The sequence below is a fragment of the Symsagittifera roscoffensis genome, chromosome 2 (assembly GCF_963678635.1).
Source record: "Symsagittifera roscoffensis chromosome 2, txSymRosc1.1, whole genome shotgun sequence".
Taxonomy (NCBI): Eukaryota; Metazoa; Xenacoelomorpha; order Acoela; family Convolutidae; genus Symsagittifera; species Symsagittifera roscoffensis.
Window position 1 is genome coordinate 49,117,754 of NC_087063.1, and position 72,089 is coordinate 49,189,842.

General features: G+C 35.5%; 3 protein-coding genes across 3 annotated transcripts in view; 2 read left to right on the forward strand and 1 right to left on the reverse strand.

Annotated features, from left to right (window-relative positions):
• The first annotated feature begins 8,670 nt into the window (after window positions 1-8,670).
• Window positions 8,671-35,607, forward strand: LOC134838892 (axonemal dynein light chain domain-containing protein 1-like). Its single transcript, XM_063854196.1, is given in 25 exon segments — window positions 8,671-9,006; window positions 9,254-9,348; window positions 9,570-9,673; window positions 10,095-10,313; window positions 10,527-10,583; window positions 10,676-11,092; window positions 11,344-11,448; window positions 13,734-13,854; window positions 15,615-15,757; window positions 15,963-16,088; window positions 18,258-18,336; window positions 22,410-22,592; window positions 22,946-22,997; window positions 23,140-23,350; window positions 23,782-23,876; window positions 24,509-24,562; window positions 24,564-24,690; window positions 24,965-25,049; window positions 30,557-30,727; window positions 31,633-31,662; window positions 31,778-31,999; window positions 32,159-32,268; window positions 32,440-32,614; window positions 34,737-34,847; window positions 35,388-35,607. Coding segments are annotated over 25 exon segments (3,375 nt in total). The 5' UTR covers window positions 8,671-8,831; the 3' UTR covers window positions 35,496-35,607.
• A 10,647-nt stretch (window positions 35,608-46,254) lies between these two features.
• Window positions 46,255-53,204, forward strand: LOC134839550 (uncharacterized). Its single transcript, XM_063855140.1, has 2 exons — window positions 46,255-46,780; window positions 51,485-53,204. Exons 1-2 carry the CDS (start codon window positions 46,632-46,634, stop codon window positions 53,079-53,081), a joined length of 1,746 nt encoding a protein of 581 aa, XP_063711210.1. The 5' UTR covers window positions 46,255-46,631; the 3' UTR covers window positions 53,082-53,204.
• An 11,036-nt stretch (window positions 53,205-64,240) lies between these two features.
• Window positions 64,241-72,089, reverse strand: part of LOC134840094 (neuronal acetylcholine receptor subunit beta-3-like) — an 8,140-nt gene continuing 291 nt past the window's right edge. The window contains exons 1-5 of the mRNA XM_063855786.1: window positions 71,797-72,089; window positions 66,280-66,483; window positions 66,002-66,120; window positions 65,137-65,434; window positions 64,241-64,777 (exon numbers count right to left, since the gene is read on the reverse strand). The exon at window positions 71,797-72,089 is cut by the window's right edge and continues 291 nt beyond it. Coding sequence (XP_063711856.1) covers window positions 64,311-64,777; window positions 65,137-65,434; window positions 66,002-66,120; window positions 66,280-66,483; window positions 71,797-72,089 — 1,381 coding nt within the window. The 3' untranslated portion in view covers window positions 64,241-64,310. The remainder of the gene's footprint in view (window positions 64,778-65,136; window positions 65,435-66,001; window positions 66,121-66,279; window positions 66,484-71,796) is intronic.

Here is a 72,089-nt window from a genome sequence, read left to right on the forward strand (position 1 = left end):
TTTCCGCTTTGTCACCAAATCACGAAAACAAAACATACCATAGCCGATTGACAAGATGGGTAGGTCGTCTCCTACCATTCAATTTTACTATCAAACATTTAGCGGGAAAAGATATGGGTTTTACAGACTTAATTTCAAGAACTCCTTCGGGTAAAGCAATTCCCTCATCGCATTAAGACAAAGAATTTGTAGTTGCTACTACCAAAAAAATATATAATGCACTCAATCCTTTGGATAATGAAAATCCATTACGTAATTCAACTAATTCGATTTCGGAAAATTCCCATTACACAAAATTACGAAATCACGTAATAATTACAGCATTGAATTTCGTCAACTCTTCCATTTCAATCTGCAATCAAAAACACTATAGAACATAACTTTGTAACTCTAAATGTATTCCTTCGGATTTCTCAAACACTGATTTTACTAAAATTTTTCTATCAAATTCAGCCTTTATCTATTTTTTAATTCTTAACAGTAGCTTAATTAGTAATCCTTCGGATCTCAAACTTATAAATAGTGTAAATATGTCAAATAACCAAATTGTAGTAAATCCTTCCACTTCCGGGATACAGGTCTCTATCGATTTTCAAATTTCCTCAGAACACAAGAAGTTAGTAACTAAATTCCGAGAAAACCTCAAGTTACCTGAAAGACCTTTGGATTTAAATACATTATTCAATGCAAAATTGGTCGCTTTATTAACGGAAGATGATGAATTGTTAAACCCAATTGTGAAAGCTCTACAGAAAAAAGTAGATAATATCAACTCAATTTCCCGTTACTAACACCAATTTTCGAAAGACCTTCATGAATCCGACGGACTATTATATATGGATGGAAAATTGGTTATTCCGTTTACACTTAGAAACGCCGTTTTAAAAACCTTACACGAATATCACCCTGGCCAATTCGGCATGAAATACTTGGCACAATACATTTGGTGTCCACACATATATCGACAAATTTACTTCCACGGGATTAATTGCACACAATGCACTCAAACCGGTAAGAATATAAAAAGCATCATACCAACTACACAAATTAGCGAACTTCCGACCTTATTCGAACCTAATGAGGAAATAAATCTTGACTTTGCCGGCCCACTAGATAACAACTGGGGAAACAATAAATACATCTTATTGTGTATAGATTGTTTTTCAAAATTCCCTTCAGCAAAAATTACATCTTCAACGTCATCAAACGCAGTAATCGAATTTCTTCAAGATTATTTCTATCTCCATGGGCTTCCAAAATCTATTCGGGTCGACCACGCATCCTGCTTTACTTGTCAGGATTTTAAATTATTTTGCAATTCTCTTAATATCAAACTAATATTTTGTACAGTTGGAGACCATCGTTCTAACGGTCTTGTAGAAAAACTTGTTCATACTGTAAAAATAAAATTATTAGCAATGTCATTGGATCAACAAAAACCTACATTACAAACCGCCATTTCGAAAATTATTTGGAATCTACGATCATCCTTTCAATCTAAAATTAAATGCTCACCGTTCGAAATACACTTTAATAGAAAACCAAACACCCGGCATCTAATAATTTATCCGGTGGATTTTTAGACAAAAGGAAGTCGATCGTAAGCAGAGAAAGGGCCCTCGACTGGAACGCTGACGATCGGATTGAGGACGGATACAAAGACTCCCTCATACCGAAAAAGAACCAGTCACCATTGGAGAAAGGCTACGATTCAGACCTTCCTACTACTTCAAAACCTCCATCATCCCGAGTGCCCTTAAACAGTCCCTTTAAAGGTAAATTACTACGGAAAACTAACGGAAGTATAAACGGAAACCCCTTCTATAAACAACTAGGCCAGAAAATAATAAACTCAACAAAATCCACGGTTGAATTATCCGACGGAAAAATTATTAGAAAGTCGGACATCGCCATTCCAAAGTCTAAATCCTCTACAATTCGTTCGTTCAAAGGAAATATCTCCTTTCCTTTTTTCTCTAACGGTGATTTACAAGTAGGTCCAAGAAAGTCTTACAAACCGAAGACACAACAGACGCGGAAACCAGACACTAAGACAGGAAGACACATAGAGTCGCTCGCCCCGGTCACCACCAGATCTAGAGGAACGAACCAGCCTTCAAAATCCAACAAATCGAAGAAGAATCGAAACAAAGCCTCGACGTCGAATACTGGATATTTAGCAGGTGACGAATCCATGTTCATTCCGTCGGATACGTCGGACATTAGCGATTGGGAATGGATTGCGGGAGGTTTTCCATGTAGAGAAATGATAAGAAAACGCTTCATTTCAGATAACGACAATTTTAACAAAGAACCTACTTCATCATTAGACCCTAAAACATATCAAACTAATATAAAACCTGAGATTTTTGACGAACAACCTCAACTCTCAGACACAGCGGAATGCCCAATTAGTATAAAACCAGTACCTCAAACTACCTCACACCCACCTGACGAACCTTCTACGGCTACGACAACGGAGACCCCAAACATTCCTTTGGATTTGACAAAAACATTGGTAGGAGAAAAACCGGTCGATTTCCCAGTTTTCGAGATAGAGGACTCCTCCGATGAAATTGGAACCAGCGAGGAAAGACATCCTAAGGAAACTACTACCACCGGTAACGAACTTATTTTACGACGTTCAAGTCGAAATGTTGGTCCCCCACAATTCTATGGTAAGCGATATTACATAGATATTATAGATGAGTTAGAAAACCAACCAGGCTCCGCTATTAACCCTATATCTCTGGACGAGGATGACAACTCGAGCTCCCCCACACAAACATTCAGAGAGAATCCCTTGGATAATCAGACCCACATCTGCAACACACTACCGGAAGACAGTACACCGGATCTAGCATACACCCAATCTCCCGATCAATTCTCCATCGCCTCTACCGACGATTCTCTGAGAGATGCCGTGAACTGCTTTGAAAATTACATCGACTTAGATAGTGAAATTTTCAACGCCGAGCTAGAAAAATTCATGGAAGGGGACAGCTAAACTCAATCAAACTTTAAAACTCGCATTTAGCCATTTAATTTGTACTTCTATTTCGTCTAAGTGCAATTAGAGCTTACCTAGCTGTAACTACGGATTACAATCCGCCGGATTTAGGAATTTTATTATCCTTTCTAATCCAGTAATTTCTTCGGAGCACTAAAATTACATTTTGTTACACCGTGCAGTATTTAAATTTTCATTTTGTCGGACTTCTCGAGAGGGAGAAAAAGGGTTAGATAACATGTTAGGTATCATGGCGCTTAGTACTTTAATTTTTTTTCCCACTAAGGGGAATGTTGTGATTCTTACCATTTGTTTTATTTCACTAATTACTTTAAAGTATCTTAACTGGTTAATCTTGATTTGACCTTGCTATCTTCATTCTCTCCGACGGAGAGAATGACCGTTCACTTTCTTAATGTTTTAACTTAGAGATTAATTCACTTTTTAAACATATCTTATTTGTAACTAAGTAGAATTAACCGTAACAAAGGAACATTTTATCATACTCCATAACCCTAAAAGGCAGTCGGAACATTCAGGGCTTCGCCCTGATACGAGCAGTCTTGTTTTATATCCGAAGAGTTCAGAGACACTCAGAAGCAAAGATTTCAATTGATCTAAAATTGATTGGACAAAAAGAAAAGTACAAGAACTGTGAAAAGTTTGTTGTATGCATCTGGACTACCTTGAAGGGAAAATGTTTTTAAAAATGATGAAAATTTGCCAACTAAATTCAGCGAATAAAACACAAGTTAATGGAACGTTTCTTAGCAGTAATAATTCATAAATTTCCACTGTTACAAATGAATGGCTCATTTTTTTGATATCCAAAAGACGTGATTGTTTTTAGAAACTCTTTCAGGTTGCAATATTTTGTTCTGTGATGTTTTCGAAGCCATAAGAAATAAATTTAACGTTTTCAAGCTCCATTGTTACCGTTTTTGTAAGTTCCAATTTTTTCTTAAAGCGCATTGGGCGCCATTTTAAATAAGATTAAGGAGTGCGCTCGGGCCGAAAAACGCCATTTTTTGTCAAACATTTTTCACAATCGGTAGAAACGTCATTTTCTGCCTTTTTTCACAAATTAGCCTGCGGCGCATAAATTTTTTGATAAAATAGCGTCCTTATAGTATTTTCGGAGAGCTCGGGAAATCAAATTGGTCGAACAAAAAAAGGTCGACAAAACTTTTTTTTTCTCGAAAAACCGCCCCCACACACCTAGAAAAACTTTTGCGCACGCCACTGATTTATTGCTAGCTTTTTGTATAAATACTAAACTAATTAAACTGTCATGATAAGAAATATTAAAAAAAACTTTTTTACCGTTTGCAATTGAACTTTCAATAATGATGTTAAGGTTTCTGAAAACTCCAGCTGCAGTTAACTATATTCAATTATTATTGATCATGAGATTTAAATTAAGTAAATCGAATATTGTTGCGTGGATTTACTTTCGTTGGTTCAAATCCGTTTTTTAATTGATTTTAATCCATTTCATTGATTGTGGTAATACTTTGGATAAGTTTTCATGAAAGTTTTTTCATACGTTTTTCAAAAGGGTGGCACATTACAATGCTCCAAAACAGAAGACTAATTTGCGGATGAATTTCTAAGTATTTTCGACTTTCATTCGTCTAAGTTAATCATTCGAATAGTTTTTGTTCCAGTAATTTTTAATAGTCAAATTGAATGGTAATGTCAAAAGTTCATTAAAAATTCAATGCAAGTTTTACAACGGTATCTTTATCATGTGAAAATTAAAATCAATGGACTAAATAGCTAAAAGATCATAGCTAAAAGAATTTGAGAGTGATGCCTCGCCTGATCCACTGCAATTTGTTAGCAAAGCAAGAATACTGGGATAAGACTGCAAATAAAATTACATGAAACCGGTGTTCACGTATTCTGACTATCGCAAAAAAAGTGGAAGACCAAATAATGCAGGGTCGCTTTTCTCAGAAAAAAGCTCTCCAGAAAAACTCGATATCCGCCTTCAACTTCTTCAGCTGCCAATGTCAACAAAAAAATTCGAAAATATGATGAAGGATCAACTTTGCTCAGGTATCAATCTGGAGGATTTTCTTATTAGCATCTAACATAAAAAAAGATAGGTTTCTGGCGCTTTGAAATTTTTTCATTTCGATAAATAGTCAGTTATTGCATCGTGATTCTTAAAACAGAATTAAATTCTAGTATAGAAAGAACGATGTGCAAAGCTGTGCATTTTTTCGTATTCAATAAAAATTGCTAAGCTTCAAGCTCATTTTCGGCTTCAAGATATCGCGGTTTGTTGATATGTTGGTTTGTTGAGCTTTTCTTTTATTGGTCACTGATTTGGATACTCAGATAATTAATATCTCATTAATTGGGGCAATGACGAATCTCACTGGAATTAATTTACAGTTCACTGTACAAAAAAGCTGTTTAATAAAAATAATGTAAACTTTAAGCGGCACTCCAGCCGAGGTCCGCGACTTATGTTGCGACCAAACTGGGCCACGGAAATGGAATATTTGCAAATTGCGTACTCTCATTCGAGGTTTGAGTCGCGTAAAGACGCAACAGATAAAATGGATCCCCAAAAATCCTAACAAGCGTCGCCCAAAGTCGCAAAATGAGTCAAGCAATAATAAACTTGAATCAAACAAAATTTTTCAAATATTTTTTGATATCACTTTCTCAGAAAAATGACCAAAAATTTTCTGCTTCAAAAACATTTTCTGCTGCAAAACTCACTCAAAAATAGTTTTATAACGCAAATTCTAAAATGAATGCAATTTTGGCAAACTGCTTTGTATGATTTTTTTCTGCCCAATTTCATGTGAAAAACACCAATTATAATTAAATTACAATCAAAATCGTCCTGCAAAACATTTTGGTTGCGCAAAACTGCCACATAATTTTTTGAGTCGCGCAAGTTGCATAACAGCCTTTTTGGGTCGAGCAAAATATGACAATAATGTAACTATAAGAGTGAGATATCTTTTTAGCAAGGCAATTCGGTCGCACAAAGTCGCATTATACCCATGTTGAGCCGCAATAGTTGTCAAAACCTTTTTTTTTCTTTGGCAAAAGTCGCAAAATATCTTTTTGCGCCGCACAATACACTTCGGTCGTGCAAAATTGCAATAGCAAAATACCCATACATGTTTTTTTTGGTCGCAATGGTTACAAGAAAACTTTTTTGGGTTTCAGTGGTCTCAAAAAAATCCTTTCTGAGACGCAATGGTCGCAATATAAATCCCCGACCTAGACTCGGTCAAAACAGCCACGCCTTAGAAAAAAACGACACGTGTTGACCTTCATCCTTCATTGACCTTCAAATGCGAATCATACAATTCCATTAACTAGATCTATGAAAAAACATAATTCATACAAATTTCATGCATTTTGCTAAAATGGTGTCATCGAATATTCAAAGGACTTTTTTCTTGTTTTGCATAAAATTCGGTGTATCGTACTAAATAGAAAAAAGAAACACTTTTCGTGAAAAAGAATGCTAATTTACAATTTCCATGTATGGAAATTGTATGACTAGCATTTTTTTGACGGCAACAAAAGAATTTTTCCAAATCGATTTGAAATTGCCCATTTGTTGTTTTGTTCGACCACAAATCGAATTTTGACTCAAACAAACATGTTCAAACTAACATTTTTTGCATGCAAAATTGAAATTTTTGTGTGCATATTGTAGTCTTAGATGCACTAATGTGGGCTTTTTTTCTTTTCGCTTTATAGTCTTTTTCAAAAAGGCTACAAACTCCAATTTAAAGAAAAATGCTATTCATACAATTTCCAAATACAAAAACAAATCACTAATCATAGAACTTTCATGCAATTTTTGTACTTATGGAATTGCATGAAAAGTGTATGATTAGCATTTTTCCATATATGAAAGTTGTTTGATCAGCATTCTTGGTCAACCCCGAGATATCAAAACTGCCAAAAGCGGCAAGCCCTCAACGCATGAGAATGGTATAGCCACTTAAGTCAAAGACAGTTTTTGCAACCTGGCCCACTTGAAGCGTGCATTGATTAATTTTTTCTTCTTTTTTGGACAAAAATTATGACTCAATTTACAGCAAATGAACCCTATTTTGGAGTAAATAAAAATTAGATAATTATAAAAATCTTACATAGGAACAGGGGTGGATTATTATTGACAGATTATCGAAGTGATTGGTTTCTATTGCCGAGAATGTGAAAAACACTTTGTTGCCTAATCAATGTTTACTAGTTACAGAGATTGAGCGCACACGGGGGGTAGTACAGGAGCGGTAGGACAAAATCAACTTGGTCAAACTTCTGCCCCTGCATAGGAAGCATTGAACTTTTTTAATTTTAATTTTTTTTATTGTTTTTTGATTTGCACATTTTGTCCCATTTTGTCTTGAAACAAATGCGTTCCTTATATTTAGCTCAAATCATCTTCTGGTCATTTTTATCTTGTTTGTCAATAAGTTTGCTCGTGATTCAATACTGCCTTTTTTTGAAAAGTCATTGGTATTGCTCAATTCGCTGCACATGCCAAACGTCAACAGAGAAATGGTATTTTTCAAACTCCGTAACTTACACAAACTGCCAGGTTTGACGTTTTAAAAACTTTGAGCTTAGAAAATCAAAATTTTTTGCAACAAAAAATATGTCAAAAAAGATTACTGAAACAGTCGAAATTGTTCTGAACAAAAAAACCGTCTCAAGCATAAATTTTTCGTTTTTCTTACAATAGTTGGAATAATACATACAAAATTAGTGTTAATGATAACAGCAAGCGATATAAATCAGCTATCAAAAATCAGTGCATATACAAAACAGTCCCATACAAAACAGTCCAATACAAAATAGTCCGAAACATCATGTAATGGAGGAAAAAAACAGTCCAATACAAAAACAGGTCGCGGCGTGAATCGGCGTTAACCTGCGTTAAACTTCGTATTATGTCCTACCTTCTGTTGGCAAGCTCGCAACGCGTTGGCGCCACACCTACGGTCACTATTTTGTTTATAAAGTATTTTCATACTTTTCGGGTACAGACACGCAAAAAACATCAGCAAACAATATGAATGAGATTTTTTGTGCGAGTTGAGATTTTTTGAAATGGACATTCAACTGCAATCATGTTTTTGCAAAAAAAAATTAATGGCAGTCTGCTACTGAATTGGTTGAGTTGAAAAAATGTCCAGTTTAGAATGATTCATTCGGCTAAGTTCTACTTTTCTGTTAATACGAGTATAAATCGGTTAATACGGAAAATCAATCGGACTCAAAAAGCATTTCAAACTGAAGCGAAGCGAAGTAAGTTATTCCAACGTGGCTTCATTAGATGGAGGAGTTATCAATTTTTACATGACTATGAGAATGGAGATTTATAAACAAACAAAAAAAATTCTTTTTCCTGTTTTTTCCTATTTTTTTAAATATATATTTTTCTATTTTTAAAAATTTTATCAGTTTTTATTAAACCAAAGTCTACTATGTCCTGATAGGTGAAGTTTTGTTCATTTTGTTACCTCCTGGCTTTCTATTTCAAGATCCGGCCTTACAAAATTAAGAATTTCGCTTTGATGCAGAATAATTTTTTGGACAGTAATTGTATAACGTACAAAAATTGATGGTAGAATATACCGTTAAAAACAGGACACACGTGCATATATGGTTCAAATCTACCTGTGTGTTTAATGTATAATAGCAGCAGCATTGATTCTGTTTGCCATGTTCACTTCAACGCACAATGAAATTGTAATAAAAAAACTTCAACGTGAAAATATAATTTATCACTAAAAACTGGTTTTTTCTTTGCAAAGCACAATTTGATCAAATTATGCCAGATAATTCTCTGCCAGCCTTGGAGAGGACTCCCCAGTCTCCCAAGTCTGGATCGGCACTGGCTGGTTTCGGAGGGACTGCTGGGACCACCTCGGAGCACCAGCTGTCCGAAGTAGCCGGAGTGAACAATCTGGATAAAAACAACACTGTGGCGGTTTACAAACAACGAGGTTGGTTTAGTTTTAATTATAGTTTGTTACACTTTTATCTTCGTTTTCCTTAAAAGACTAGAAATGTGCAGTCAAAACTTTGAAGTCCAATAAAGAAAACATTTTGGCAAATAGAGAAAAAAGTTTTTTTTAAAGTCTTTTTAAAAACATAGGGGTTTAATGCATGCGAATGGTTCGACTAAAAACTTTATCATTTAGAAAAAATTGAGCACAGTGCAATCGGAATAGTCTTTATTGCATTTTTCAGACATTGGTAAAAAATCGATGGAGTATATTCCGGAGGATCTTCTGTCAGTGCTGAGGAAACCAGAGCCACTTTCCAAGGAGGCCATCAAAAATAAAGTCAGGGTTCATTCGAAATTGATAACAAAAATTTTTTGTCCCAGACATAATTTTCTAGTATCTCGGTAGTTTTAACTGCTCTTATGGCTAACTGCGTAACTTTACGAAGATTAATTTTGAATTTTCATCGCGTTATGTGGCAACATTAAAGCTAAAGACGGGCAAAAAAGATCATCTTTTCGGAACCAATTTTCCAACCAATATTTCAATTGTTTTCGCAGATAATGGGAGGACGAGCCGATAATGCGTGGTATCATGATGACGTGGCCAAGAAGTATGAACACCTGCTGAAACATCCGCCCTGCACCTGTGGAATAGGACCACGGTTGGTTGCAGGCAGAATGTTGCAGATTCCGAAACCTTGTTTCGAGACCCTTGCACTTCTGCATTACCCCCCCCCCCACCACTACTCTAAAGAAAATATGTCAAGTGATCAAGTCGATTGATTTGAACAAATTATTTACTTGAAAATTTGTGTACGAACAATTTTTAAACCACTTTTTGCCAGTCAAGGAGCTGGGAAACTGGAAAAAAGGGCAATAATTCTGAGTAATTCAGAACCATTATTTAAGCATTGCAATACTAGGGAAAAAAGTGATTTTCATCAAATTAATTTCTAAAACTCGTTCGCGATATTTTGACTTTCATAAAATGTTTAATCAAAGATCTTAATTAAATTATATGGCAGTTAGGGCAAAAAAGAACAAAGTATAGTTGCTTCATTGTACATTTTTTTTTCAATCTAGAGACATCTCGTTTCTCTACGACACAGCTAAAGTGGAAGACAAACCCATGCCCATTCCCCCCGTGGGAGACAAGAGTGCCCCCCGGAAAGATGCAATGGACAGACAGACTTCGAGGGGGAGGAGGGGGAGGGAGCAGATGGAGCTACCTGACAGCATAATCCCTAAGGAGTTCCACCTGGTACAATCTAAAGCGGCATTGGGTCTGGAGTACAATAAAGAGTGAGTTGCTTTTTATAGTGCAGGGAGGGGGGAGGTTTGTAACAATACTGTTCACATTTAGGAGCAGGAGTCATTAGGGATCTAAAGAACGACGCCTCCTCTTTTTCCCAGCCTCAATAAAAAAAACCTTAAAAAAAAACTGACATCCCTCAAAAATTTAATAGCTCTTCGATTGTAAGCCTTTTATATTTATAACTATTATTATTTTTTCAGGATGTTTTCAGTGAAAACGAAAGATCACGAGGAGCACTTGACTAAGTTTCCTTCGCTGTAAGTTGCAAGAATCATTTCCAAAAAAGCAGTTATTTAATTTTCTTGCATTTTGCTCATTTCGGCCAAAAATCTGATTGTTCATTGAACAGAAAACCAGTGAGCCGCAAGGAAATCATCGAGCTGAAAAACGTGATGGACAAAATGATAGACGCAGTCGGCGCCACGGAGAGTAGCATCAGTCGTTCAAGCAGCCACATGACATCCAAGCCGACAACTGCTTCAGACGACAAGTCGCCCACGCAGATGCACAGTCTGTTAACATTAGTTAAACAGGAGCAGGATATTTATAATATTATCTTCCATGAGATCATAAGACAGACTACTGTTGAGTGTAAAGAGAGGGGAGAAATTCTGTCGGCTTTGAGGCAGAGGTATGCGGGGTTACTGGAGAAGGTGCCTAGACATGTGAGATCCATGCATGCGGAGGTCATGGCCCAGAGGGCCCTAGATCGAAGACTAACGGAGGAGCTGCTTAAGTTCAAGGGCGCCATAAACTCACTGACCAAGTAAGCTTAACTGCTTAGATAGATTTTTTTTTCATTTTATGATGAGTCTGAGTTTTATCTACATTTAGCAGTACCACTGACTTAAGTTTTTGGGAAACATTCTAAAAACCGAAATCAATTTGCTTAGCATAAATCTGTAGACATAAACAGTCCAGTGCTTTAATATTTGAAAAGATCGACTGGGTTTTAGTTTCTCTCTTCGAACCATCCTCCAGTACCAAAAGTTCTAAATTATGATATGGTCTTTCTAGTGAGCTGACAGATGTGCGTGAGCGTGAGCAGGCCATCTCGGAACAGTCTCGCAAGGCCAAAGAGGAGCTGAAGAACTCACTCATAGACTCAGAGAAAAATGCCAGGTAACCATTACTATTGAAAAACCGTACAGAGCAATGTTCATTCCAATAAGATCTTATATAAAACAAGACTGCTCGTATCAGGGCGAAGCCCTGAATGTTCCGACTGCCTTTTAAGGTTTATGGAGCAGTAATAACATTAAAAAATTCAATGAAATAAAACAAAATGAAATATTTTTTTCTTCTAAAATTTGAAATTTTTTATGAAAATCATCCCCCCACACGCCACATAAAGTACAAAAGGACAGATTTCGCTCCTTGTAACAAACCATTTATGACAATTAAGCTTCTTTTAACCAATTTGGAACGATTTCTAAGACGGATTAACTCTCCGCTTACGCGTTAACAGCGCGAATTATATCGCGCGTTAATTGTCCCTAATTGGCCAAAATGGCACTCTTTAAACCCCCATAACTTTACGAAAAATGATCACAGGTGAAATATCTTTTCAAATTTGAGCTCAGGAGAACAATACCTTTTGAATGATATAAAAAAGTTTCGTCAAAAATGGCTAGTTAAAAAGTCGAAATTTGTCTGAAGAAAAAAAAACCCACCCCGAGCACAAATATTCCGTTACTTTCGTACCGAAAGTCGGAACAACAAGACTGCTCGTATCAGGGCGAAGCCCTGAATATTCCGACAGCCTTTTAAGGTTTATGGAGCAGTACTAACATTAAAAAATGAATGTAATAAAACAAAATGAAAAAAAAATTCTGAAATTTGAACTTTTTTTTATAAAAATCATCCCCCCACACGCCAGATAAAGTACAAAAGAATAGATTTCGTTGCTAGTAACAATCAATTATGGCGAATAAGCTTATTTCCAATTTGGAACGATTTCTAGAACGGATTAAATCTCCGCTTACGCGTTAAAAGCGCGAAATATATCGCGCGTTAATTGTCCCAAATTGGTCAAAATACCAATCTTTAAACCCCCATAACTTTACGAAAAAAGATCACAGTAGAAACATGTTTTCAAATTTAAGCTCAGGACAACAATAGCTTTCGAATGAGATAAAGTCGAAATTTGTCTGAAGAAAAAAAAACCACCCGAGCACAAATATTATGCTATATGAAGTACGAGACAGTAAGAAAAAATAGTCTGCTCCATTTAATTTAGAATTTTTTCTGAATCGGACTATTTTACCGTTTATGCGTTATAGAACAAAAAAACATTGCCAGATAATAGTTCCAAATTAGTCAAGTTGGCTATTTTCAAACCGTTAGCTTAATATTAAAAAAATAAAGGTGAAAAATTGTTTTATAATTGAGCTCAAGACATTCAAAAACAATTTAGACAAAAAATTAGTTAAAAAGGCTATTTTTTTTGGAAAAAAAACCAGCCCATGGCAAACATTTACTCACTTTCTTATAAAAATGGAACGAAACAGTCTCAATACTTTAAAAAAGAAAACAAACAAGACTGCTCGTATCAGGGCGAGGCCCTGAATGTTCCGACCGCCTCGTAAGGCCTATGGAGCAGTAATATCATGGAAAAATTAAAGGAAATAAAACAAAAAAAAGTACTAAATAAAATATTTTTTTGAAAATCGTCCCCCCTCCCACGCCATATAAACTACAAACGGATAGATCTCGCTCTTTGTAACAAATCAATTATAGCAAATAAGCTTCTTTCAACCAATTGGAACGATTTCTAACAGGTATTAACTCTCCGCTTACGCGTTAACAGCGCGAAAGATATCACGCTTTAATTGTCCCAAATTGGTCAAAATGCCAATCTTTAAACCCCCATAACTTTACGAAAAAGGATCACAGGAGAAACATGTTTTCAAATTTAAGCTCAAGAAAACAATAGCTTTCGAATGAGATAATGTCGAATTTTGTCTGAAGAAAAAAAACCACCCCGAGCACAAATATTCCGTTACTTTCGTATCGATAGTCGGAACAATAAGAATATCCACTGGACAAAGGGCAGGTTTAGATTGAAAAGTGCATCTAGAAGACCCATAGCCAGGATTCCTGGCTACGATTGTATTCAAAAACCTTACTTCTATCTGAACACTTTCATGAGATGTAACTATCATCAAGGGGGTTTCTGAACAGTTAAAATGCCAAAACCCGAAAACTATTTCTCTAACCTGAAAACTATTTTTGAAGAGTTTTTTTTCTGGAGTTAGAGTAAAAAACCGAGCACTGCCAATGCCGCATCATATTTAATTTTCTAACGGTTAAAACTTGAAAAATGCGTTTGAAACGATCAGTTACTTTTTTATACCCCCAAAAAAAAATTAACTCCTATAATGTCAAAGATAGATGCTGTTTTTTAGTTTGTTGACGGAGTACCATGACCTATATGAGCTGCAAAGACAGAGACTGGAGCACCAGATCAGTGTGTTGAGCGAGGAGAAGGAGATATGGAGCACTGCATGCTACACCATGGCTGTCAAGGTCAGCTCAGCTCAGCTCAGCTCAGCTCAGCTCATTTTGCTAGATTCTTATTTGAATCATTTCGAGATTTGAGCTTGACTATTTCTCGTATCTATAAATTTGATTCCAATTGCGATTCATCCAAGAAGTGTTTTGGATGTATCGTACAACTAAAAGTTGCATTTGCAATTGATGCGGCAAACTACATACGAGATATTTCGAAGTCATCAATTTCAAATAATTAGACTCAAATAATCTATTGCAGCATAAAAATGCAGCAGGTACCCAGATTGTCCGTCTTATCAGACAGAGCAAAAGGTGTTGTTACGACAAAATGATATGCCTATTTGTAATTCTTAATCAATTTTTTCAGCTTCGATTGAATTTTGCGGGTGATTAAAACTAGAAGCTATAGATTTGATTCAATTCAACCAGCTTTTTGTTGACATTGTGGAAAAACTGACTAACATGCAAGATAATCAGAATGACTCCCCTTTCTCCTCGATCCCGCATATTATGATGAATTACTACAACTTTGGAAATCCCTGAAAAAAAATCATCTCGGTGAAAATCACTGAAAAAAAATCTTTTCTAGCGGTCATGATGGCATAAATTTAAAAAAATTGGTGCTGAGACGATTGGCTATCCAATAGCTGACTTGTTCAATCAAATGTTAATCTATAGTAAATTTCCAGAAGTTTGCAAAAAAAATAACGTTTTTATAAAAAGTGTTCTTGCGAGAATCTTATGAACTCTAACCCATTAAACCAGTTCTCACCAATAAGCAGTTATCAGAAAAAGTTTTTCAATTGTCTTTGAACTTCATTAGTAAGTTCAACATTTTTGCAGCAGAAGAATTCTGATTCAGGAAATTTGTTCTTTTATCCACGTTATCAATTCAACAAATTAATTTATGCGATTGGCTTGTGTTTCTGGTTTTTATAAAACGTTTGACAGCATCTATCGTATTATGCTGTTGAAAAAGCATTCAGATGTAGAAATGTGCTACAGGGGGCTCTAATTTTAATCCACTGCTTTTTCTGTTATACATAATTGACCTTTTTAAAAACCCCCAAAAAACTGTCTTTTCGTGGATGACACAATGTTGTTTCGCACTAACAAAAGTTTAAGCGGAGTACAAGAATTCAAGAAAAAGTTGAAAAAGAAGACTTGTGCTGCAACGCTAAGTTTTGTCGGAAATTTAAAAAGTTAGGTATCTTTAGGAGAAGAAAACTGGGCTATGTAGGTGAATTCAAGCCTTTGGACGTCGTAACGGACAACGATTTGACTTTTTTAGCATGTTGATGCAAAAAAGCCAGTTTTACCAGCTTGCTAAGACAAAGCAAAGGGGGTTTCATCTCGATACCTACACTTGAGATTTATTAAGGTTTGCGCCAAGTCGGTTTTTTCTTATAGCGTATTAGCATATGGCTGTTTGTCAAAACAGGTTTTCGAAGATTTTTATCAACTCGAAAACGGATTTTCAGAACTGATTTTTTTAAAGTTTCAATTTGTGATGCCAGTTTTTCATGATTAAAAATCAAACCTTTTTCGCATAATTTCGTGCGCTATCCTTGTGAGTTAAATAATGTATTTCTAACTTTTTCTAAAAATTCAAAAAAAGACAAATTGTCCAGATCAGTTCAATTGAACTGCTAAAATTCATTCCACTGATAGCTCTCTAATCAAATAGCAGTTGAATTTTTTCAAATATTCAGCAACTAAATCAGATTTAGCAACGAAAGCGAACTGACTTTTGAAAATATCTCTACTTTCTGTAGATAACTGAGAACAACCGTCTGAACACTTCTAAACGACTGCACATGGCGGAGAAGACGTGGGCTAAGCTGGCATCCCATTACGCTCTATTTCTGGCAGACAGAGACTGCGAACTGATGGCCAAACTACAGACACACGTGGACAAGTACGCGACAGGAGTTCCACATTTCAAAACTTAAAAAGCCTCATTTTAAACGTGACTCATTCATTGTATGTAATTCGTTGTTCATGCATATGGCTTATTCATTTACTCTATTCGTGATTAATAACAAAATTTCAGAGATGATTATATAAATGACTCGTTGAATTGCGGAGAAGCTCGATTAAAATAAGGTTGATGATCATTTCAGGTGGCGTGAAATCATTTCGGAGATGAATTACAACATAGCAACTGGTGATAAGTCTTCCAAGGTCAAGCTGATGACATTGAAAGAAGAAATGACAGAACGAGCGGCCACATACTCCAAAACCATGCTGTAAGTGTCACCTTCGATTTTGTTCTAATTCTTGTGAAAAGAATATCTCGATACAATATCTGAAAGTTTTATTACCATGAACATCATTTTTAATTCGATTATAAGTATATTTTAGATCCCTTTTTCGGAGCTTTTCAGAAGCCAAAACAGATTAACTGCATTCAAAATTTTTGTGATGAGACTGTTTCACATAAAAAATTAGTTGAGCATTATCCTGAATCAAATTCTCCGATAATTACTTTTATTAAATTATTCCATTCAAAAACTGGACTTATTTGTGTTTTGGCAGTATCGATTTCGACACGCATTCTGGGACTGAAACCCGTCGTTCACTTTGTTCATCTCTAGATTCGTAAGAAGAGTTCTGAGTGATTTTCTCCGCCAGTCCAACTTCTGAATAGTGTGCTTGAAGAACCAATTTGTATTTTTGGACAAGAAAGTCGTATGAGTGCGATGAAAAAAAAAAATTCCACTGATATTTTGAGCTTTGTTTTTAAGTCGAAGACACTATAGACGACTATCTTCATAAATCAGCTCAATTGTGCAGTTTGCAAATAAAATTGTTTCTGAACTTTTCATTCTGACCTTTCGTGGCATGACCTTTTAAGAAAATCCACGGCATTTCCTGCTTTAAGCGTTAATACCGAGTGATTTACCATCGTAATCTCCAACCATTTTAAGACATCCTCATTTTTTCGAACTCTGTCATCTTGTCTTGTAATCTGCGTTGTCGACGGGGGGTTTTGGAGTATTTCTCGAGGGAGATAGGAGCTGAAAGACTATTATCCAGAGTATCAATCAAATAAAAGGCTCATAATTGGGCTAATTTTCACGCTTGTCTAAAAGCACCATATTGAGGTGGAGGCTCAGAATTAGCTAGAATTCATTTCAATGAACCTGCGGTTTATTAGAACGGACTACAAAAATTCCTGCTGCGTTATTAAAATACATTCCCTTGCTGAATCCCAAAGTTAAACTTAGGCGTATTAATGTTTCGAAGCCCGGCACGTTCTAAAAATTTCTAATTGCAACTGCTAACTTTAGTCGGTTTAATGAGCGATCTCATGTTTGAACTAACACCATTGGATCCGGTATATACTCTCTCATCATTGAATCACTTTATCTTCGCCTCTTTAAGACCAATTTCACTTAACATGGTATCTCGAGTGAGCAGTTATAAAACGCCAGTTCTATAAAAAAAAGAATAAATCATTTGTTCATTATCAGTACTTTGGTTTGGGTTTAGAATAAGATTCATGGGACCAAATTAAGATCCTCATCCTCCACCCCAGCCCTTAATTTAAATTAAATTTGCTAAGCGCTGCATGTAAAATGCTCGTTCTGATTTGATTGGCTGAAAATTTCTAACTTAGACCAATTTAACATCCCCACCCCCAAACGACTTTACAATCAAGTGAATCATTGCATTGTTATCATGTGCTGGCGTAGACCTACACTCAAATACTTTTTTATTGACAACTTTTTGATCGCTAGATTTAGAATGATTATTATGAAAAAATATATATATTTCTAATTGGTGTTAAAATTCCAAAACATTTTCCAAAAAAATGTACCAAAGCCCGTGAGCCCGACTTAATACAAAACAAGATTAACAAGAGTTATATTTCCATGTGTGCAATGCATGTTTTGTGATGGAGACTTAACTGCCATGACATTAAACTATTTTTCAACAAATTATTGAATTTATTGTTCCGACTTTCGATACGAAAGTAACGGAATATTTGTGCTCGGGGTGGGTTTTCTTTTCTTCAGACAAATTTCGACTTTTTAATTAGCCATTTTTGACGGAATTTTTTTATATCATTCGAAAGGTATTGTTGTCCTGAGCTCAAATTTGAAAAGATATTTTACCTGTGACCTGAAGAGTTAATCCGTCTTACAAATCGTTCCAAATTGGTTAAAAGAAGCTTATTCGCCATAATTGGTTTGTTACAAGGAGCAAAATCTATCCTTTTGTACTTTGTATGGCGTTTGGGGGGATGATTTTCATAAAAAATTTCAAATTTCAGAAAAAAAAATTTCATTTTTTTTTTTTTTTACATTTATTTTTTTAATGTTATTACTGCTCCATAAACCTTAAAAGGCAGTCGGAACATTCAGGGCTTCGCCCTGATACGAGCAGTCTTGTTACATTTTTGAGTATTTTAGAACTGCTGAGAGCCGAATAGTACAGCCATCTCCAGAAGCCATCTTGAGATTCCATAAAGATCTGAAGAGCTGGCAAGAGGTAACTCCAAATCCGTTTTTTTTTTTGATATGTCAGTTGACAGATGAAACAAGGATAGCCGGTTGCTTTGCAAGTAGCACAGAATGTACAGACCATAAAAATAACAAAAAAAAGTTTTTTTTTTCAAATTAGTGTCGTTTTTGTGCTTGGTGTGATTAAATAATTATACCAACGCGTAGAAAGTTAGTGAATCAGGCATAATCGACAAAAATTGTCTTCAGTAATGAATAACAAAAAAAAAGAAAAAATAGTGAATTAGGCATAATCGACAAAAGTTGTCTTCAAAGAATGAACAAGAAAAAGAAAAAACACAACCCAATACATAGTTCTTCACCATTTTCAATGTTCTGAACCAAACAAAACTATGAGAAAAACTACAAGTTAACTTTTAGTTAGACAAAATGAGAAATTAGAAAATTAAACACTGCTTTTAAACGTTAAAAATTCAGAAAGCATTTTACACTCACCTAGTAAATAAACGTTTTTTGCTACTATTTTGCTATGATTTGCTATCGATTCGGCACAAGCAAAAAGTATAGTCAATTGACACCGTTTCTTAAACCTACCTCGTTGCTTTTCAATTGTCACTACACGCTCATAAATGATACTAACTTTTAAAAAGGATTTTTTTTCTGATTTTATTCTGTAAAAATTACTGTGATCTGAACATTCTATGATAGCTGCATAGAGGCTGGCTACTTTTTGACTTCTCTAAATTAAGTTAGATGTTCAATTGTACTTCATTTGCTTAAAAGAAGACAAAAATTACGCTCTCCAAAAACAAAGTGCAAACGGCACAAAAGCATGCGTGACTAGTTCTAAAATTTGTTTGGGGGTAGATTTTCACAAAAAATCTCAATTTTTTCCTTTTATTTTAATTTATTTTTTTTTCTTGTTATTACGGCTCCATGGACATTAAAAGGCAGTCGGAACTTTTAGCGTTTCGCCCTGAAACGAGCAGTTTTGTTAAAATTAGCTGTTATCTGAAATAAGTTAGACTGGTAAACATTAATTGTTAATTTGCGTTCATTCATCGTTCATCTAACGGCAAAGCTTTCGGCTCCAAAATTACGAACGCACGCAGATAGTAAAGCATTGACAAATTTGCACCAAAATTATATATTGCTTCATGATTATCAGTCGCACCGAATGATCCTACAAAAATTTAAAAAACATGCTTACTTTTTTTAACTCGAAACTAATGTTTTCTGAGGACTGTGTGAAAAACTACACAAAAACTTAAAATGAGATTGCTGAGGCACAATTGGTTTAAATTTATCCAAAAGTTGAATGACAAAACCAGAAATTTTATAGGCAAGGAAGTATCTCTTATAAATATCTCTCTGAGGTAAAACTCAATTATTGAAGGCCAAAATCCTTGACTCTCTCAAAATTCGTCTAAAAAGCAAAAACTTCCTTTTCAATTTGAGAACTTTTTGAAATTTTTTAGTGTTTGTTAAACTAAATTGAAAAGGTTGTAATAAGAGCTTATTGAACAACCTACCACCTAAATCAAATTAGGGAGGAGATCGCTGACTTGGTTAAAACTAATGCTTTTCTGCCAATTAGATTTGAACATAGTAAGTGCAGCTTCTACTGCTTGATTTTGCCCTTTATTTCTATAGGGGAGGTAGTTCACTTCATCTATTCGGGGGAGGTTGTTCAAGTGAGCTGGTAATTTTTTTCCCTTTCTTTTAACAGCAAAATGTTCTGACCTGTTTTTTCTCAAAATTAAATTCGGTTTGAGTAAATTTTGTAAGGTAACTCAAAGTAGCCGTGAGCTGAAAAAAAATCAGAAATTAATTAAATTGCAATTGTAATACAAGTTTGTCAATATTCACCGACAATTGCCATATAATTTTTTCTTGTTTAGATTATTTTTTTAAATTGAACCAAAAAATTTAGAGAACTTCAATTTAGATTTTTTCCCAACAATTTTTCCATTTTTTTTTTGAATTTTTCCTCTTGAATTTTTCTTCTTATCTAATTATTGAAACGAGAAAAAGAGTTATTTAAATACCATCACATCATAATGTATCACGCACTGAAGTTTCTCTTTGAATAATCAATTATATGGCGATTTTATGTTCGAAGACAAAAAGTAATATATTATATGATCTAACTAATTGATTGAAATACTCAGTTTTTGTTGTGTCAGTTATTTTGGAATTACAATCGCTTTTTTTTCAAGGTAATACCATTTTTTGTGTCGGTTATATTGGAATTAAAAACTGTTTTTTCTTCAGGTAATACCAAAAAATAAAATCTTTTTTTCCCAGATAATCGCAAGATAATCTAGTGTGTTTTCTCCATATAAAATCTAGTCCGAATAAAATTTATTGTTTGCATAATAAAATGGCAGCAAAATCTTTTTGCCATTTCTTTGCTGCCAAAACAAGTCAATGTAAGCATGAACCAAAAAGTCAAATCATTGCTTTTGTAAAATCTTTTCACTCATGGGTTGCAAATTTTTAGCGAGTTTTTTTTTTACTTGTCTAACTTTCGTTTTATTTATCTTAATTTTTAGTTAATTAACGCCATTTTCTTTTATGGTGCATTCTTTCCTCTATTTTTTTCTAGCAAAAACTAATTTTTTTACTGACAATTTTTTGTTAATTCATAATCGCAATGCTCCAGATTTCTTGTTTTTAGTTAACTCATGATCGCAATGCTCCAGATTAATTTTTTTCGATCTAATTGCTTCTTAACGCATCAATTTATTAGTTTGATTGTTTTTAAACTGAAAATTATTAGGAATTTATGAAACAAATATTCAGCAAAAATGAACTTTTCAGTGATGATTCTAAGTTATTAATCGCAGAAGCAACTTTGGGGGGATAAGGGTTAGCCAATGTTCCCTCCCCCCACAAGTGTTTCGAAAATTTTTGGATACGATCAATCAAAATGGATGCTTTGAAATAATGCCATAGGGTAGACCATCTGCGGGGAATGCGCGTCAAAAAACGCTATTTTAGGAAATTTTTAAAAATTTGAGCAAAATTGAGTTTCTACTGATATTTTTTAGTGAATTCATGGTCGCAGTGATCCATTGGTTTGGCTTTTGCATTGAAAAATCAAATTTTAAGCTACAAAAAATTTTGTTTTCAGCGAGTCAATTTTTTAAATAGATTTCCTGATTTTTCTATGGAGACAAAAATTGACTTTATTACAATTATATAGTGAAAAAATAGATTATCTTGAAATTATATGGAGATAAAAATAGGTTTTGCTGGAAGTATAATGCGACATAGACATAATCGCTGTGGAAATTTTCGCGCTATTATAATAGATGGTTGATTGCCTGAATTGAATGATTTGATTACACATAATCAATTATAATGGCAACTTTTTTGGCAAGATTTTCTCAATATAATGTATATGTTTATCCGAGAAATTTCGGCAATGGATATAAAATTAGTTTTGCAGGTTAACTTTTCACAAATTATCGTCATAATTATTGCTGAGACATATATTTTTGAAAATATATTTGACTCGGATTCACGACCAGTAGGAATCTCGACGACTAATAGGACACCACACTTGGTCAAAATCCGTCAAAAATCACTTTTTTCAGTGGAGGTCTTGAAACAATAAAAAAATAGCCTGCTTTTCTATTAGCTCTGAGTTTTGCAGTAACGCTGTATAACATTTCAGAAAAATAAACGAATTAAAGGTCCGATTATTTTATAAGTGACTTTTACAAGAACATTAAGGTTTAAAGATTCATAATTGACCTAAAATTAAACAAATGTGAAAACAATTTTGAAATAGGTTAATGTTAATTGTGAAATAAGGCTTTGTACCTTCGTCCAATCGGATTTCTAAGAGGTCCAATCGGATTTCTAAACTGGCCTGAATAGTAGAATTATTCAAGTCAATTTCTCTCGACCCGGAATTTTTTTTTCGAAATATTATTTTGAACCCAAATCACGACATTTGGATTCTTCAAATGCAGAGTTTTTATTGGTTCTCTTGAGTAATGATATGGATTTCATCTAAAAACTATTTGATTTACGCGACCAAAAAATTTTTTTTGAAAGAAGGAAAGCAATTAAAGACTTGTTTGTTTTCAGGCGATCTTGGCGGAGGTTGAGAAGTACAGTGGGGATACTCTGCTGCAGTACCAGGAGCAGTTCCAGCAGTGCAAACACGAGATAGCCCAGTGGAACGAAGTGGCCCACAGAGTGTTTACGCGACACCAGCAGGAGGACGGCTCCAAGTTCCCAGAACACGACAAGATGCACCATGTCAACGAGGTCAGATTTATGACGTCATTTTATTCCTGGATTAGGCAAAGCTTCGTTGATGATGGAGAATAGAAAAGCCTTAAAAATCCTACACTGCCAAATCCGCCCCTACCAAGCATACAAATTCAAAGAGTTCAACAAGGGAGACGACTTTCACAACATTTAAAAAGCATTTCTTAAAAAACATTTTGAACATTTAGAAAAATTTGACGCAAAGTAATTTAGCATTTTTAGGAGTACCTTAAAAAATTGAACAACATTTAAACCTGCAATCCGGCCAGTTCAACCCTGAAGTTTGTTTCAAACCTTTAAAAAGCTGCGGTATAATTGTTTGTAGTGTAAAATGTAGTGTTTTATTTCAGGCTGTGGAGAAATTGATGTCACAATTCAACACGCTCATTTTGGGAGAAAATGGTAAGGTTTTTAATTATGAAAGGAAACTTACTACCCTGAAACTGAAGCACACGCCTTCTTTGCCTAAAAAGCGGGCTTGCCGCTTGGGGAATGGAAAATGTTTTCTATTTCAAAGCGTGTTATTTTTCTTTATATGTCGCAGGCACTGCCAAGTTCCTGATCCAAGTTGGCAACGAAGTGGACCAATGGGAGACTAAGATGCACTCGCTGGTGAATGGGGCCCAGACTCTCTCGGAGGGCGAGTGGGTCAAGTTCCTCAACTACGTCAATTCATGGCCCTCTACTGTGGAAAATATCATTTCTTTTGTGGGGAAGACGAGGAGCTATGACCAGATTGGAAAAGAGTACAAGGAGTATGTTTTTAATCTTTATTTAAGAATGCTTAAGAATGTTTTTTGGGAGAAAGCACAGTTACAAGGTTTCAAAAAAGTTGAACCGTATAAAAAGATTTTTCTTGCATAAAAATATGTTTGATAGCTCGCCTACTTTTTCATTGAAAACGCTTCGGAAAAGGTCAGAGTTTTGATTAAAAAAGTGAAAGCGAATAAAAAAGCAAGTAATTCATTGTATCAGAGAAAAATGTTCAAATTTATGTTGATTTCAGAATTAGAGAAATTGGCATATGAACAATTTACACTAAGAGAGGAATACCCTTTGCTAAAAAGTCATCCTAATGAAAGTGCACATCTGCGTTCCTCGTTTTTCACAAAGAACTAAGCGGCTTGTATGATATGATTTTCCCCTTTACTATCCCTCGTGGAGCTTTCTGTTTTTTTTTCAAAAGGTTGAGTCTTGAGGAGGTGCTGAAGACAGTGCAGGTGTGGATGTCCTCCGCCTCAAACGGGGATAGACAACGAGACTCAAAAGATCATCGACAAGGTAACCGCCCCAAGTTTTCGATTGATAGATTTTTTTCAAAAGCAAAAAATTTGACTAATTGCAGTGAAAGAAGCACAGAGCAATATGCCCAGTTATTTTTCCTTAATGTAAGGGGGGTTGGGCTACAATTCGTTTCAAGCGACGATTCGTAACAGGCGATAAATCGTAAATTTTTAAAAGGCGACTATTCCTAACAAGCGACGATTCGTATCAAGCTACAATTCGTATCAATGTTTTGCTTGATGTTTAAAATTTTTTAAAAATAATCGAAAGCTTAATTAAAATACAAGGAAACCGCTCATTTCGAAGCAAGATTTTGAGCGTAATTGTCTAAAAAAACCGCTCAAACCGCTCAAATCTTGCTTGAAAAACCGTTCAAAAATCACCACAAGAAATGTGCGGTTTTTGAGCGGTTTTTTAAGCAAGATTTGAGCGGTTTGAGCGGTTTTTCCAAAAAAACCGCCCAAACCGCTCAAATCTTGCTGGAAAACCGCTCAAACCGCTCAAATCTTGAGCGGTTTTTGAGCGGGATCTCGACCCGGGGTGTAAAAGCGTCCGGACATTCTATGCTACTCCTCTATTTTGTGATTTCCATATTTTCGTAACTCTGAGCACATCTTCAATACTAACAGGTGGGCAGTGTGCACAAGTCCTTGATCCATTGGATGGTGCAAGTGCTGCTCAAACTGGCCCCGGACAGGCCTGACAATGTGGGGGACTCCTACAATGCACACTTTGCCACAGTGGAGCAGATCGAGGAACAGGGGCAGAAACTGGAGAGGACTCTCGTCAAGTTCAGCGAGTACCTCATCAGGTGACTATAGCTTTGCATTGTTGCAAAAAAATAGTTCGAGCTCATTTTCATTTGTTAAGATTATAATTTTCATTAAATCAGTTGTTAATAAATAATTAATGGAACGTTGGTATATGCTGTATTTAAAAACTAAAACGAAAAAGATCAAAAACACAAAAAATAACTTCATTCTCAAAAATCAATCTAATCCAATAATTATCATTAGAGAATTCCAAAATCTATATTATTCTACACCACCAAAAACGTTCAAAATTCTTTTTTTTGTTCGTTTCAGCTGCTGTGGTAGTGCTGTAATGGACGTAGAGAGGGGAAATACTGTGGACACTGACGCAGAGTACAGAGATTTGAAGAAGATTGCGGCAAGTTTTTCATTTAAAGATGAACATACTCCCAACTCATGTAAAAATAGACACGATCAACAAAGTTTAGACTTCACGCGCTGAGGTGAGCCTTAGTTTCAGACACAGAAAATAGCGCTGGTTAATTATCTCAGTTTGACCACACCGGCAGTTTTAATTTCCTCATAACAGCATGAATATAAATTACTGATTAAATATGATTATGTGTTAATGAACATAGTGAAGACACTTATATGAGAAGTGGGATCTACTTAACAATTGCCCCCTTTTTTTAAGAAAGGGGGCAATTGATAAGTAGATTAAAATAAGGCTTTTTCGACCAATCAGAATGCAGCAAAATTGTAATTCTCAATAGGAAGCTCAGTGCTGATTTACTGCTTTTATGAATAGGGGTGGCAATTCTTAAGCAGATACCAAAGGGGGGGGGGGCGATTGTTAAGTAGATCCGAGACGTGTTGGTATGTTTTTCTAGAAAAAAGCCCTAGAAAATGTGCACGCTCGTATTTCGCAATAGCACTTTTGATTTTGTTTTCGTTTTAATTTCATTCTGAAAAGAAGGCAACTTATGCTCTATGCTCTCCCCGCACTGGAGTTCCATGGTTAATAATTGATTATAATCTATTTTTTCAGATGAAATTATGAAATTTGCAATTTTTTTTCAAAATTATCTCATTTCCTGGTTCGTGCAGTTGCTACGTACTACGTTTCATATATTTTTACATTCCACATGAGATTTTATTTTATTTAAGTTTCCTCTACTTTTTCGATACTACGTAAACTCCATCGCCCTTTTAACAACCCCCTTCCCCAATTTACCCCCCCCCCTCACGCACACACACACACACACACACACACACAGTTTACCCCTACCCCCCACAGTTTACCCCTCGTCAGTTTACCCCACCTCAGTTTACCCAACCCCCCGATCTTAGTTTAATCCCCCCGGGGCGTGTTACTGAATGTGGAGGTAGGGGCAAAAAAATGGGGGCGAGGGTGGATCAAAAAACTTGGGTGAGGGAGTTAACATGGAGAAAATTAAACATACTGGGGTGTGTAAACGGTGACTTGGGGGGGGGGGGGTTGGGTTTGGCGGTAAACTTTAGTAAACATGGGGGTAGGCGTAGGGATAAACGTAGGGGAGTTGGGAGAGAAAAAGTGGGCAAAAGTGGACGAGGGGCAAAATGAGGGGGGGGGGGTATTATTTGAGTAGTTTAAGAGTGCGAGTTTGCAGTGAAAAACGCAGAAATGTTACAAGTTTTGCAAGTGATTTTGCAAAAAAATGTAATGAATATAATCCATTATAATCAATTATAATGGATTTTAAATGGATTATATATTATGAAAATAATCGATTATAACGACAATATAATCAATTTCGTGGTCTGAATTTGCAACAATAATGAATTAAAATGACAGCATTTTAGACAACAAGTTTCCATTATAATCGATTATGATCCATGGAATTTGGGTGCGGGTCTTTCAGGGGTCGATTGAAAGGGTGGGGGCGGATTGAAAGGGTGGGGGCGGACGCTTCTTCTCCCCTCAGGGATTCGACCCCCTGCCGACCCTCGATTTTTGGCCGACCGACCCTAAAGTTTGTCTAAAGGCGCCTAAAGCGGCAATATATACTACTGCGATTTTCAAAAAAAGCCCAAAAACAGGTCGACCTAAACAAAAAGTTCGTCAAAATTTTCGAAAATTTTTGAAAATCAGCTTCCTCCTTGAGAAAGTCCTAGAGCCGCCCATGCTCTCCTTGGCTCTAAAATATTTGCTAATTTGAGTTGGAAAGATTTGAAAAAAATCCATTTTTTTCTTCAATTTCATCGAGAAAGCGCTATGAATTCAAATGATTTTGCTCATGAATAACTAACCAGTTTATTTTCTGCATTTTATAGAGTGCTTAACAACTGAGGTTGATAATCACCATGTCAAGTTTTGGCATAATTAGTAAAACTCATTAACAGAATTAAGATTATATACAAAAAAACGCCATTTTTTTCCGAATTACAATTTTTTTCATTTATTGGCCAGTGGTCTGTCTTTTGTTTTTTTTTCGGTTTTTTCAGTAAGTGTTTCGTTTATTATTCCGTTTTTGAAGAAAAAGAGATTTTTTTTTCAATTTTGGGTTGTTTTTTGTAATTATTCAGTCTCTTTTTGAATGCTCAACCAAACTTTTTGACAAAAAATTTTATTCCTTCGAAAAAATTTATGTTATAAGGGATTGAAAATTGCTAGTTTGGCCTATTTAGAATAAAAAACACGCAAAATATTGCGTTCATATTACGCGCAAGCTGCGGATTAAATCATTGCAAATTGAAATGAGGCGGGTCGTTTGGTCTTGTTTTTAGGATACGAGATGATAAACAATCCCTTTGTAACTTACATTCAAAGGGATGAAGAAAAATATGGAAGAGAATTTTTTTTTTCAGTCAATTATCAATTTTTTATCCAACCATTTTTTATTGGCCTTAAAAAGCATTCGGAACAATCAGGGTTTTGCTCTGATATACGAAGCTTCTTTTTTACCTCTAAAATCATTTGCTTAATGCAAAATATAATTACTATTATCCATAGTAAAATTTCAATTTACATAAAAACGGGGCTTAAGTTTTACTCTGAAATTGGATTTCAATTTTGGTGCTTCAATTTAAGCAACGCAAAAATCCAATTTCAACAGTTGGGCTAACATTATGTATCTTATAATAACAAATCCGTGTGTTTCCACTTAATTTGATATCAAAAACAGTTCGCCAATTTTCATTTAGAATTGATATGTAGAGTAATCATAATCAAGTCACGTCGTCAGTGAACCAACTGCTCTGCTCATAGATTCCAACTGTTAAATCGATCATATAAAGGATTATGAATTTTTTATCGCTTATGACTTTGTATTTTTTGTCTCAAATTTTGAAACCCCGTTTTACCGAACTTAACAAAGGCAAAACCAAGTAAATAAAAAATAATAATTTTTAACACACATTTCGTCAGAATTTGAAAACTTCCGATTGTTAAACACGAAAATGTCTTTTATATATTTTTTGAAAAAATATACTATTCCCAATTTACCATTTTCACCGTAACTTTTAAATTTGCAACTTTTAATTTTAAGGCTAATTTGATTGAATAGTTAAAAACATAAGAGCAAAGAAGACAGCTCGTATCAATGGGAAAGGTTGAAATATCCAAATGTCCTTTAATTTTTAGAAAATAGTTTTAAGTTGAAAAATTTTTACAAAAAATTAGCTTTGAATTTTTGTTTCAATTTGTTTTTGAAAATCATGCCACCACTTGCTATATGAAGTACAAGACAGTAAGAAAAAGTAATCTGCTCCATTTAATTTAGAGTTTTTTTGAATCGGACTATTTTGCCGTTTATGCGTTAAAGAACAAAAAACATCGCCAGGTAATTGTCCCAAATTGGTCAAATTGGCTATTTTCAAACCGTTAGCTTAAAATAAAAAAAATAAAGGTGAAAAATTAAATTATAATTGAGCTCAAGACATTCAGAAACAATTTAGACAAAACATTAGCTAAAAATAATATTTTTTTTTGGAAAAAAAACAGCCCATGGCAAACATTTCCTCACTTTCTTATAAAATTGGAACGAAACAGTCTCAACACTTTTAAAAAGAAAACAAACAAGACTGCTCGTATCAGGGCGAGGCCCTGAATGTTCCGACTGCTTCGCAAGGCCTATGGAGCAGTAATAACATGGAAACATTAAATGAAATAAAACAAAATGAAAAAAAAAATTCCTAGAATTTAATTTTTTTTTGAAAATCATCCCCCCACACGCCTTATAAAGTACAAAAGGATAGATCTCGCTCCTTGTAACAAATCAAGTATGGCAAATAAGCTTCTTTCAACCAATTTGGAACGATTTCTAACAGGTATTAACTCTCCGCTTACGCGTCAATAGCGCGAAATATATCGCGCGTTAATTTTCCCAAATTGGCCAAAATGGCAATCCTTGAACCCCCGTAGCTTTACAAAACATGATCACAGGTGAAATATCTTTTCAAATTTGAGCTCAGGACATCAATACCTTTCAAATGATATTAAAAAAATGTCGTCAAAAATGGCTAGTTAAAAAGCCGAAATTTGTCTGAAGAAAAAAAAAGCCACCCGAGCACAATTATTCCGTTACTTTCGTATCAAAAGTCGGAACAAAAAGAACGTAATCTGAATTTTTTTTTGGCGGCAAATTTTGAGCCTGTTAATTATACTCTTAAGTAGTTTTAATTGCATATATCAGTTTGTTGTCAACTTTTAATATAAATTTAATAGCAGGCCTCCACAACATGAGCAGCTTTTTTTCTTAATGTCGAAGAAATTGACGGAATGTTTGTGATCGGGTGGTTTTTTCTCCATGCAAATTTCGGTTTTAAAAATCATTCAAAAGTATTGCTGTCCTGAGCTCAAATAAAAATAAGTCACCTGTGATCATTATTGCAACGTTATGGGGTTTAATATCTAATCAGGCCAATTTGGAACAATTAACGCGCGATATATTCCGTGATTTAAGCGGAGATTTAATCCTTGCGATACGCTTTTTAGTCTAATTACTGTCTTAATACTCTGCTACATGCGCAGAATATATCATTATGTTCGGCGGATGTTCATAAAATCACCATTTATTAAAGCCGAAATTACACCGGAACAAGACTGTATTTTCCGGCTGCATTTACGGTATATGGGGTAGTGTTCAGTAAGCTAAAAATATATTGAACTTTGAAAAAAAAAAAACCATAAGATTTTTTAAAAAGAATATCCCCCACAATCCATATAAAGTACGCAATCACAGAGTTCACTCCTAGTAACGCAGCACTTATGACAAATAGCCTACTTTAACCAAATTGGAATGATTTCTAGGACGGATTAAATCTCCGCTTATGCGTCAATAGCATGAAATACATCGCGCCCATAATTTAACAAAAAATAGTCACAGGTAAAATATCTTTTCAAATTCGAGCTCATGACAACATTACCTTTCCGCTGACATAAAAATTCCGAAAAACCGCTGGTTAAACAGTCGAAATTTGTCTGGAGAAAAAAAAACAACCCCGAGCACAATTATTCCGTAATTTTCTTCGAAAATCGTCAGAACAATAACGTAAATTGCATCAGAAGTACGTAACAATTGCATAACAACAGTGACAACCTTAGTTTTGCGTAACAATATTAGTTTTTGGCTACTTGGAATGGTAGTTTTTTTTTAGTTTGTTCGCCTTTCGGCTTGTTGGCCCATTACCTTTTTTTCCTCTACATAGCGTGTGGGGCGATGATTTTCTAATAAAAATGTTTAAATTGGACCAATTCCAATAAAAATTCTTAAAAATCAAAAATTGGACGAATTCAAAGTGGAAAATGTTGCTCATGCGCATTGCCACACATTTTGCCATTTGACAAATTCCAATTTTCTTTGTATTGGATTTTAACTTTTAACTTGAAAAGTAATCTTTTAAATCATGATCATCTATGCATTAAATTATAAGTTCATCTTCTAGAAGGAGAGCACAGAGTGGGTGAATACTGGAAGAATTCTGGTGCAGGAGTTGAAGGGTGACGTCATAGTATCAATTGGGGACACCCACCCCACAGACAGACAGGACACGACCATGTCCACACTTTCCAACTCAGACAGTGCTGGGCAGGGAGGAACGACCACGGCGGATCAGGTAAACGAGATAAATTATGTATAGAGTAGGTTTCGTACTGAAATGGTCATAAAGGATGAGAAACTTATATCAGCATACTTAATTTCCTAAATAAGAATGGATTGGTTTCAGAAATTGTTATTTTTTTGCTTTTGAAAGCTTTGATTTTTGCAGACTCGATGATTGCTCGAAAACTTTTTATTCTAATATTTCAATTTTTTACGTTAAATATTTCAATTTTTTATACGTTCTTTTCGTTCATACATATCGAATCTTTTCAATTTTTTGAAAGATGCTAAATCATGCAATTTTGTTAAATTTTTTGTTAAATTAATTTCAAAAATGGTATCCTTTTAACAAAACAATCGTGGTAATTTAAAGTAACTTACTTATTTTTTTAAATTTAACTTTGGTTATCATAGCCTGGAAGCGCCAGAGTTGTTCAGTTGGAACTGAATTGGCTTCAAATTGTACGTTGCTCATTAATAGATTCAGAACTATCATCATTCTTATTATGTCCAGCAGTGTGCCAGTAACGACCACCCAAGCCACGCCCGCCCCTCATTTTAGTTGCCACATTTTTCCATTTTTCCCCTACGGGGTAACAGTATAAGCCATTCCATTTGTGCTTTGCAAACCCCAAAATTTTTCTCAAGGTGCCTAGGGGGCCAGTATACCCTAAATTTGAGGAAGCGCAGAAACTGTTTGCAAAATAGGGTCTTTTTAGGGGTTGCACGGGCTTTTAAAACCAAAAGAAAACGACGACAAAATTTTCGAGGTTGTTTGAAAAAACTGTCTCATTTCGCCCACCTAGAAAAATTCCTGTGCACGCCACTGTTTCACAGAAGAGTTTTAATGATTATTGTCAAGTTTATTTAGCTTGTCTACTCAAAAACGTCTCAAAATAAGTTTGTTTTTGTTTTCAGGGAAAACTTGCTCGCAAGAAACACATGCGGGTAAGGGTAAGAAACTGGAATGTAGTTTGTAGGTTTTGGAAAAGTTTCAGCATGTTAGATTGATTATTTTTGATCTTCACTGCTAAATTATATACCATGGAGCCATGCTTTTCAGTCAAGTCGTGATCCAACTTCATTGAGTTTGGGTGGGGAATTGATGACTGAAAAATCAGATTTGAGTGGTCAGACAGCCGATCAGCTGCAACAAGGTATGAACAAAACGATCCCACGCGGCCCAGGCGAGACTTCCAAAAATGACACCAGTACTGTCCAAGCTATTTGCACAGACCAGAACGTGCGACCTTTTGACCTCGAGGAGCAGCGTAAGCAGAATGTGGTACGTGTAAAGATTATGATCGCAAATTAATTGGGTTCAGACAAGGTGAGAACTAATTATGAATGTGTCTTATTAGTGTACCTCGTCCAACTAAGTTCGCGCATGCGATCAGTTTCTCGTCACGAAGTGTTGAATGAAAGACGGATTTTTTTATTCCAGGAAGTTTCGACGGCAATTTTGAAAGAAAAGGCGGAAATTGGTTCGGAAGAGGATCCGAAACAAGCGTACGAATCCATAGCATTTGTGGAACAGCTGCAAGGACAAATAATGTAAGCGCATTGAGAAAAATCAAAGAGATAAGTCCAGATCCATGATTTAAAGTACATTTTAGAAAAATACAAGGCTTAATTGTTGTAGAACAATCCAGGAAAACCAAAGAAAACTTTCCAAATAAAGACAATTTTGCTTTGGTTAATTGAAACAATTTTCATTCTTTTCAGTGATACTGAAAAACGAGCCCAATCCATGGAGCAGAGGGCCCTGGAGGCCGAACAAAAACTGGCCGAAGTGATGGAGCAACTACGGGAATCGAACATCAATCTGGAAAATGTAAAGCGCGAGGTGGAAAGAGAGAAAAAGAAGGCTGAAGATGATAAGGAAGCTGAACTAGCCAAGGTAAAAAAAGAATTGGTCATAATGGTTAAACAAGACTGCTCGTATCAGGGCGAAGCCCTGAAAGTTCCGACTACCTTTTTAGGCCTATGGAGCATTACTAAGATGAAAAATTTCAATGAAAAAAAAAGAAAAAAAATTTTTGAAAAATTTGAGATTTTATGTAAAAACATCCCCCCACACGTCATATTAAGTACACAAAGTGAAATATTTTGCGCCTATTAACAAATCAATTACGGCATATAAGTTTCCTTGAACCAATTTGGAACGATTTCTAAGACGGATTAAATATCGCTTACGCGTTAATAGCGCGAAATTTATCGCGCATTAATTGTCCCAAATTGGCCAAAATGGCCATCTTTAAACCCCCATAACTTTACAAAAAATGATCACAGGTAAAATATTTTTTCAAATTCAAGCTCAGAAAAACAATAGCTTTCGAATGATAAAAAAAAATCCGTCAAAAACGGCTAGTAAAAAAGTCGAAATTTGTCTGAAGAAAAAAAAACCCACCCCGAGCACAAATATTCCGTTACTTTCGTATCGAAAGTCGGAACAACAAGCGTTGTTGTTCAAATGAATTTTGAAGCCAATAACTTTAATTGTTTTTCAATGGAGCTTTCAATAATCCTACTCTACAATTCCCCTTTTAACCTATTCTTCTTTGCACCGTTTCTCCCCGGGCTGGGCAAGTTGTTATGTTTAGGCATACACAAATTACAAGTTTGATAAAAAGTTATCGATCCTATATTTCAAACAAGACTGCTCGTATCAGGGCGAAGCCCTGAATGTTCCGACTGCCTTTTAGGGTTTTATGGAGCAGTAATAACATCAAAAATTTAAATGTAATAAAATAAAATGAAAAAAAAAAAATTTCTAAAATTTGAAATTTTTTTAATGAAAATCATCCCCCCACACGCCATATGAAGTACAAAAAGATAGATTTAGCTCCTTTTAACAAATCAATTATGGCAAATAATCTTCTTTCAACTAATTTGGAACGATTTTAAGACGGATTAAATCTCCGCTTACGCGTTAATAGCGCGAAATATATCGCGCGTTAATTGTCCCAAATTGGCCAAAATGGCAATCTTTAAACCCCCATAACTTTACGAAAAATGATCACAGGTGAAATATCTTTTCAAATTTGAGCTCAAGACAACAATAGCTTTCGAATGATATTAAAAAGTTCCCTCAAAAATGACTAGTTAAAAAGTCGAAATTTGTCTGAAGAAAAAAAAAACCCACCCCGAGCACAAATATTCCGTTACTTTCGCATCGAAAGTCGGAACAAAAAGCTAAATAACAATTAGATCTACCAGGAGGCAACAGAAAAAAGGCTATTTTTTGCATAACAAAGTTAATTGTTTTAATTTGAGTTTTTGCTCACCAAAAAGTTTCAAAAACAGAACTAAATTTCTATTTGCAATAACTTGTTCTTGTTTAAATTTCAGTCCACAAAACAGGAGTCAGGTACATTTTAGGCGATGATCTCAGTCTTTTAGTTGGTCAGAGTCTTTATCGATCTATCTGTGTCTTTTCATCATGGCTCTATTAGTGTCTGCATGTTCATCTGATGACAAACCTATCTTTTTGAAAGTTATCGGGACACTTGTTTTTTGTGCACCTGTGTGGAAGACAAGTTTTAGAAGTGTTAAAATCTGAAATAGTAGCCAGATGATTTGATGACTCAATTATTGCGGAATTTTAACATTTGTGGTCTAAGTAACGGCAAGCTTATGATCACTAAAGCGCTTTTCGGACAGAAATATCTAACAGATGCTGATAAAAAAGTCTTCAATTTTTTTTGGTAGCAAATTTTGTAAAATTCAAACTGCCCAAAACTTTTGATCTAAATTTTAACGCTTCTAATTTAACGCTTCTTGGTTATGAAATGAAACTTGGGTTGGGCTGTTTTTTATTGGCAGATATGCTAAGCTCCTAAAAGAAAAGAGAAGCGAAAAACATCTCAACCATTTCAAGCTGGTAAATGAAATCATGTTAATGCTCTAAGTGATAGTGTTAGTATAATATCGGGTTAAATCATTCACGCAGCAAAGTTTTTATCAATTTTGGTCAATTTATCTAATAAAAACATGATCAAACTGTGTTTGTGTGTATGTAGAAGGAAGATGCGGAGATTGCGGCTGCAAGAGCGAAAAGTGCGGCTGCAAATAAGAGAGTCAATCAGCCCGTGGCTCCCAGCAACGTCTCAACCACATCAGCTGCATCAACTGTGAGTCATCATATCTGGGAGCTTCATTATTTCAAATTGATGGATCGGTTGTTTTCAGATAGCAAAGCCTCCCAATGCCCTCCTCAAATAAAACATGAGCAAACAAAGTGTCATCATAACTGGGACTTTCAAATCACCATGATTTAATCGGTGGACGGATTTATAACAGAGCCTCCTCCAAAAACCAAGCGAAAAACATTTAAAAAAGCTGCCGACATTTTGTATTTTCCAATTCAAATAAATGGTCTGCTGTGAAAATAGGTAACATGATTTTAGTCAGAGACAAGTTTCCTGATCAATCTTTGGCCAGATAAAAAACAGAGAGTAAAATACTGATTTAAAGCTGATACAGAAATTACAAGTTTTTTAAAACTGTTTTTTTTTTCTTGAACAGTGCTAATAATCTTTGTGACTTCAAACCGGGAGATGGTTTCATGATAGTTTTTTGAGATGAAATTCAACACATTTGTGTTAAATTAGAAATAAAGCAAATTTGTTCAAAATGAGAAAACTGTGGAACTGTTTTTTGGTCTCTTTCAGAAAGGAGCAGCGGGACGCAAAGCCTCAACCGGATCGAACCGCAACACTGGAGGAACCACAAATCGGTCAAATACATCATCACGATCAAGTTCATCCAAAAAGAAATAGAAACTGCAATTCTCAGATTATAACAGATCAAAATTCTCTGTCTATAATGATATGCAAAAATAATATTTGAATAAAATAGCGTTGAATCCAAAATATATGAGAATAAACTGAATTTTTAAGAATTTAACCAAGAATAAACTGTTAAGACATAATATGAAGTTATACCATTCAAGGATTTTGAATAGAAATCATTTTTGTATATGCTCAGTCGAGGATTTTCTCGAGTTAGTGGGGGGACTTTCAAAAAAAGTTCAAAAAATCTGTCGACCTTGTTTTTAGGTCGACTAAATTGTTTTTCTGAGCTCTTCGAAATCACTATAAAAACACCATTTTGCCCAAATTTTTTGCACCGTAGGCAAATATTTGAAAAAAAAACAGGCCAAAAAATGCATTTTAGGCCCTTTTGGGAAAATTTTGACCAAAAAATTGAGTTGTTTCGGCGCGCGCTCCCCTTCAAAACTAGTATATATTGGCACCGAAGGCGCCTTTAGAAAAATTTTAGGGTCAGTCGGCCAAAAATGGATTTCTGAAAAAGTATCAAAGGGGTGACCCTTTGGGTCGGCAGGGTGTCGAATCCCTGAGGGGAAGGGGGCGTCCGCCCCCCCCCCCTAAATCCGCCCCTGTCCTCAACCCCCCACAGCAATTTTTGCCTGGAGCCGCAAAACTTGGAAACTCTCCACCCCCTTCATTAATCGCCATCTTCGTACTTTTGAATAACTTCTTGATGAACCTTTAAAACATTTAAACCCTTCAATTTTGCATAGAAAACCAAAATAAAAAAAAATTATCAATATTTTTATTTTTACTTCAAAGCTTAATACTAAAGCCGCAAAGATAACATAATGGGATTAACTGAAAAACATTAGGTATCATAATCATCCAAAAGATGGTAGAAACTTCAAAAAAGAAGGTGAAATTTTCAAGAAATAATGTCAAACATCAAGGACAGCCTGGAGCCGAAAAACTTGGAAACTCTCCACCCCCTTCATTAATCCCCATCTTCGTAATTTTGAAATACTTCTTGATTAACCTTAAAAACATTTAAACGCTTCATACAATATGTTCTGATAATATGTTCTGATAATATGTTCTGATATTTGTTCAATATGTTGTGATAATATTCACAGAAAAAAAATAGTGTTGTTCTTCAAAAAAGTGTCGTTTCAAGTGCGATAACAATCAAATATTATCGACACCATTTGTCCTCAAAATTTGTATAACAAGCAAAATGTGGAAAAAAAATTTTTAGAGAAAATTTTAAATTTTTTGCACAATAAGTTTAAATTTTTCTTAGAAAACCGTTAATGTCAAATGAGCGCCGAAAAAAACATCCAAAAAGAGTTTTTACTATAACTGAATAGTAATTTTTTAAATTGTCTAAGTAAATAGTAAACTTTCATATAACGAGAGTTACCCGATCGCATTACTCACTCGAAATTAAACAAAGTTTAAAAAAAGTTTTTACCAACATTCGGAATTTTTTTGAAATTTTCCTAATGTCATTTTTATCACGGCTGAAATAACAGTATGATATATCAATTGACCCATTACGATGATTATTTGTGACACCCGATTTTTTCTTTAAAAGAACGAAAACGCCTAAATACAAATTTCCTCTGAGTTTTCAACTGTCGGAACAATAAAAACCAAACTTCATTTACAAGTTGTTCATAAGTAAATATAGTAGGGCTCTATGTTTGAAAAGTTTCAGGTCTAGAGCTTGGAATAATTTTAGCAAGCTTTTAAAAGTTTAAATAAAGTGCTATAGAAGGAGGTGCAAAAAATTTAGGCGCAAAGATTTCTCGCGCACTACAAGGTGTTTCCGAAACTCGTTTTTTTTTTTAAAGATTTCTAATTTCAAAACGTTTGGGTTTTTGGAGGACTCATTTTGTAAAAGGCAAGTAAAACTTGGCGAATTTTTTTTTATATATTTCAATCAGTTCGGTTCGTTTTTATTCATGTCTCTGTCTTTAAGGCTTATTGAATTCCCACTGCTTTTCGAATTGAACCCGCTTCTATAACCTTGGTATGAGCTAACCAAATAAATTAAATCAACTTCCACAATGCAAACTATTTTCAGAAAAAATTATACTTTTAAATTGGATGAAATCATTTGATTTTTCGTTTGTATGGAAATTAAGAATTTTTTCAAGTTGATGAAATGCACACAGAATTAACTCAAAATATTCGTTATTTAACAGTTAAGAAATCTATTACTGAGCAACCGAGCAAAGCGAGTAAAAAAACGGTGTGATAGAAGTGTTTGACGGATCTCTTCATTTATCAGAGAAAGAGTCGGAAACTGAATGGGAAGACGATTAATCGAAAATGTGAACCTTAACGAAAATTGTATATGTTATCGGGAGGAAAAGTGGAACGCAAGTAAGCTGATCTCTCAACAAAGGAAATCAGTCGACTAATCAAGAACGACTCTTCAGGGGCAGTGACTTGTTGTAAGTAGACTGATATTTCAACGTGATCCAGTGGAAGGAGCAATAAAGGTTGTCAAACTATTGAACTAAAGAAGACTTAAGAAAGGGGAAGGCGGAAGTTTTAGCATATTGTTTCTTAAAACTAAACGGTGTGCAAAAAATTTGTTGAAGATTGACAAAATAAACCTGATCGACGGACGAACACACGTCGTTTGTTTTTGCCAAAATGATGATGGAAGGTAAAGTGCATTCTGCCAAGCGGTGGCTGACTAATAGACCTGGAGGGAGAGTTTTCGATCCAAACAATGAAGTCTTTAAATCAAATACAAAACTTAAAAAACGTGTTTTTGGTGTTTTGAAGGAAAAACATGGCGTGGCACAACGTTCCCACCAAGAAGCAAGAATAAAAATTGACAGCTTACCGTAGTTGAAAATAGTTACTATTAGATTGCCAGATCCATGCACGATGGAGCACGACCATAAGAAACAGATTCAGAGCATTGGAAAGATGTGTATGTGTAGTTTTGTATGAGAAAGAGTGGGGGGTGGGTGCAAACCCCCATGTCTAAAAGTTTCTGAAACTTACAATCTTACCATCTCAAACCTTGAATCATGATAAAACAAGACCTATATTAATACAAGGAGAATCAATTATCTGTCTTAATACATAGCTTGCAGACCGGATTTTCTATTCCCTATCTTAAAACATGGGGGTCTGCACCCAACTCCCCCCCCACTCTTCCTCACACGTTTGGGGCTCATAACTCCGTTTGGCGCTCATAACATTTTTCTCCGTTTGGCGCTCATAACTCAGGTTAAAGAGATAAAGCGGCCGCATTGAAGATTAAAAAAGCAAATGAAATTGTTCTTGGCACCTTGCCGATTGATGCCTGGTCGATTGATTGTACTGAAAAAATACCCTGGAGTCAGGCCAATAGGAATTGGCAAATGCCTGTGAAGAACAATTTGCCGAGGCCACAAAAAAAGGACCTTGAAGAATGATGTAGTTCACATTAACAGGCCTGTGACTTAGAGACAGGCATCAAGGGAGCAGTGCACGCTATGAAAGAAATCTTCGATGGCAACAGAGAGGTTGAACATGGGCTTCTACTCACTAACGCTTCTAATGTTTTCAAATCATTGAACCGTTAAACTGCATTATGGAATGTTAGAGGGTTATGGCCCAGGTGTTTTACCTTTCTTTTCAAAAAATACAGAAGATATGCATCGTTGTTAGTTGCAGGAACAACAGATGTTCCTCATAGCTTTGAGGGACTAACACAACGAAATCCGCTGGCTGTAATATTTTCTGGTGTTTTTCTGATGCCTGTGACCAATTCACCCGAAAAATCAGACGGGCAATCGGCAAAAGTGGTACGCAGATGACCCAGGAGTTTTTGATGAGCTGAAGAAATTGGTTAATTCGCTGACACTCCTGATTAAGAATGGGCCAAACCTTGGTTACTATCTTGAGCCAAGCAGGAGCTACTTGGTTGTATGTACCAATTGGTTTGATAAATTTCATTGTTTAATTGACAAGTTCCTAAGCAAAATAGAAGAAGGAAGATAGTTGGGTGGGTATGTTTGTTCAGGAGAAGAGATGCAGAATTGTATTGGGTAAAAAATCCAAGACTGGATGGAGTGTATCGGTGAGTTATCAAAAATTGCAGAGAAAGAACCCCAAGCTCAACTGGTTGTTTTAACGAGATCGTTGCAATGTGAACGAAACTTTTTTTACAGAGTGGTTAAAGATACATCACAGTTATTTTTCTCTTGAAAAGATGTTGGAAGGAATATTTCTGCCCATTTTGCTGGGATTCTCTAGTTCACACACACGGATCGCGTTCTGTTCTCACTTCCAGCAAAATGAGGAGGTTTGGGAGTGTGGAATCCAGTTGAAAAGGCCATTAATTTTTTTTACCTTGTGAAAAAGTAAAAACATCCTCTCTTGAGAATTCTACGTCAAGCCAGAAAAATTTTGACCATCATGAGTACAAAGCAAAACTAAAATAAGCAAGGAGTAACCATGAGTAGCAAAAGAATTACTTGAAAAGAAACAAACTGGAGGAAGTGCTTGCTGTTTTGCCAGCTGATCAAAAACGTGCAGCGTGTAGAACTACAAATAAAAGCTGTTTTCAGTTGTTGACTTCATTGCAGCTGTCAAAAAATTTTTTCGACCTTTCAAAGACTGAGTTCAGAGATGCTTTGGATATTAGATAAATGAAACTTCTATTGAAAGCGTACTTCACGTGTGATGGCTGTCCACAAGAGGTCGATTTACAATACCCTCGCTCTTGAAAAAAGAAGTATTAGTGGCATTACCCCAGAACAAAATCTTGAGGAGATCTGGCTTCCATGCTCTGGAAAGAAGTGAAACGAGAACCCATTATCAAAAACGAAGATGTTGAACGTGGTACCCCAGCTTTAGTTGCGGATTTATAGCTCGTTGTTTTTGGGACGGGCAGTCAGCGGCGTCGTTCGATCTTCGTGTCACAGACACAGATGCTCCGTCTTAGCTGAGTCGTAACCCATTAAGTGTTTTGAATTATGCTGTGGAGAATAAAAGAAAATCTATGTACCAGCTTGCGAAGGTTGGCATATTTCATTCACTCCACTTGTGACATCTGTGGATACAATTTGGGCATCCGAGTTTACCTTCTTTTAGAGGCAAAAAGCAGATGGATTTAGTGGAAAGTGGGACCGACCATTCAGCCAGGTTGTGTTGGGTTTGTTGTAGAATTTATGTTGTCATCCTGAGAGCAACCAACATATGCATTAGTTCGCTGGAACTAGAAGATGGCAGCATTTGGCATGGCAGTTTAGTAGTTGGAGCAAGAAAGAGATATGAAGAAACTTTTTTGCCTACGATTTTGCTTGAATTTACTGTTAATCATTTTCCAGAACATACATGTTTGTTGAAATTATTCAATTGATAAATGTTTTCTAGATAAGTAGAAAAAATTTTGCATGTCAAACACTGGTTGATTTTACATAAGCAAAAAAAATGAAAAACTTATTTTGATTTAAAACTAAGGGCTCAAACAGACGCAATTGTAATTATTCATATTAAAATTTAACTTGTCTGACCCTTTTTAAAGTTTGTGGTTTTGGTTTGAACTTTTGCAAAACAATTTATACCACGACAATGCTGACTAAATTTCAAACTGTTTTTGTCTTGACTATTTTCAAGTTAACCAACTGTTAGATGAAAGTTATAAAAAATTTAGTTCAATCCAAAGGTTTAGTTCAATCCAACCAATTGTTTTGTATTTTTAATGCAAGATAGTTAAAATTCAGAAATTGCACAAAGGCATGATTAAAAAGCCATCCAATTTCAGGAAATATATCATCAGAATACGCCAAATTGTTACTTCTTACCGCGAAAATCACTCTATTAACCAAAATATTTGTGATATGAGAAATATGCTAAAAAAACATGCTTCTAAAAAACTCGGTAGAGCGCATTCAAAAAGCGATTGGAGAAGAAAAGATGGAATGTTTGTGCTTAGTGTGGTTTTTACAAGAACAAAAGATTTTTTGATTAAACTTTTCTTGTGTTTTGATTTATTGAGCGCTTTGTTGCTCCGTAAAAGTATTTCTTTAAAACTTTTTTTTCTAAAACATGCGCATCATTGACGGATAGTTAGGCCTTTTAGTAAATATTTAAATTGATTTTGGTCAAACTGAGTGATTCAATCTTTGCCTGAAGAGGCGCAGTTCAAAATATGCTGTACTAGATATCGCATGAGGGCAAAACTCTTTTATCAAAATTTTTTGATAAAACTCCTTTAACATCCCTACGTATGTAACAAACTTCCTCTTTCTTAAATCGGGCTGCAAACAGATGTGGCGCAAACAGTTGAAACAAAATCCATGGATACTTATAAAAAATTTCGTGCTGTCTTTTGCTAATCGAATTGACTAAACATTTTAAAGTCTACAGATTTAGCATGTCCTTTTTTCATAAATAAGTAACTTTCAACATAATCAAAGGTTTGAAAAGTTGAAGCATAAATAATGAACAAGATCAAGTGATCCAAAGATAACGTAATTACAAATGTTATGTAAATTTAGCTTTTTTCTGAATATTCCTTGATTGTGTTTAGATTTTGAGTCAACTCAAGTGATTGGAAGCTCATCACTTTTTGCGTTTGAGAGCTAATACTCGTTTGTGATTTTTTGTTGAAGGACTTAATTTTTTTCAGTAAACAGATCGAAAGTATCAGCAAGCGAAACTTTGGTAAGAAGAACTCCTATGTTATTAGTTTTTCTAGAGCCTGTTATTTTGCTATAATATTTTGATTACGTTTAAGATTGTATATTATTTTAAAGTTAAAATAATCAAGGTTAAAATTGTGTGAAGTGACGGTTTTATTTTGGACAACTAATTATGTCTTCTGAACAAATTTTTTCTAGGCATGCAACAACTTTTTTAAACAGAATTAGTTCATATGATGAAACAATTGATGAAAGATTTTGGCCGGTAAGCAATAACCTCTGTTGAATCTTTTCTTTCATTCTTTGGAGTTTTTGAAGTTTTGTTAACAAACTGGGAAATTAGGTTTTCTTTAATGCACTCGTTTGTAGAAAAAACTAGTTTAGCAAAATTTTTTTTTTTGCAGTTATAGTTGCCAACTGGGCAGTTCCATTGCTCATGGCAACTTGTTTTTGTTCAATTTGTCGAAAAAATCAAACAGTTTTTTGTAGCAAAAATGATTTATAACTCACAAGAAGTTTATTGGGCTTTTTAGTCAATTAATGCATTATGTTCACCGAAAAGCAAAATTTCATCTGCAATTTTTCTGCGCCTGAAAGTTTCGTTGCTGCACAAAACAAGTGCGGGAAAGATTTCTGATTGGACAAGACGAAAAATTTTTAGGATTATGGTTTCTAGTGAGTGGGCTACCAATTTCAATTCAAGAGATACAAAAATTTTACTATTATTTTACAAATTGAGGCAAAAGTTAAGTTTCAAGTTTATGTGGAACCCATACGCCGTCACCCCAAAAACTAATTTTTTTGTATTCGCAATGAAAAAGCCAGAAAAATGATCGTGCATAAATTGAATGCAACGAAAATTCAACAGATGGACTCAAACTAACTGACAATCAAAAGATCAAAAATTTATCTGCTATGAGACGGCTTGGTTTTGTTTTGATGTCTCTTGGCAGATTCAAAAGTGAGATAAATTTTGATGCGCAATTTTTCAGCATTCTCGGTCAACACAAGTGTGGCACTAAATATTTTATGTTAAAATCCTGGTTTCAGTCATTGATCATCATTCTGCTTGCACGTTTTGGATGGTTGCCGCGATTGAGTGAAAAAAAGGAGCCCGGAAAGTAATTGGATTTATGTACCGCTCCAATTCAGCCACGTAGTATGCAAAGTTTATTAATTTGCTTATCTGGTTTAAAGGCGTTACGGGTACCCTTGGAAATAATATTTTGTTATAAGAATCATGTTTTTTTTACTGTGTAAGTAATGTACATTAGTAGGTATAGCGAGTTATTGGAGTTTTTGGAAAAACATCTATAAGTGGAACAGAAACGTCAAGAAATTCTGCTCATTTTTCCAGATGATTTTGAGCTAAACTTTCCGTAAAACTGAAGTTTTTTCCGTTTTTCCGCCGGTTGAATAACATTGACCCTGAATGGGTAGTTCCGTAAAATATAACCCAATAATCAGGGGCGGATTTAGAAATGGGGGTCGGGGGTGGTTGGGTGCATCTTCTTTCAGGGATTCGAACCCCTGCCGACCCAAAGGGATTGTTGAGATATCCATTTTTGAACTATTTACATACCCCTTACTATACTATTTTGAGATATCCATTTTGGCGATGATCCGATAAACATTCTAAAGGCGCTTTCGGCGCCAATATAAGTTAATTTTGAGGGAGGAGCGCGCGCCGAAAAAAAACGCGAGTTTTTGGTCAACATTTTCAAAAAATAGCCTAAAAACGTTTTTTTAGCCTGTTTTTTCAAAATTTTGCCTTAGGCGCAGAAACTTTGGCCAAAGGGGGTCTTTTTAGTGCTTCGGGAGAGCTTTGAAAATTAATTTGGTCGACCTAAGAAACAGCGAAAAAAATTTCGATTTTTTTTTGAAATCAAATCAAATCTCCCTCTCAAGAAAATCCTACATCTGCCCTTTAACCATATTAATAATCAAAATAAAAATAATAATCATAATCATAATCATAATAATAATCTTAATATCTTTAAGAATATTTTTCATAATAACCATTATAATAATTAAAAATAATAATCATTAAAATAATCCTAATAATGACAATAACAATCATAATCATAATAAAAATCATAATGAAAATCATAATCATAATAATAATAATAATCATAAAAATAATGGGTTTCTCCATTAATGGAAGGGCTTAAAATGCCGTCGAAAGTTTTAGTTTTCTAGTCTTTTTCGTTAGATACCCAATAAGGTCCAATTTTCTATGCTGTAGTAGTCGTAACGAGATACAAAGTAGTCGCAGTAAAAGACTGATAGTTCTTTCTTGACGCTTTTCCCAAAATTTATCACTTGGCTGACACTTTGTTGATGTAGAGAATAACTCGGTGGCACAAGTTTTTCTTAGTGGATGTTGGTCAAAGTTTTTGAAGTACGAACGATTCTTCTTGTACAACAGTTGCTCTGGTGTGTTTGAGCTTTTTGTTGATGCCAACATATTCTCTCCATGGAACTTTGTACTTTACTTGAAAGATTTTTACTGAATATACAATATCATGTATCTGTCTGTAAAACAGTTTGAAAAATACTCCAAGGTGCTTGAGGCGGTCGGTATTCGGGTGTGTCCACGTTGTAACGCGCTTTTGAAATAGCTCAGTAGAACGAATTGAACCTTTACTTGGATACCACACCTGCATTCCATATAATAAAATTGATATCAAAACTCCTCGAAATAAGTGTACTTTGGTATATTGGTCGATATGTAGAGATAGATTACACACTCACCATGTGGAATGAGGAATACGCCTTGTTACACCTCGTGTTTATATGCACATCCCACTTTAGATTATCTGAAAGTTCTATGCCTAGATCATTTTCGATGTTTTTCTGTTCAAACAAGTGTGAGTCGAAGCAGAATTCTCTGTTGTCGTTACATATGAAGAGTAAAAATCCTCACGCTCATTGAATTGTCTTGATTTTCGTCTTTAGCATTGTAGATTTCACTGAGGTACGATAACATCTGGAGAGTTGTAGATTTGTTCTTTGTAAAACCTTATTGCGTTGAAGAAAGGTAGGGTTCAAAACGATCGTAGATGCGAATGTACAAGAACCTCTCCAAGATTTTCGATGTTGCATTTAGTAAGGAAATTGGCCGGTAATTTTCGGTGGTCGATTTATCACCTTTTTTTAAAAAAAAACTGGGACCTTTTTTGAGTGTTAAATTATATTTTATTGCAAAATACTTTCATTAGAGTATGTATCGATAAAAATCATGTTGGTGCATAATTTCTTAGAAATATATTCGGAATTTCATCGGTTTCACGTGCTTTGTTGGTATCAAGTTGCATTAACACATTTTCAACTTCCTTTGTTGTAAAGGTTACAGATTTCAAAATGCGGTAATTGCTATCGTCAGCATGGTTACCAATGTACTCAAATTTTGGGTTGTAAACACTTCCAAATTGTTGGTTAAACAAGTTTGCTTTTTTGGCATCTTCAGTTGCATTGTTTTCGCTGAAGAAAATGGTATTGGGTACGATATCATGGCATTTTAGGGGTTTGAAGTATTTGTATATTAGGTCAAACCTCTGAGATTTGAAAACGGTTCCTCGTAATTACACATGTCGTTTTCAATATCATACTTGTTTTGAGAAGCAAGCAGTATGATGTCATCATTTTTTTTTTGATGAAAAAATTGTAGGCTGTTTGCTTTTTAGCGATTTAGTTTTCCTAATATTACTTGAAGTAGAAGTAGAAGTGATCCAAGGAGGTAAACTCGACCTGTGTTTTCGTCGAATAGGAACAAATTTCTCCGGTATCCAGTTATACCATAAGTTCAGTAAAACCTGGGTATTACTGTAACAATAGGGACTAAAAGGAATTTTAGAAAAAAAATCATTTGCCGCAATCCAATCTATTTTTGAATAAGACGTTTTTTTCGTCGGGACAATTATCTCGTCATTGGTTCAATAATACTTCACTATAGTGATCCATTTTTTCCATGAAACATTTTGGCAGGTAGTTAATCCATTTTTGGAACACGTCATATTACTTTATGGTCCAAACCAACAGCATGTAATTGTAATCATAACAGAGCTTTCTGATAAAAAGTTTTCATTGACGCTTTTGCATAACTGAACGCGTCTTACTCTGCATTAAATCTCTTCATGAAAATTTAAATACAGTTTTGCATAGTATTGTTTTGTGTGGTTTCTTGCTGAAAACTTATCATTCAACTATATGTCGACAGTATGAGCCAAATATTAACAGAATACCTGTTTTACCTTGAATCTCTGCTTTATAATTTAACCTGAATATATCACACTTCTTGGGTAAATATCACACTTCTTGGGTTCAAAGGTCAGATACTACGTCAAAGAACTTTCGCAATTAAGCCATTGCATTCTGTATGCTTTAGTATTTCTAACAATCGCATTCCTCTTTTCTGTAAACAAAAACCCCTCTAGTCAGAATAGATTAAGTACCGTTGCGACACTGAAACCGCAACTGAGTTGTGATGGCCGATGGAGACGAGAGTTTCTGCCGAGCAGGGAACAGCTCTTCGTCATCTTTCGGCTCGGATCTGACGCGGGGAAACCACTGTGTCAACCACTCAGATGAAGAAGTGCCCCGAACATCGCTGTTCACGTGCAAAACATGTGAAAGGTATGAAAATATTCGATACATTTTGCGTCTAAATTGAAAGAAATGCTCCATAAATCCAAACAACCGCGGTTTATTGGGCAGGAAATATTTTAGCAATTTGAGTTTCCAGGCTCTCCCAGAGCACTCAAAAGACCCTGTTTTGACCGCATTTTCTCCGCCGCAGATAAAATTTTGAAAAAAAAACAGGCCAAAAAAGGCGTTTTAGGACACTTTTTTGGAAAGTTTTTGACAAAAAAGCGCGTTTTTTCGCTGCATGCTCCCCCCTCAAAATTAGTAGAAAAGTTTTAGGATCCGTCAGCCAAAAATTGATATCTTAAATTAGTACAAAAGGGGACCCTTTGGGTCGGAAGGGGTCGAATCTTTCTAAAAGCGCCTTGGGCGCCAGTCTATACTAATTTTGAGGGGGGAGCGCGCGCCGAAAAAACGCAATTTTTTGGTCGAAATTTTCTAAAAACGCCTAAAAACGCGTTTTTAAAATGCCTAAAAACGCGTCTTTTTTGGCCTTTTTTCTAATATTTGCCCGCGGCGCAGAAAATTTTTTCAAAGTAGGGTTTTTATAGTGGTCAGAGAGCTCAGAGAATCAATTTTTAAAAAAGGTCATTACATTTTCAATTTTTTTTTGAAAATCAGCCCACCTCTCGAGAAACTCCTATATCCGCGCCTGTGTTTTCTCATTTTTCCAAACACATTTTTCCAAACACATTTTTCCAAACCCATTTTTCTGCAGCTCAATTTTGCATATGATCGTTCCGCGAAGCTTCATCATCGCTTTTCTAGCTCTTTCCGAGCTTCCGGATGGCGCCTGTGCATCGTTTTTTGATTCTCTCATCGATGCCGTTGGCTTCGGTTCGACACTTTGTTGACCGCCGGTTTCATCGCTCGCTGATTGGGGGTTTAATTTTCCTTCATTTGGCATCGATTCTTCATCGCGATCGCAACTTTCGCCTCCTTCAGTCATCTTTGGCTTGTGGCGATTTTTTGCTGGTTTTTCTGCGTTTTTCTGGTGCTCGTTATTCTCGCTTTCACCTCTTCTATCGCTGGAACTTTCGACAGCTCATCGCGTTTTGAATTGAATTCTGCTCTAAACCACTGCTTCTTTGTAGGTACCTTTTTCAACTTTATTTTACGGGGGAGTCGTTTTTTGAATATTTTGGTTTACAATGTCTCTCGTAATTGTAAGAGTACGTTTTATAAGCGGGAATCAAATAGCCATCTTCAGTAGGTGGCATTTTCCACTGGCCATGATGTAAGTAACGTAACCGACTTGTACAGAGTCTTGCATCCTTTTTGGATTAACTCGCCGACCGTCCACTCATCAGCAACGTTCGACGACGGCAACGTCATTCAAGTAATGAAAGCGCAAATTGCCCTGTTAGTCATTTTTTTCCTGTTTTTGGGGTTTTATCTTTAGATAGACCTCGAATATCTTCCAAAACTTTTTCATTTTCTAACATCGCCTCACGCATTAGCATATTCAAACTTTCAAGGATTTCAATTTCTCAAACAACTCGGCAACCGGCTGTTTAATTGATTTTGGCAATTTTCTGATTGCAAAAAAAACTGGGTATGGTAACCGGGGATTCGACTGGGATATGATTGGAAATGTAAAAACTTTTGATCAAAATTATGCGGAATTTTGGTATGAATCAGAACTACCACTGAAATTTGGGGACAGATAGGCTGTTTAATACTAACCCGGGTTGACCTCCATACACTGAAAATGCTTATCATACAATTCCATCCAACAAAAATCATTGTCATACAATTCCATACATCAAGTGTATGGAGAAAATGCTTGTCATACAATTTTCATACATTTTCGAAAAACAATAGAAAAAAATTTAAACCATTTCTGCGGCTTTTTGAGAACAGTTGAACAGACTGGTGACAAAAAAGAATTGATTTTGAACTTTTTTTTTGAAAAAAATGCTTGTAATACAATTTCAATATACGACACAAGTAATTTTGAAAATTGGCCCCAACAAAAATTTTTGTTTTTATTTCAAGCGCAAATCGAATTTTGTACGCAAACAAACATTTTCCGAAAAAAAATTTTTTGCATGCCAAATTTAAGTTTTCGTGCGCATAACGTAGTCCTGGATACGATAATTTTGGCTTTTTTTCTTTTCACTTCAATTTGTTTTTCAAAAACGCTGAAAATTTTTATTTCTTTTGAATGGCGTGTTTATGTATGCCTTGATCAATGTCTGATAAATTGAGAATTCACAAATTTAAAATAATCATCATTGAAAAATTTTGCTAAAAATTGAAAGTTTGTTTATTTTGTTATATCATTGTGAAAGACAGCTCGAAGACAATTCAGGTCGTTTTCTATACATTGTAAGTGCAGACCGTCCAACCTTTGGTGCTTTGAGTAACCATGGTCTTTGTCACTTGTGTTCGGTTGGAAACACAACCGAAAATTTGTCAAAAAATAAATTTACGAACAAAAAACAAGTTTTTGGTTTATGGAGAAAATGCCTGTCATACAATTTCCATTTATGGGAAAAAGCTTATCATAGAGTTTTCATATAATTTTTTGTACGTATGGAATTGTATGAAATTTTATGAAAAGAAATTTCCCATTTATGAGAATTGTATGATAAGCATTTTTGGTCAACCCGGGAAATTAACAACTCTACTGCTTACTTCTGACAACTCGACTTCCTTAGTTGAATAATTTTTCTCCGCCGTTTTCAAAACCGTGAAGCTCAATCTGTATTGTGATGTTCAATCAGCGCGCCTAATCCTCCTTGACTTGCGTTCCAAACAATTTGTTCTTCACGGAACATATCTAATTGCTTTAATTTGTTAATAATTGTCGCCAGTGATTTCGATATTTCAATTCTAAATGTTGCTCTGGGCTCCCATGAAAATCAATATTTCGGACCAACAATGGTTGCAACGGCGCGCTAACTTTAGTACATTACGAGGCCAATCTGTGCATTGGATAGGCTTACACCTTAATGTGCGCAGGTCTCTGGAATCCCGGTACAAGTCTTTAAACTTGTTACGATTTTGTCGGAACGATCAAAGAAAACGAAAGATCAAAGAAAGATCGAAAGAGAGAGAGAGAGAGAGAGAGAGAGAGAGAGTCTTTGTTGAGGAAACCGCTGACTTTACAAAATACACAGTTTGGCCTCGTAATGCAGAAAAAAATTTATGTAAGCTATTTAAAGATATCATTTATGACTTTAGCTCTCACCGCGATTTAGGAGCTTAGCTCTTCGATCACCTTCGTTTTTTCTTATTTTACTTGAAAAAAAAGGATGGTTTCAAAATGGTTTCAAGTTCTCTCTTACTTAAATTTCACGCTGCTTTTGCGTCATCTATTTTTTCAATTTTTTTTGCAGATCACTATGTTCCGCGTCGGGTCCTTTTGACAATTTCAAAATTTCGTAAGAAATAGCTTACGGAAAATATTTCAGTGGTGGGTGTATCACTTTTTGGGTTTCCGCCAGCATGCTTGTTAAACCGTAGAAACTGTTCAAGAATCGATAGGTTTTTGTTGACTTTCCAAAACCAGAGAAAACTTACTTAGTCTGCTAGTTTTTCGTTCGAGTGGTTCCGTCTGTTTGCTTATGACAAATGGAGATGCGAGAAAATGTTCCTGTCTTGTTTCTTATTAAGTTTACTGTTCAAGAATCGATACGTTTCTGTTGACTTTCCAAGACCAGAGAAAACTTATTTAGTCTGCTAGTTTTTTGTTCGAGTGGTTTCGTCTGTTTGCTTATGACAAATGGAGATGCGAGAAAATGTTCCTGTCTTTTTACTCATTAAGTTTACTCATTAAGATTTACACTTCATTAAGTTTACTCAACTTATCATTTATGTAAATTTGGGTTTCACTATCTCGCCATGTTTAAGTTTTTCAACGTAAAATGGTTTTGCTGATCAAAATGCTAAACCGGTTTTTCTCGACACTGGGAAAACTTTCTTGAAATTTTCAAATGTCGTCCGAATCACGACTGAAAGAGCTTTAAATTGATATATCCTTCAGCCCAGTCCGATGATTATTTGTGGTACCTGGCGGCGCGTTTTAGTCAATCAAAAGTCACGCTAAAATTAACGTGCCAATTGTTGCCGAAACTAAATCAAAGTGAGCCTCTTACGATGCCCAACAAAATTCCAAAACTTACGAAACGTACAACCTCTAAAAAATTGCGCAAAACATTGGGGGTTCTCTTCACAGATATTCTCTTCATAGATATTCTCGTATATTCTCTTCATAGATCTTTGGAGATTTTATTCTTCTAGAGTTTTTGTTGAGCTGTGTGAGAGGCTTCTTTTGAAATATAGCTTTCTCATTAACTAGTATAACAAACTAGCATAACAAAATAAATAGTAGGTTTCTCATTAACTAGCTTGTTAATTTTAGCGTAAGAAAAGCCTGATTTTACCTAAGAAAAGCCAAAATTACTTATTTTTGGGGTAAAATTTTGGTTCCGAATTTCGAAAATTCTCGTGAAATTCTGGTGAACTTTTAAGCAATTTTTTTCCTTAACATTTTGTCTAATCTTAACCTCATTTGAGAAAAATGCGTTCCAAGTTTCAAATTTTTCATTTTGTCCGGATAATTTATATCAGCACTATTGAAACCAAAATGAATAGTGGCGTGAAACATTCGAACTTAGGGTCTAATTAGGGGGAGGAGGTCACTTTATCCATACTTTATATTGAACTTACATTTAATTTATATTGAAGCTCTGGAAAAAAGTCTGGACCCTTCTGCAAGAGCTGTGTGATGCGACACTTAAAGAGTGGCGAAGAGATTCTGGACTGCGAAGGAAATGTCCCCGCTATTTGTCGCGAACACCGGCAAATGCACGAGATGTTTTGTGACACCGACAACGTCAGTTTTTGTGTTGAGTGTTTTTCCAGACATAAAGGTCATGAAATTAGTCAACTAGCCGAAAAAGCGTGTAACGTTCGGTTCAGAATCGGCAATTTGCGGAAAAAGTTGGCTTCGAACCAAAAACTAATTCAAGACAAATTGGCGATGGTCGAAGAATGCATAGAAACTAAGGAAACTTCTGAAAGAAAACTGGTTGAAATTTTGCGTGATAATTTGCACCAGTTTGTGGACAACTTCATTGAAGATATGAAGCAGAAGTTTCAGCGCCACGACGAGTTGAATGTTGCGAGAGAAAGGATAACCGAATTAATTTCACAGTCAGGTGAGAGTGACACAAGTTTGGAACGTCTTTTGCATCTCTCAGACGGTGTTCTGATTACTGAATTCCCAAATGTTGAAAGAGACCACATAAAAGTGTCTCAAAAACAGTTTGACGTGAACATGTTCAGTGTGTTTTTGCGGAGTTTTCACATCGACCATGATAACATTGCGGCGACCCAGCGTAGTGGAGCGAGTATAATGCTCGGGGCTGTCAAACCACCTGAATTTATCAAGCGAAAAGTCAAAGTGTGTAGCGAAAGATCAGTTCACGTTTCGCCTACTAATTTTGCCGGTGTTTCAAATGAGTTATTTTTCCACAGCCAAAATCGGGTTTTCAGAGTAGAACACCATAACGATGGCAATGCCACAGTTTATGCATGTACCTTGTTCAAAAACGGCGAGCTGGCCAGTCAAAATCCGATTGTAAAAAACATTAATATTGACAAAAACATCGAAAAAGTTTGTCCAGTGGGTAGTGAGTTCATTTTCCTTCTTGAAGACCAAACTTTTCTCACTTTTGACGTGAAAGAAACGAAAAATGATCAGCAGCCTTTTTGGTTGTACCAAAACCCAATTGCGCCTTATCTGAGCGACTTTAAAACATCTTGGGCGTTTTGGGATGAAGATTTGCGGAAGGTGAAATTTGAATCGCACCCGAGACTTGAAATCGACTGCGAAATCAAACCGACTGCCAGTGATGTTTACTCAAGTCCTGCAAAAGAGGTGCCAAACTTCTCAATGGTTGCTTTTGTTGACGATCAACTTAATATCTGGATCGTGAATCTCGCAAACCAGCTGACAGAGATCATTTATCAAACTCGACACGGCTATTCCAAAATCGACCAGTTGACACTTTTGGGTGACGAATTAATCATCTGGACTCTCTCTCCAAAAACTGCGACCATTATGCGGCGAGAAGAGAACACCTGGAAAGAGTGTGATACATTCTCCTGGAAATCGAATAGCAGTGTCTTGTCTCTGAATAGTTGTGGATTTAATTTTCTGCAATTCAGTTACGGAAATATGCGTACAAAGGGCCGATCGAGCGGAACGCGTGAACTGTTCGTGAACAAAAAACAGCACATTCAGATTTTGCCAATTGAGAACAGCAATTCAGACCAATAAAACTGCCTAATTTAAATTAGAAAATTTAGATAGCCAATTGATTGAATTATGCACAAAAATTTAGTTTTACAATTTTTTGATTCGTCTGATGACTTCAAATGAAACTGATATATCATGACTGGCGCTTCCTACAATTTAAATGTTGATTTAAAAACGATTTAAATAGTAACTGCTGCTATTTCATTAATTATTCTGATTTAAACGTATTTTTCCTAGTTTTTCGAGGACAACCACCATGATGGTGTCAACGGCGATTTTTCTTAAACATTATCATTATTGAAAACAAGATTTCAAAAGCATATTAAGATCATCAGAGCTCGGTGTATTTTCCAACTAAATGTTTGAATCAGCCATTTTTTAATTGAATCTATTGACTTTGTAATAGATGGACAGTTTTCTCACCTTTAAAAGAGTTCTCTATACAATAAACAGTTAGTCGACGATTAAGTTTTTGGTAAAAGCAACTGTACTGAATTTTTTAACGGGAAAATCTCCAAAAACTTCGTCCACTTCAAAATGCGCGGACTGCAGTGCATAATTATTTTTTTCAATTGGTTGCAACCATTTTTGTAATGTTTTGGGGGCGACAAAAATTTTTGCACATCACTCCCCTCTTCCTTGCATAAGCACCAATTTTGGGTAGTAGCGCCTGAAGCCCAACAAGATTGATGTATTTGCTTCTAAATAGGGGCAAAGTGGAGCTCCCCTCTCAAAATTTGTATATATTGGCGCCAAAGGCGCCTTCCGAAAAGTTTTCGGGTTATTCTGGCAAAATTGTCAAAACACTACAAAGGCGGACCTTTTGGATCGGCTGTGGGTCGAATCCCTGAGGGATGAGAGGCGTCCCTTGACGTCTAAACTTGATCGTAATCACTCCGTTGGAGCGATTGTACCATTGTTGAAGATCGTATAAATTGAAATCAGTTTTATTGAAATTAATCCATTCTTAAGTTGCTTTAAACTTTAAAATATTCTGGGCTTAGACTTCTTTAAATTATTTACAATTAATTTGCATACAAATAACTACATTATAGTTTTGATTTTGTTCTGTATTCAACATTGCAATAAGAGCAGTAGTATTTTTTGTCGCTATTGAAATTTTTCATAAAAAAATGGATTTAGTAGAGGTACAGACTCCACCCATCGCAACCTTGCCGCTAAAATTGTTCCCATCGTTTCTATTTAACGAGATGCATATATGTTCAATCACCCAAAAAATTTTTGATAGGCGTCTTTGTTAGCCCGTTACTTTTTTTCCTAAAATTTGATTGTGGCGCAAAAAAATGGTGGGAGAAACTAACATGAATTAGAAATTTAGCTTAAAAAAAATTTGCCGAGATTTTCTCTCGAGAAATTTTTACCACGCATCTGCCAAGGTTTTCAATTATGTTCAATTTTAATGCTCAGATGAAAGTTTTTTCTTTAAAATTATTTTTCTGGTAAATATTTCGATTTTGTTGAAGAAAAAGAAAAATTGATAAAACCTCTAATTTGCTTCCTAATTTATTAGTAGTTTGCTGAAAAGAATTTTTTTTTGTATAGAATCTTTTTCATCTCAAGACTATTTTTCAAACCATTTTTTTTCTTCAAATGGACCTTCGCTTCCTATAGGGATTCGACCACTTTACCACAGAAAGGTCCCCATTGGTCCTGTTTTATGACATGTGTTTTGCCGATAGACCCTGAAAAATTTTTCTTTATGCGCCTTTAGTGCATATACTTTATTAATTTGAGGGGGCAGAGCGCTGAACTTATGAAATTTTTTGTCATAACCTTGCATATTTGCTGAATAGTTTTTAAAGTTTTTTTTTCGAAACAAAATTGAATATGAAATCACATTTACTTATAAAATCAACTCCAAATTTACTAGAAAAAAACATGGTTTGAGATTTAAATTCATAAATGTGTAAACAACTAAATTAACGGGTTGATTAAAAAAATGTTATAAATGGTTCAAAAAATGTTCTTACTGCCAAAAACAGTTGGTGTATTTAGGTTAAGTTATGCAATTTTGAGCTGAAAGAAAACATTGAAACTTTACCTCTGTCCTTTCTGGAGACTTGAACTTTTCAGAATTACTTTAAATTTTTTCAATTTGATTAAGAGAATGTCCAAACTCGACAGAGACTGCGGAAACAATTATTTTGAAAAATCTGGTTCGTTTATTTCTCTGCTAATTGGCTGAAGCAAATCTGCAGGTTTCGGATTCATTTTCCAACTCTTCTTCGTACACCTGATAAATCTGGCAGTCGCAACCTATTGGTTTTGTACTTTTAAAAAAATCCAAAAAATTGTTAGAACAGTGCAAACTATTAATTTTTGCACCTGCCGTAAATAACTAAAAATTTAAAGTATTTCATTTTGATTGCAAAAAAAGACTGAGGACTTTGCCGCCGGTTGTTTGCTTTTGAAAGCAAGAGGGTAAGCCCCTCCGCCTATTTGGTGAAGTTTTTGTTTTCAATATCCCCACCAAAATGCAGGAGAACAAATGAGTCCGATAATGAAATATTTATTTCAATCGGACTGGTATATAAAAAGTTAGAAAAATAGTTATTGTAGTATTTGCATTACTACAAAAAAACGTGAACACTCAAAGAAAATTTTTGCATAAAATGCCGTGCACAAAATGCCGTGGAATGAGTCCGTGCAAATTCGAAGAAATGTCAGATTCCTCTAGGCTTATGAGTCTTGACATCAAACAAAATGTACAAAAGTAAAGTGAGAGAAAAAATATTTTTTCGAACCAGTTTTAAATCTTTTCTTGAAATTTGTTTAATTACAGCCAAAATAAATACCATTTTTTAAAATACTTTAATTATAATAACAACAACTTATTGATTTGCTAAAAAAAGTTTTAAAAAAATTTGTACTTATTGCTAAAGATCAAACGGAAATAATTTACATAAAAATCATCAAAACTTTGGTTGAAAGACTTTGAAAAATGTTTTTTTTTTTCAAAAAAAACACGTTTACTTTAATGGAATTCTTGATTAAGAGCGTCTGAAAAAAAAAACTGAACGTTTCATTTTTAAAAATTGCAATAAAGTTTTTGCCAGTTCGAAAAAATAGGTCGTAGTGATCGAGCATATTGACAGAATTTTTGGTAAATTATGATTTGTATAGATAGGTTACAGAAGATAAGAACTGAAAACTACACTAAATATGCTGCAAACCTAAGACCTAAATGGGTAAAAAACACCACTGGAGATCAGTAAAACAGTATTCCTATTCATATTTTGTGGCAAAGTTGGAACCTTGGAATAAAAAGAACTCTTTTTGCAGATAAATTTAAAAAAGAATCTCAATTCTCTGTTGTTTTGAATCTGAAAACGTTTAAGCCCACCAATTATCTGAACTGGAAAATTGAGCCTAGGTAAATTATATTGCTAGACATGTCAATATTAATAAATTTGCGAATTGTGCCGATTCCTAAGAAATGGACAAATTGCCGAATTTGATTTTTTAGTTTTGTAGAAAATAATATCGTAAAAATCCAAGTTCTATCCGGCACCAAGCGTCCATGGATCATTATTGATTATATTGTCATGATGTGGTCAGTATCTTTGATTTTACAAAATAATCGATTATAATAAAATAAAATGGAATATAATCAAACTTTTTATGTTAATGTAATAATATAATCCATCATCATCAATTTTGATCCATTGAAAAATTTTCATGTCAACTTTCTATGTCAACTTTCTCGAAGGGGGCGGATATTCAAAAAAAAATTGAAAATTTTGAAGAGCTTGATTTTACGTTGATCAAAGTGAATTTCCGAGCGATCCTAAAGCAGTAAAAGACGCTGTTTTGGCGAAAAGTTCTGCGCCGCAGGCAAATTTTTGAAAAAAACCAGGTCGAAAAAGATTTTTTATGCACTTTTTGGAAAGTTTCGATCAAAAAGTTGCGTTTTCAAATAATTATAATTTTTTTCTCTTATGTATTCCATTTTAAACCCCTCCCCCCACTTTTCTTTGCCTCCCCTCCCCTGTTTCCCCCCTGCCAGTTTAACACCGCTCTCCCCCTCTGTCAGTTTATTACAACTGCAATTCGCTTCTTCCCACCTCCTTATAGTTGAACTCGTGGGTATTTTTGATGGTTGATTTTGGGGAAGGCGAGGGGGTTATTGATTGACACCCCCTAGTTTACCACTGCTCTTTAGTTGGAGGGAGGTAAAAAAACTTGAGGTGGTGACGTTACGACATGGTGTTTAAAAAAAGGCATGACATACATTTTGCAAATTTCCTGCTAAATTTACAAAAATTCTGCAAAGTTAACTGAAATTAATTCTAAAAACAAAATGGATTATGATAGATTATAGAGCATTATTAAAATAGAAAAAAAATCAGTTATGAAGGATTTCCTTGGCAAAAATAATCAACTTCAGCGCCAAAAATCAGTAATTATAATCAGTTGTAAGGGATTATAACGGATTATTTTTTTCAGAAATAATCGATTTCGTGGTCTGAGTTTTACATCGGTAATGGATTAAAATGGATTATTTTTGTTTCGGAAATCCATTATAAACGTTTAGAATCCATGGGCGCTCGGTGAGGGATACACGCAACGAGTTTAACTTCAGCAAAATAATTAAACCTGCAAAGTAAACTGTTTTTTATTATCAGGCAGTTGTATTATTACCCGAAAATTTAACATGAGGAGGTTTTTACTTTTTGTCTACCTATTATCTTTATTTACCTTTGTTTACAATCTTTTTATTACCATTGATCCGAAAATTTAGAAAGCTATGAGAAAAATCTCGATTTTTTTGGAACGCAAATTTGCATGTATTTGCACCAGATAGGTTGTTCAGTAACAATTTGTTATCGTTGAATAGTGGCAAAGTGAGGAGCCATGAAAAAGTCTAGCACGCAGACTTGAAGGAGAGGGTGGTCGTCAACCCACTTGGCAAGCTACTGATGAAAATTGTTTAACTAGCAGTTCTTTTGTCAAGACAAAAAACTGTATGGATTGTTTCTCCTTTTTTAGTTTTTGGATGCATATGCACGAATTATATGATAACAATATCCAAGTTCTAAACAGTCTCAAAATTGGCGGAGGTACTTTTTCCGAATTCTTCATTAATATTACAATTTTATTTAACAAAATCAAAAGCTGACAGCCAAGATTTTTTAAAAACTTCAGTAAAAAACATAGTTGTTTTGAGCTGTTCAAAGCAATCATGTACACTTTGAATGATGTTTTTGGGCAAAGGCGTACAAAAATAAATTAAATACGAATTTGAAAAACTCGTTTTGCATTTAAAAAAGATGATAAAATTATTTTCAGGCAATACTTGAGGTTCCACAATTTTGTACACCGAATTTTTTTAAATTGTTATGGACTGAGAGACTGCGGAAACCATAATTGTGAAAAGTCTGTTTCTTTTTTTTCTCAGCTAATTGGCTGAAGCAAACCTGCACCTGCAATCTAAGTTTCAGATTCATTTTCCATTTTTTCTTCATACATCTGATAAAACTGACAGTTGCAACCTTTTAGTTTTGTACTTTTAAAAAAAAATCAAGAAACTTTTTAGATCGGTGCAAACTATTAATTTTTGCACCTGCCGTAAATAAATATAAATTCAAAGTATTTTATGCCGCTTGTTTACTTTTGAAAGCAAGAGAGTAGGCCCTCCGCCTATTTGGTGATTTACTTGTTTTCAATATCGCGGCCAAAATGCAGGAGAACAAGTGAGTCCGATAATTAAATATTTATTTCAATCGGACTGGTATATAAAAAGATATAAAATTTTTTTTGTAGCATTTGCACTACTACAAAAAAACGCGCACACTCAAAGAAAAGCCGTGCACAAAATGCTGTGCTCAAAATGTCGTGGAATGAGTCTGTGCAAACTCGAAGAAAATCATATTCCTCTAGGCTTATGAGACTTGACATCTTAGAAAATGTTGAAAAGTAAAACGATAGAAGAAATGTTTTGTATAACCAGTTTTAAGTCTTTTGAAATTCGTTACTGTAAAACCAAAATAATTACCTTTATTTTAAAATACTTTTTATCATTATAACAACAACTTAACTTGTTGATTTGCCAAAAGAATTTAGAAAAAAAAATGTACTTCTTGCTGAAGATCAAACGGAAGTAAGTTACATAAAAATCATCAAAACTTCGATTGAAAGGCCTTAAAAATGTTTTTTTTTCCAAAAAAAACGCGTTAATATTAAGAGAATTCTTGATGAAGATCGTCTGAAAAAAAAACAAAAATTGAACTAATCAATTTTAAAAATTGCAATAAAGTTTTTGCCAGTTTGAAAAAATAGGTCGTAGTGATCGATCATGCTGACAGAATTTTTTGTAATTTATGATTTTCATAGATAAGTTAAGAAAGACAAGAAATGGAAACTACACTGAATGTGCTGCAAGCCCAAGACCTAAATGGGTAATAAACACCACTGGAGATCATAAAAACAGCATTACTATTCATAATTTGTTGCAAAGTTGGAACCTTGGAATAAAAAGAACTCTTTTTGCAGATAAATTAAACAAAAAATCTCAATTCTCTGTTGTTTTGGATCGAAAACGTTTAAGCCCACCAGTGATCTGAACTTGAAAAGTCAGCCTTAGTATATAAGGTTGCAAGACATGTCAATATTATTAAATTTGTTAAATTTGCGACTTGCTTCGGTTCCTAAGAAATGGACAAATTGCCGAATTTTAGTTTTTAGGTTTGTAGAAATTAGTATTGTAAAATTCCAAGTTCTATCCTGCACCAAGCGTATATGGATCATTACCGATTCTATTGTCATGATGCGGTAAGTATCTATGAATTATTAAAAAAGCGACTATAATCAATTAAAATGGATTTTAATCATAATAGTTTTTATGTCAATATAATCCATCATCATCATTTTTAATCCATTGAAAATTTTTTATGCCAATGTACAGGGGCGGATCTATAACTCTCTCGAGGGGGGCGGATGTTCAAAAAAATTTTAGAAAAGTTTAAAAACCTTCATTTTAGGTCGAGCAAATTGATGTTCCGAGCTATCGTAAAGCAGTAAAAGACGCTGTTTTGTTCAACATTTCTGCGCCGCAGGCAAATGTTTGAAGAACAGGTCAAAAATGTTTTTTTTTTGCACTTTTTTTTTGAAAATTTCGATAAAAAAAATCGCGTTTTTTTTGGCTCGCGTTCCCCGTCAAAAGTAGTATGTATTAGCGCCTTAAGAAAGCGCTAATGGGTCGATGGGGTTTCGAAGCCTTGACACAAAATTTATGAGTTTTTTTGTCTTATGTATTCCGATTTTGAACCCCCCCTTTTTTCTTGCCTCCCCCGTTTACCCCCTGCCAGTTTACAGCCACTCTTCCCCTCTGTTAGTTTAACACAACTGCAATTTGCTTTCCCACCTCTTTATAGTTGAACACGGTGGTATTTTTGATGGTTGATTTTCGGGAAGGAGAGGGGGTTAAAGATTGACACCCCCAGTTTGCTGCTCCTCTTTAGTTGGAGGGAGGTAAAAAAAACTTGAGGGGATGACGTTGAGACATGGTCTTTTAAAAAAGGCATGGCATACAATTTACAAATTTCCTGCAAAATTTACAAAAATTCTTCAAAAAAAATTGAAATAAGTTCTAAAAATAAAATGGATTATGATAGATTATAATGGATTAAAATAGAATTATATTTTTATAAAAAATCAATTATAATGGATTTTCTTGGCAAAAATAATCATTTTCAGCGCCAAAAATAACTAACTATTATCGGTTTTGATGGATTATAATGGTTTATTTATTTCAGAAATGATCGATTATGATGGCAATATAATCGATTTCGTGGTCTGAGATTTACATCGGTAATGGATTATAATGACAAGCTACTGCTGAAAAATGTATAACTAGCAGTTCTTTTATCAAAACAAAAATTTTTATGGGTTGTTTCTTCGTTTTTAATTTTGGATGCATATGCACGAGTTATATGATAAAAATATCCAAGTTCTTAGCAGTCTCAAGTTGGCGGTGGTACTTTTTTCGAATATCTCATTAAAATTACACTTTTATTTAACAAAAGCAAGAGCTAACTGTCCAGACATTGAAAAACGTTCCTTCGAAAACTATAGTTATTTTGAGCTTTTCAAAGCAGTCATCTACACTTTAAATGAGGTTTTGGGCAAATTCGTACAAATACGTCGTATATCGTATAAATCGTTTAAATACGAGTTTGAAAAACTCGTTTTGCGTTTAAAAAAGATGATAAAATCATTTTGAGGCAATACTTGAGGTTCCACAAACTTAAACACCGAATTTTTTTATAATTGTTATGGACTGAGAGACTGCGGAAACCATAATTGTGAAAAATCTGTTTCATTTATTTCTCAACTTATTGGCTGAAGCAAATCTGCACGTGCAGTCAAGGTTTCGGATTCATTTTCCATCTTTTCTTTATACATCTGATAAAACTGAGAGTCGCAACCTATTGGTTTTGCACCTTTAAAAAAAGTTAAATTGTTAGATCAGTGCAAACTATTAACTTTTGCACCTGCCGTAAATAACTAAAAAATCAAAGTATTTCATTTTGATTGCAAAAATATTGAGGGCTTTGCCTCCGCTTGTTTGCTTTCAAATCAAGATAGTAAGCCCCTCCGCCTACTTGGTGACGTAAATGTTTTCAATATCCCGGCGAAAATGCAGGAGAACAAGTGAATCCGATGATGAAATATTTATTTCAATTGGACTGGTAAATAAAAAATTAGAAAAATAGTTATTGTAGTATTTGCATTACCACAAAAAAAACGTGCACACTCAAAGAAAAGCCGTAAGCAAAATGCCATGCACAAAATACCGTGGGGTGAGCCCGTGCAAATTCGAAGAAATGTCAGATTCCTCTAGGCTTATGAGACTTGACATCATAGAAAATGTTGAAAAGAAAAGTGAATGAAGAAAAAAAATTTTCGAACCAGTTGTTATTCTTTTCTTGAAATTTTTACTGTACAACCAAAATAAATACCCTTTTTTTTAAAAGACTTTTTTCATAATAACAACAATTTGATGATTTGCCAAAAGAATTTAGAAAAAATATGTACTTCTTGCTGAAGATCGAACGGAAGTAGTTTAAATAAAAATCATCAAAACTTCGATTGAAAGGCTTTGAAAAATGTTTTTTTTTTTTCAAAAAAACTTTGATATTAATGGAGTTATTTTGATTTTAATTTGAAAAAAAAGGTCGTAGTGATCGATCATATTAACAGATTTTTTTTGTGAATTTTGAGTTGTCTAGATAAGTTAAAGAAGATAAGAACTGAAAATTACACTGACTATGCTGCAAGCCTAAGATCTAAATGGGTAAGAAACACCTCTGGAGATCACAAAAACAGTATTCTTAACCATATTTTGTTGCAAAGTTGGAACCTTGGAATAAAAAGAACTCTTTTTGCAGATAAATTAAACAAAAAATCTCAATTCTCAGTTTTTTTTGGATCTGAAAAGGTTTAAGCCCACTAATTATCTGAACTTTAAAAATGTTGCAAGACATGTCGGTATTAATAAATTTGCAAATTGTTCCAGTTCCTAGGAAATGGACAAAATGCCGAATTTGAGTTTTTAGGTAAACTAATATCGTAAAATTCCAAGTTCTATCCGGCAACAAGTGTCCATGGATCAATATCGATTTTATTGTCATAATGTCGCCAGTATCTCTGAATTTACAAAATAACTGATTATAATCAATTAAACTGGATTATAATCTTACAATTTATTTGCCAATATAGTTCATCATCTTCAATTTTAATCCATTGAAATTTTTGTATGTCAACACACAGGGGTGGATCTACAACTTTCTCGAGGGGGGCGGATATTCAAAAAAAAGTTAGAAAGATTTGAATACCTTCATTTTAGGTCGATCAAACTGATTTTCCGAGCTATCTGAAAGCAGTAAAAGACGCTGTTTTGCCAAAATTTCTGCGTCGCAGGTAAATTTTAAGAAAAACACAGGTCAAAAAAGCTTTTATATGCACTTTTTGGAAGTTTTCGATCAAAAAATTGCGTTTTTTTGACGCGATTTCCCCCTCAAAGTTAGTATATATTGGCGCCATTAGAAAGATACAAATGGCGCCAAGTTTTTTTGTCGTATGGCGCCAAGTTTTTTTGCCAAGTACAAAATGGCGCCAAATTTTTTTGTCTTATGTATTCCAATTAAGAACCCCCCCCCCCCCATGAAGTTTAGAATCCATGGGCGCTCGGTGCGGGATACACGCAACGAGTTAAATTTCAGCAAAATAATTAAACCTGCAAATTAAACTATTTTTTACTATCAGGCAGTTGTATCATTACAAGAAAATATAACAAGAAGAGATGTTTACTTTTTGTCTTCCTTTTATCTTTGTTTACCTGTGTTTACTATCTTTGTTTACCATTGATCCCAAAATTTAGAAGGCTATGAGAAAAATCTCGATTTTTTCAGCACGCAAATTTGCATGTATTTGCACCAGATAGGTTATACAGTAACAATTTGTTATCGTTGAAAAGTGGCAATGTGAGGAATCTAGCCATGAAAAAGTCTGGCAGGCAGACTTGAAGGGGACGGTGGTCGTCAACCCACTTGGCAAGCTACTGATGAAAAATGTATAACTAGCAGTTTTTTTGTCAAGACAAAATTTTATATAGACTGTTTCTTCTTTTTTAATTTTTGGATGCATATGCACGAATTGTATGATAACAATATCCAAGTTCTAAACAGTCTCAAAATTGGCGGTGGTACTTTTTTCGAATTCCTCATTAATATTACAATTTTATTTAACAAAATCAAAAGATGACTGCCAAGACATTTAAAAACCTTCCTTCAAAAAACATAGTTGTTTTGAGCTTTTCACAGCAGTCATCTACATTTTAAATGATGTTTTTGGGCAAAGGCGTACATAAATCGTTTGAATACGAATTTGAAAAACTCGTTTTGCATTTAAAAATGATGATAAAAATATTTGAGGCAATACTCGAGGTTACACAAATTTATGCATTAATTTTACATGTTTTTGTATGGAATTGTACAGTAAGCGTTTCTGGGTATGGCGGGCAAAGCGAATGAACAGGGGGGAAGGTTGTTTCTTTCCTCGCGGATAAATTGTATTAACTCAACTGAACTAATCAGCACTCAAAGGGAAAAATATAGATGCTCAAACAAACTATTTCAATTCAAACTTCGAAACAACTATGATAATTTAATGTCGATTGAAATGTCAAACAACTGGTTATTGTGCTTGTGTTGATTCAAATGTTTCATTTCAAAGTGCTGTCATGAAAATGATCACAACTAAAAATGATATAAAGATATGGATGTACAAGAACACTCGGTCCATGATTGTGGCCATATATTGCCATAGAAACTCCATATTTGACTCGCTGTCCAGTGTCATCATGTCATCGACTGCTTGCATCAAATCGCTGGTATCCGGAACCAAGTCCTTCAAACTTCTTTGAGCTCCTGTTGGGGCTACTTTATTGTTTGAACCCTCCTGAACTTTAGCTCCAAGCGAAGACCATTTAGACAGCTCATGTTTGTTGTTCTCGACAGCTTTGCCAACCAAGCTTTTTTTCATATTTTCCTTTTCTTCGCGCGCTTTCTTTCCAGGAAATGCTTTTTCCAATGGGCAGGGTCGCAGGCCAAGGACAAGTGTTGCTTTGCTGGTGATGATGCGACGCAGTTTGTTGCCCATTTTGGATCGACCTCCCAAGTAGTGGATATTGATAACTTAAACAAGTGTATTAGAGGACTTTGTTTCAAAAATAATTCTTCAAGGCTTTTAATAAGCGTTTCGCAAACTATCATTTAAAAAATGAAGATAAATTTTCTTTTAATTTTTATCAGAAGAAAAAAATATTAGCTATTTGAAACTTACTGGAGACAAAAAAAAACTAATTTTTTGTTTTGAATTGTCAAAAACAGCTTTATTTTTGCATATCCCGAAAATTTTCGTTTGTGAAAGTGTTAAAGTGAAAGTGTTAAACAAGAGTGTAAAAATTATTCAATTCAACTTCTGAACTTTCTCTAAGTTATCCAGGAAAAAACAATTATTTGAAAAACACAATTCTATCAATGCTATATCTTACCAACAGTGGCCAAAATAGTGTCCAAAGCCATCTGAGCCACAGCCGCACCGAGAAAATAGGCAATGATTGGGAAGTTCAGAGAGCTAGCAGGCAGAAGCTCCGAGATAGTTCCGAATGACACAACGAACGCCAGCAGAATTGTAATCGAGAAGGAAATCTTCTCGCCCGACTCCACTGGCACGAGGAACACGAGAGCCGAGAGGGCGTAGAGGAGGACGTTCGGCAGCATGAAGATGACAGCATAGAAGAGATGTCGTCTGGTCAGGTTGATCTCCATCACCATTTGATCGAAGAACATCTAAACACGCTAGGAACTCTGAATTCACAAAATAGTTTCTTATTATTATAGTTTAGCATTATTATCAGCAAAATTTTATTCCGACCGCTTCTGAAGTTGAGAAGGCACACGGTTCTTACCACGATCTCCGTTAACTCTGAAATTGCTCTTAGGGAATCAATTGTGGTATCACTTTTAATTTTTTCAGTAGTCTTTTTAGTATAAAAAAACTAATTCGAAAAAGGTTCATAAGTATAAAAAACTCTGCAACTTTTAGTTTTCATTCAAAATGAATTTTTTTTGCTCGGATGATCTTTTGAATCGGATAACGGTTAATCCATGTTAACTGTTTGTCATAGTTTTTCTACGATATTATGCTAATTGGAGCTTAATTTACATAGCATAAAAATGGAAGAAAAAGTTTTAAAAGTATATTCGTCAATTTTTCAAGTATTTGTATTACATGCAGTATTAAGTGTTACTTATAAAGCAAGCGACTATTCTATGTTTGTAGTTTAGAATCAACGTGCCGAAATTCTGTAAATCGAAAAAAGTTTGTGCATTTGGAAAGAGACGCTTTTTTCTTACGAATCCCCTGAAGCCCCTTTTAGTGAAGAGCAGCGGGAGAGGTCGATCCAACAGCCACTCGTCGTGCTCTTTGTAATACTGCAAGTCGGCAGTTTCTCTAAGGAAAGCCTCATCAGGTCCTGAAAACAGACGGAAATGTTTATAACTAGTTCATCATATGTATAACTGCGGACGATCTGGTGTTTAAAAATGCCATGACGTTTGTTTGAGAAATTTTGCAGTAAAAACACATTTAAAAACGAATCTCCTCCCCACAAGAGATGTAGAAAAACTCTTACCAAACGTGTAGACATTGTGATCACTGGTCCACGGTCCAAACGCAAGGTTACATGTCTGGTGATCGAATGGAAAGCTGGCGACGTCGAAGGAGCAGGAGAACTTGATGGTGGCGAGAGAAGAGTAGTAGGCAACCAGACCGGTCATTCCATTGACGAATTGTCGGTGGTAGGCTTCGTGGATAACGTCTTTTGCATCCAGTGCAACTGAAACCGAATTTATCAATGTAGCAACATCAAAATCTTAAGGGCGGAAGGTCGTTGGCTTGAGACTCAACATGATTCGTGCTGGTTGCCTGTCATGAGGTGACCTTCGGTACCTCAATCCTAACGTGTTCTTTTTGCAGTGTCTCTGCAGTTTGTGATGTTATTAACCTTTGGTCAAGGCCAGCGGAGGCATATGTTGAGTGCCACGTTGAGCGTGGTCACTCTGATGTTTATATTCATCGATGTTAGATGTTGTCATTTTCCTTTATACAAATTTATGTCGAAAGACATTATGTTATTCAAGTTGAAATGATACCGCGTATCTGATTAAACTATTCCTTGTAACCAACTATCTAATTATTAACAAATTTACGTTTCACTTTACAACCAAGTTTTGAGTTAGTATTCCCCGGCAAATGTCATGGCGCAGCCAGCAGCTCCTGTGAATGAAGACAGGACTGATCTCTTAGGCATGCCTCCCTTCTGGGCGAAACCATCTATGAACCCATCGTTTCTGTGGGAGTCGTGGATTGACCAGTTTTTCTTAGCAGTCGGACTCAAAGATAACATTAACCCACACGACCTTTAGGCCGAGCCCGCGGAGGTTATTGATGAACCTCCTCCAAAACCAGAAACTGTTGGCACTGGGGAAGATGCAGCGGAGGCCATTGCTCAATGCTCGAGTCCTCAGGGAGCAAGCAGCTGTCCGAAGAGGGAACGAGTTGAATCTTGAACGTAGCAGGAAAGGTCCGCGGATAAGTTAAAACTGGTTCTATCATGAGGCAGAAGCTAGATTAAAATCACGGTTGTTTTTCTCGCTGGATAAAGAAGGCAAGAGGCGACTTGCGGACTCGTTTCCACATACAGATATTAGTGTTACGTCATTCAAAGATTATCACACTAGTTGTGAAACGTTGTTTTTAAAGTTGAACGTGATTACACAGTCGAACAAATAAAGCTGTATAACATTGTCTTTATGCAAAATAACGACACTTTTTCAACTTTCTATGCTCGGTTGAGTGCTGAGGTTGCTTTATGTAATTGGCCAAATGCTCAAGAGATGGAGATTCTCAAAGACCTCTTCATTGGAGAATTCGTGATGTTGACGACCAACAACAGCTCATTAAAGCCAAGACGGATTTAGATAATACTTTTAAACTTGCGTTGGACTGTGAGAAGGAAGCAAGCACGTCAGCTCAATTTCAGAAGCTACTTCCTCATAATCACAGTTCGAATACCATTAAAGTCAAAAAGGAACCAGCTTTTTCTCTTCAGCAGTCTAGAGGAAAACGCAATGGTCCTCAGAACCAAGCGAGTCGTCAAAATAACCAAATGACGAAGGCAATAAATCATGTTACTTTTACGGTAATCCTTTCAGTCTAGACCACAGAAAGTCTTGTCCAGCTCGGGAAACTAAGTTACGTGTAACCTCTGTAAAAAAACGTGGCCATGCCGCGAAGTGTTGCAACTCGTCAAAGCGGAGGGTGAACCTGGTTCAGGAAGAAGAGGCAACGCCCAGCCAATCAATTGATTGAAACTTCATAGATGTTGACACTGATAGCGAACCGGAGCATGGCGTCTTCCAATTAGAAGATGTAGTGCAAGTCAACAGCCTTGATGTACTCAAATCAGCTGGAGTCAAACCCACGAGCCTCAGCTCCTAGTTTCTTTTACTCCACAGTTGATACAGAAAGCCCGGTTTTGTTACTCAACAGTCGTGCTTTCAATCTTTTACTGCAACGAAGTCGGTCCATTCACTTTCGGGATGTTGCGAGACACCCAGTCGAAACCACTAATGTGGATTGTAATAAATGTCCAATTCGTTTATTGGACTCGATCACAATTCCTATCTCTTCTAATGGTTGGAAGGTTGAAGATGCTACTTTTTTCTTTCTGAAAACCAAACACGCAATCTTCTGGGTCTGGACCTTCATGAGAAGTTGTGGGGGTGACTACCCAATTGCGGCCAAACCCATTCATTTTCTTGAAAAATGCCGCATGATCCGATATCGGAGTACTGGAGATCGTATTTTGCTAAACGGTACGCTCATGTATTTAATCGTCTGGGTAGATCAAAGAACCCCAAAGTTTATACTAACTTCAAATTCCTACTTATTCCTCGGCAAATAAAAGATATTAAAGTTGCGATACACATTCAGGACAGAGTTGCGGACGAAATCAAGACTAATGGTAAATGGTTATATTGATAAACTGGATAAGTTTAGGATGATCATTTTATTGCGCCCATTGTGTTGACTGCTAAGAAGGATTGTTCAATTAAAATCGCTCTTAATACCAAACCGATGAATGCACAAATCTGGAAAAATAAGTACCAGATGCCGAATATGCACGAACCTATTAATTCGGTGGCTCAAGTCATTACCAAGGATGTTCATGGTAAGGTGGTTTGGTTCACATCATTGGTTTTGAACTACGCTTTTAGTCAGTTGCCTTTGTCGTCAGTTACTAGTAGTCATTATAGCTTCAACATTCTGTGTGGTAAAGCAACGGGAACGTACAGATTTAAAACTGGATTTTACGGCTTAACCGATCTGCCAACTGAGCTCCAGAAGGCAATGAACTGTACTTTTCAGGGCTTAGACGGTGTCATTTGTTATCTGGGCGATATCCTGGTGGACACGAAAGAAAATGTTTAAGACCACAATGTGCTTGTAGATGCGGCGATGAAAAGACTGGACACTGAGGGCTGGGCTCTGAAATTCAGTTAGTGTGAGTTTTCGGTTAATCAGTTAACTTGTTTGGGTCACCAAATCAATGCGGAAAGTTACTCTCCTAAACTTTTGAAAATTGAAGCAATTCAATCACTCAAGCCTCCGAAAACAGAAAAGCAGTTTCGTTGATTGATGGGTACACTTAATCAGTTGCAACGGCTTATACCTGATCTACGCACCCACACATTTTTGGCAGTGCACTTTCGGCAATCCCTAAACTCTTGCAATAATCAGTCCTTCATGTGGGGGAGGAACAAGAATTTGCATTTAAAAATATCATTAATCTGATTGCTTAAATTCCTAGTCTCTTATGACTCTTCTAAGAAATCCAGATTTAAATGCAATGCTAATCATAATGGATTAGGAGCTTGCCTCCAGCAAGAGATCGAACCTAAAGTTTGCGCACCAATCGCTTTCGCTTCATGGTTTCTTATTATTGCAGAGGGAAAGTACAGTGCAAATGAAGTTGTTACCTTTCGACTTTGAAGTCATACATGTTTCTGGAGTTACGTTAGGCATCGTCTATTACATGTCTTGTTATCCTACTTTTTCTGCCCCTCAACCTTCTCAATACGATGAATTTTTTGTAGCCATAATAAAGCCGTAAATTTTATCATTTCCGCTGGTTTATCAGAGCCGAGGTTTAGATCTCGTCCTCTAGAGGGCGTCGCGTCTGTATTGAGGGATTGCTACATTCCGCCAGTTCGTCGTCGTTTTCCGGTAGGGGGCGTTGATAAATTTGCTAGTGTAATTCCTCATCGATAGAGGGGGTTGAAATATGCTCCAATCGAGCTGACCAATCAAATACCAGTATGCTAATTAAAATTCGAACTCACCAGTATCTCGCTCAAAATCAATGTCTCCGACCTGAAACTTTTCAAAACAGTTCTCACTTCATGCTATCTCTTTAAAACTCAAAAAATCTAAAGTCAAGTCTTTCTATGATGAATAAACCGCAACTTCCTGTTAACGAAATGAATGATCTTAATATTACTCTTACTAAAATCTCTATTCACTCAAATTATATACTCAATTCGACGGCCGAACAGACTGACTTGTTAACTTTTGTGGAAAACTATCCCATCAATTTGCCTAACTTCTCTCGTCGAAGCCCTCGCCCCCGGCTACGATCTCGCCAGAAGGGCAGGGTGTCCCGAAATGAACAGATTCGCCAGCACAACAGGACAACAAAACGGGCCGCTAGAACCCGGTTTGTCGCTGCACGGATCAACTCTCGAAAGGAAGGGCACGTTCAGTTGTTGGAAGCGATACGGAGATGCCGTTTGTCCAAACCAGGGAGGTTAGAAGCAGCCTCTAAAATTGGAGTCTTCGCCGTCAACGGAGGTAAACCGATTGACTCTAAATCTAAAAAGGATACAGTGGGCGGGAGGTCGTTGGTTTGAGACTCAACATGATTCGTGCTGGTTACCGAGGGTAAGTCAACCTTGCTCAGCCCTTAAACTGAACAAAAAACCCAGGTGTTTCTTAACCCTTCTTTCATCGAACCCATCCCACAACACGTATCCCCTCTCAAGGAACTAACCCCCAATTTGTCTCTATTTAACAATATTTTTTTTGGTTGACCTACCCTGATTTTTCTAAAGATGCTTTGTTTGTAGGCTAAAAAGGACTTTTAAGTATCTAGAGAAAGCAAGGAACTCATTTTGATCGAATCAAAGAAAAAGGTCGACAAAGTTTTGACCTCACTCCCCCCCCCCCCCCCCCCTTGTAAGAATCCTGAATCTGCCACTGATTTTTTTATGATAGATGTTTATTTTACTACATATCAAGTGCTCAATCTTTCAATGCTTGCATTATGGCGGTCAGAATAGTCACCTGACCTGATCAGATTCATAACCATCAGGTGATTCGTTCAGTTATATTCAGTAGCGGGGGGTTTAGGGGGGACGTCCCCTTCCTCAGGGATTCGACCCCCTGCCGACCCAAAGGGTCCCCCTTTGTATTATTTTGAGATATCCATTTTTGGCTGACTGACCCTAAAACTTTTCTAAAGGCGCCTATTTCGCCAATATATACTTATTTTGAGGGGGAGCCCGCGCCGAAAAACGCAATTTTTTGGTCAATACTTTCCAAAACGTGCCTAAAAATGCCTTTTTGGCCTGTTTTTTAAAAAATTTGCCTGCGGTGCAGAAAACTTGGTCAAAATGGGGTCTTTATAGTGATTTGGGAGAGCTCAAAAAATCAATTTGGTCGACATAAAAAACAAGTCGACAAATTTTTAATTTTTTTTTTGAAAATCCGCCCCCCCCCCTTCGAAAAAAATCTTAGATCCGCGCCTGGTTATAATAACTGTTAATTGCTCTGCTATTAATACAATTATTATCCACAAAGTGGGAAGAAATTATAGGGTAGGGTCTATTTTTTTCAGCAGATTTTGACTATCTCAAAGAAAGCTCGTCGGAAGTCAAGTGTGGCATCATATTAAAGCCTTTTCAGCCGTGATTAGATGTTTAAAATTTTTTTCTTATTTTTATTTCAAAATGAAAGTGCGCAAGGTCGGAACAATTTGTACTACTTGCACATCAACGGGCTATCTTTTTTATTTTTAAATATCGCTTACTGATATCCGCCGACCAAAACGTATTCGCTGGAACATGGATTTCGGAAATGTTGCCGTAGTCCGAAAAATTCCACATAGCCGATTCTGAGTAGTAGTAGTAATATAACCACAACTTGGCTGTCATCACTCCTTCGCGTTCGTCGACGTCGGATATTTGATACAGGTCGACATAGATATGAACTGTATTATCACGCATGTCTTGAGGAGGCGAGTATTTGGGAAGTGAATTTTTGAGTTTTTCTACAATCATTGATTCCTCTTTCACGCCATTTGTACCATTTGCATTGGTCTCA

Bases quoted from the DNA above. Each gene is read 5' to 3' on its own strand.
- LOC134839550 (XM_063855140.1), top strand. From the start codon at position 46,632: ATGGCCGATGGAGACGAGAGTTTCTGCCGAGCAGGGAACAGCTCTTCG. The intron at 46,781-51,484 runs GTATGAAAATAT...TTTATATTGAAG, and splicing joins ACGTGCAAAACATGTGAAAG to CTCTGGAAAAAAGTCTGGAC.